At 47.2% G+C, this 60948-nt stretch overlaps 2 protein-coding genes and 1 pseudogene across 2 annotated transcripts; all 3 read right to left on the minus strand.

Annotated features, from left to right (window-relative positions):
* Positions 1 to 19528: 19528 nt before the first annotated feature.
* On the minus strand, positions 19529 to 25008 carry LOC134340676 (zinc finger protein 91-like; annotated as a pseudogene).
* Positions 25009 to 33601: 8593 nt separating this feature from the next.
* Positions 33602 to 42377, minus strand: LOC134340795 (gastrula zinc finger protein XlCGF57.1-like). The gene is made up of 2 exons (XM_063038321.1): positions 42199 to 42377; positions 33602 to 36463 (listed from the first exon to the last, which is right to left on the minus strand). The coding sequence occupies exon 2, from the start codon at positions 35764 to 35766 to the stop codon at positions 34402 to 34404; it is 1365 nt and encodes a 454-aa protein (XP_062894391.1). The 5' UTR covers positions 35767 to 36463; positions 42199 to 42377; the 3' UTR covers positions 33602 to 34401.
* A 4756-nt stretch (positions 42378 to 47133) lies between these two features.
* LOC134341024 (gastrula zinc finger protein XlCGF8.2DB-like) lies at positions 47134 to 59837 on the minus strand. Its single transcript, XM_063038744.1, has 2 exons — positions 59812 to 59837; positions 47134 to 52366 (listed from the first exon to the last, which is right to left on the minus strand). The coding sequence occupies exon 2, from the start codon at positions 51627 to 51629 to the stop codon at positions 50556 to 50558; it is 1074 nt and encodes a 357-aa protein (XP_062894814.1). The 5' UTR covers positions 51630 to 52366; positions 59812 to 59837; the 3' UTR covers positions 47134 to 50555.
* Between the last annotated feature and the right edge of the window lie 1111 nt (positions 59838 to 60948).

Raw genomic sequence — 60948 nt, forward strand, 5'->3', positions numbered from 1 at the left:
TGGTGGTGTGGAGGAGCAGAGGGATCTGGGGGTACATGCCCACAGCTCCCTGAAGGTTGCCTCACAGGTGGATAGGGTAGTTAAGAAAGCTTATGGGGTGTTAGCTTTCATAAGTCGAGGGATAGACTTTAAGAGTCGCGATGTAATGATGCAGCTCTATAAAACTCTGGTTAGGCTACACTTGGAGTACTGTGTCCAGTTCTGGTCACCTCACTATAGGAAGGATGTGGAAGCATTGGAAAGAGTACAGAGGAGATTTACCAGGATGCTGCCTGGTTTAGAAAGTATGCATTATGATCAGAGATTAAGGGAGCTAGGGCTTCACTCTTTGGAGAGAAGGAGGATGAGAGGAGGTGTACAAGATAATAAGAGGAATAGATAGAGTGGATAGCCAGCGCCTCTCCCCCAGGGCACCACTGCTCAATACAAGAGGACATGGCTTTAAGGTAAGGGGTGGGAAGTTCAAGGGGGATATTAGAGGAAGGTTTTTTACTCAGAGAGTGGTTGGTGCGTGGAATGCACTGCCTGAGTCAGTGGTGGAGGCAGATACACTAGTGAAGTTTAAGAGACTACTAGACGGGTATATGGAGGAATTTAAGGTGGGGGCTTATATGGGAGGCAGGGTTTGAGGGTCGGCACAACATTGTGGGCCGAAGGGCCTGTACTGTGCTGTACTGTACTGTTCTATGTTCTATAGACCAGAGCTCTTGCAGGTTCCTCTCGCTAGGAGAGGATGAGTACGCTGTTAGTGCTTTTCTCTTCTCCTCAATCAGAAGCAACAGCAACTCAGAGTGGGGCTTAAACCACTCGGGAGACTTGACTGTCTTTCTTCCGAAGGTGGATATCGCAGTGTTGTAGATGATGCCCTGCAGGTTTCGCCATCTCTTACTGACAACGGTGTCGGGAGAGCCAGGCAGAGCTATCTTTATCGGGTCAAGAGTATTGCTGGTGGCCTCCCCTCCCTTCTGGAACGATGAAGTCTTCCAGGCTGACGTTTTACCTTGCAGAACACAAGGAGCGGTCCGTGTCGCAATCTGCACTCTGGTGACTGTGCATCACCTTGACAGTCTGCTGAAGAGTGCTACATCTTGCGAGGATGAGATCAAGTATCAAGTTGCGAGGACTAGTATGGCGGAGGAGAAGATGGCGGCGCGACGCAGCTCGCAGCGGCCACTCCGGTGAATGACATCTGTTATCTGTCAAGTAGGGTGCCGTGCACAATCCTGATTTGAGGGAGACAGGCGTGAGAGCACGGAGGAACATCTGGAGAAGCTTCCGAAATGCCTGCTTCGCGATCCAGAATCTCCGGAGGGGAAGGCCTCCGCTTTGCTTGTTGCTCGGCGGCCAGGGCGAGGTCGAAGGCGCTCGGCAGAGGGTGGCGCTCGGGAGGCTGTATCGGAGGGGCTGGTCGGAAGCTCGAAGTTTTCGGACGGACTCAGAGTCGGCTGTGGTCGGGTGCTTCCAATGCATCGGCAAGTTGTCGGCGCCTGGAGGTTTATGGCAGGGAGAGTGTCTCCCTTTTGCCGGCTGCTATCGGGAGTATCGGGAGTCGATCGGAAATTTGAGACTTTTTTTTTACCGTGCTCATGGTCTGCTCTTTATCAAATTATGGTATTGTTTTGCACTGCTGTAACTATATGTTATAATTATGTGGTTTTGTCAGTGTTAGTCTTTGGTTTATCCCGTTTTTTCTTGTGATATCACTCCGGAGGAACATTGTATCATTTCTTAATGCATGCACTTCTAAATGACAATAAAAGAGGGCCTGAGTGTCCTCATAAACTAATCTAAGTTGGTGCCAGTGCTTGGAACTCGGATGTCTCCATGACACTTTGTGCTGAGGCTTGGTGTTGAAGGAGGTGTTGGTGATACAGAGGTTATGATAGCAGCAGAGTTCAAGGAGGCGCTGGCTGTCTTCATTCCACTTTCCAGTTCCGAACTGTCCCAAACAGAAGGGCCAGCTGTTCTGTAAAGTCGCCGAGAATTAACAGTGTCCCTTGTGATGATGGCAGCGCTGAGTTCTTGTTCTTAGCTTCCTGGGCAGAGGTTAATGTTAGTGAATAAGTGCTGATAATGCTAATCAGGTCCACAGATGTTTGAAGCTGAATCCTGAGCAGTCTTTCAGTTCCTTCAGTTTCAAATCAAGTCAAGTCACTTTTTATTGTAATTTCAACCACAACTGCTGGTGCAGAACATAGGAAAAATGAGACAATGTTTTCCAGGACCATGGTGCTACATGTGTGGGCAGGTGGCCAAGTGGTTAAGGCATTGGACTAGCTACCTGAAGGTCGTGAGTTCGAGCCCCAGCCGAGGGAACGTGTTGTGTCCTTGAGCAAGGCACTTAATCACACACTGCTCTGCGACGACACTGGTGCCAAGCTGTATGGGTCCTAATGCCCTCCCCTTGGACAACATCGGTGTCGTGGAGAGGGGAGACTTGCAGCATGGGCAACTGCTGGTCTTCCATACAACCTTGCCCAGGCCTGTGCCCTGGAGAGTGAAGACTTTCCAGGCGAAGATCCATGGTCTCAGAAGACTAACGGATGCCTTAATAGTGCTACATGAAACAATACAAAAACTACACTGAACTACGGAAGGAAAAAAGAACACAAAATCTACACCAGATCTACAGACCTATCGAGGACTGCATAAAGTGCACAAAACAGTGCAGGCACTACAATAAATAATAATAAATAATAAACACGCCATTAGGCACAGTAGAGAGTATAGTAGGTTTGTGTCAAGCCAGGCTCTGGGTGTTGAGGAGTCTGATGGCTTGGGGGAAGAAACTGTTACATAGTCTGGTTGTGAGAGCCCGAATGCTTCGGTGCCTTTTTCCAGATGGCAGGAGGGAGAAGAGTTTATATGAAGGGTGTGTGGGGTCCTTCATAATGCTGTTTGCTTTGCGGATGCAGCATGTGGTGTAAATGTATGATAGCACCAACTAGGCTGTTTCTTATGGCCAAGCCAACACCCCATGCTCCCTGGGCTCTTCTGGTGGCTTTCCATGCCAGGTGAAGGAGAAGTCTTCCTCCCGAAGGCTTCTACAGGAAGAGAGCCTTGTTTCTTGAAGGGCGACAATTCCATCTGCAGCCTGCTCCATTCCTTGCTGATAACTGCGGTCTTGCGGGCGTCGCTCACATCTTGCGGGTCCTCCTGTAAGGCCCGGTGTCATGGTCCGTACATTCCAAGTGCCTGCCTTGAGGGCTGGGTACTTTTGAGATTTCCTTTCTCTTGGCCAGGTGTAAGGCTATCGATCCGCCGGTCGGGGGTTTCCTTGAGCTCGACACACCCAAGTGGAGCAAATGGACTGTGGTGAGGGCAGCGCCTATTTGACTAGGGTCCGCCCACCCTGAGGTGGCGGTAGCTGCCCGATGAGGTCCTAGGACCTCTCCCACCGTTAGAAGCATCCCCTGGCTCTATGCCAATTGAGTGCAGTGGCTTATCGCTGGGAACTGCTGCTTCCCGTGTTGTGTCAACGCTGAGTAGCGATTCTGGAGAGTTCTCTCCAGGGTGCAAGCCTGGGCAGGAGGATTTGAAGAACCGGCTGCCGCCCACGCAGTGGGTTCCTCCTCGCCACGTCACTGATTGTAGTCCAAGGGAAGGGGAAGCGCCAGTACAGCTTGTCACCAATACAGAGGTTAGCAGGGTGACGCTAGGGACCCCGGCTCCGCATTTCTTCCTCGGGGTTTACTCCGAAAGCCCTTCCGGTGGGTGGGTACAGCCACAAGGCAGCGGGGGGTTTAAAAACAGTTTTCCTTCTCCTAGGCGGACTGCCATCCAAGTACCCAAAGCTGCTGGTTTTGAGGCGCCAGTGGTCCGCCTTTGCCCCCCTTCTCTTGTCAGCAGAAACAGTTCCGCCGGGCCTAGTAGCTACGCTATATGTGAAGGCCAAGATTTGTCAGAGGCTGTTAGAGATGCACTACCGCCCCTGGCTATGACAACGTCAGGAACCCTGGTGGTAGAGGCAAACACGTAAGAGGCTTTTCAGGGACGTTTGAATAGGCACATGGATGGATTTGGACACAGTGGAGGTCGGAGGTCTTGGCGTTTGGGCGTTTTTGATTTGCTTTTCAGCTGGTTCAGCACATTGTGGGCCGAATGGCCCCTTCCCCTGCTATACTCATCTATGTTGTATGATGTAAATATCTCTGTCACTGCATTTTCTGCACTCGCCTCGCACAGGGGTCCGAGGGAACACCTTGTCAGTCGCAGGGGGTTTGCACACCCTGACCTGCTTCAAGACAACCGACACCACCCACTCACCGTTTAATCCGTAGCAGGTCCATGAATCTTATGCCACTTTGCCTGACTTGTATAGACTGTGTGTTCATCTCCTGAGTAAATACAGATGCAAAAAAAAACCAACCTGTTTAAGGTCTCCCCCATCTCTTTTGGCTTCGAGAGGACCAATTTTGTTCCTTGCAATCCTTTTGCTCTTAACGTAGCTGTAGAAGCCCTTGATTCTCCTTCACCTTGTCTCCTAGGGTAATCATATTCCATCTTACAGCCCTCCGGATTTATTTCTTAAGTGTTCTCCTGTATTTCTGATATTCCTGAATACCTGCCCATACCTTCTGTGCTCCATGTTTTCGATGTTCCACGTCTTGTGAGTGAATACAGATGCATAAAATCCATTTAAAATCTCCCCCTTCTCTTTGGCTCCACACGTGATCTTCCAATTTTGTCCCTTGCCTCTTAACGTATCTGTGGAAATCCCTTCGGATTTTCACCTTTTCTGTTTGGGCTGCTCTGACTGTGAACGAAGTCCCGAAAGAGACACTGAAGCTGGTGGATATAATAGTCTGTGTTCAGCAAAAGAAGCAGGTATCGTATTAGAGACACTCTTCGAAGTGGAATCCTGCCCGATCCGATATTACATGATATTTTCATACGCTGAATCAAAAGGAAACAGCAGGTCTATTCTACGTTTACGATGTATCTTCAATGCTTCTTTTGAATCACAGGTACTTTTCAAACACTTCGATCTCCACTCCAACACTCAAGACTCCCAAAAATGAATCCTAATCCCGAATGGCTCTGGCTGCATTCGTGCTTATGCGGGCGTCTCCGGTCTATGGAGCATTCCTTCGTTTGCAATCTAGCAGACTGTCCAAGAACACCATTGTTCAGTGCTGCATTTTAAATTAATCTACAATCCATATTCAGGTCTGAAGACTGGTTCCTGTTGAAATTAGCATTTACCATCACTCCAGAATATGCCCTAATGGGGCAACATCATTGCCTTCTTTTAGCCTTCTGGATAGTTTAAAGTGTTCTCTTGCATTTCTTGTAACCACGGCCTGATTATGAAGAAAGGAGGTGCATCATAGGCCTTTGAAAACCGATGTTCCCTGAACCTGTTATCTTTACTGTACCTTTTATTGTGACAGGCGCATACAAGCTTTATACTCTCAAAGTTTCACTTCTGAAGGTCTCCCACATACCAGGGACATCTTTGCAAGAAATCCGCGTGTCCCAATCCCCCAGCCCCAACCTGATGAACTGAACCGAAGTTAATAACTCATCTGGAGTGCTTGATAAATTAGTGGCCTAAGGTAGTGGGAGTTCAGTTATTAACTTCAGACTTTCTGCATAATCTCTCAAAGAGTTGATCTGCATGTGCATGCAACGAGAGCTGAATATTTCATCTCCTTCTACCATAGGCCACAAACTTATCATTATGTGGACACTTTCTGGAGGTCCAAGATCCGTATGCTCCACGACCGCTGGACTAAGTGTGTAAATGTAGGAGGGGACTATGTTGAAAAATAAACATGCCAGGTTTTCTAAAATTGACTCCTTCTACCTTAGGCCAGGAACTTATCAATCACCCCTCATATACCTACATCTGCAGCACGCTACCAACCATACCCAACCCTCTACAATTCACCTACCGACGGAAAGAGTCTACCGACAACGCCATAGACACGGCACTGCACAGTCCTCACTCACCTGGAGAAGAGGGATGCCTACCTTAGAATGCTGTTCCTGGACCACAGTTCAGCCTTCAATGCCATAATTCCCGCCAGGCTCGACAGGAAGCTCAGAGACCTCGGCCTGCACCCTGCCTTGTGTAGCTGGATCCTGGACTTCCTTTCAGATCGTCGACAGGCAGCAAGGATGGGCTCCCTCATCTCTGCCCCTCTGACCCTCAACACAGGTGCCCCCCCCCCGAAGTCCCCTCCTCTACTCCCTTTACACCCTTGAAGCTGCTGCCACACACAGCTCCAATTTGCTGATGACAGGACATTGATCGGCCTGTTTCTACTGTTGATGAGACAGTCTACAGAAGAGAGGTTAACACCCTGAAACAGAGATGTCAGGGTAACAACCTCTCCCTCAATGTCCAAACAAAAATACAGAAGAGCTGATTGTGGATTACAGGAGGAACGGAGACAGGCTCAGCCCAATCAACATCAATGGGACTGCAGTTAAGAGGGCGAGTAGTTTTTAGTTCCTCGGTATGCACATCACCGAAGGTCTCACCTGGATTGTACACATCGGCTGTGTGCCCCCCCCCGAAAAAAAAAGCACAACAGCATCTCTTCCACCTCAGCCGACTGAAGAAGTTTGGCGTGAGTCCCCAAATGCTCAAGACCTTTCACAGGGCAGCACTGAGAGCATCCCAACTACCTGTGTGGAAAGTGTGCCAACCTTGATCGCTGGGCACTGCAGAGAGTGGTACGGACAGCCCAGTGCCTCTGTGGACGCAAACTTTCCCTCCACTGAGGATACTAAGAGCAGCAGGTGGGTAAAGGAGGCCTGGAAGATCACCGGGGACACCAGTCACCACCCCACCCCCCCAACCATAGACTGTTTCTGCTGCTCCCATCTGGCAAACGGTACCGCAGCATTAAAGCCAGGGGCAACAGGCTACGAGACAGCTTCTTTCTACAAGCCATTAGACTCTTAGATCCACATGTGTGTACATTGCAACGGAATCATAACGCAAAGACTTCCACTCCCTCACGTTGTGGGATGTATGTAAGATTTAAATACATTCAAATTCTGACGTGCGAACAAAACCTCGGGAGTTGGAAAGAGGACAGAAGTTTAAGATCTCAATACCTCAGCCGGGGCCTTTCACATCTCCAAGGTTTGTTGGGTCGGGCGATGACGTTGACAGAGCCAATCCCTCAGTCTATCAAATCCAGACTGCTCCAAACAAATTAGGCTGGTATCATATTAACCCACTTAAACCCCTTGGAGATCGTCAATGCTCTCTGGAAGCTCAGGTCCGTAAGGCACATTGTCAATGTGATGCTCTGGACGGAGATGATGATACTCTTAAGACTGATTTACAGCTGTGCGTATGGGCTACGCAGTAGGCCTGATTTATACTTTTGCGTAGCCCTACGCCACAGCGAGCATGCGTAGTTGTGTCTGCGTCGCTCTGTGTTGAGTTTCTTCATGAGAGACATGGACGAGGAAATGCATTTCAAATATTTTCGGATGTCGGCAGGTAGATTTGACGATTTGGTTCATCATCTCCAACCATTTATTTCGCATCAGTGTACAGACATGGTGGAGAAATGCAACCGGAAATGCATAGGAGGGAATACGATGCTACCAAGCGGACCAATCACAGTTCTTGCGGTCTGTGTCGCCGCGACGCGTGAGTTACATTTTTGGGGTGGTGCACGTCACCCTATGGCGTAGGGTGTGCGGTACCTACGGCGTACATTTTGCGCAGAAGTATAAATCGGGCTTTAGGTTTATCTTTAGGCAGTCGACGATGGTGAGGATGAAGGAGCAGGTGACCCCCTCGGTCAGTTGGCTGACCACTTCCAGTTTGCACCCAGGGCTTAAGGGCAGTTCACTCAGCATCAGGAAGGGACGATTAAGGCAAGGGCAATCTTTTCCATCCTCAAAGTCAAGGCAGAGACAATGGAGGAAAGAAGCAGATACACTCGTCACCAGATGTTCTGGGAATGAAGCGGAGTTGAATTTTGAGGAAGAATCGGATAATCAGATAAGTACAAAGATGGCTCTTTGTGGTTTTACTTACAGGTATTCGGAAATGATTGGTGTTGGAATACGACTGATGAGTGGCCTCATAATGGTCGGAGGCGCTATTGTAGGTTACATGTTCTCCAATAATGTGTATTATTTCCCAGTTGTATAGTCATCTGGTGTTACGTACCCTATAACTGGGTTGCCAAACCAGCAGAAATGGATCACTCAGTTGGAGTCTGGATTACTAGAACTAAGAAAGTTTTGTTAAAGAAACAAGCAACACGGTACTCTAATCAAAAAGGATAATAAATGCAACAGTTCAGCAATGATAAACACACATGTACACAGAATTAAGATAACAAGATTAATCAGCTCTATTGTTGTCTAGGGGTAAATGACCAGTTTCAAAGTGACACAAAGTCCAGTTCAATTTAGTTCAGTTCTCAGTAATGGTTGCCATGGCGATGGACAGTGGGGGTGAAGGAGAGAGAGAGCAAAACGAATGAATATTCAACACAGCTTCCACACACAGACCCTCGCAGTCAGCTGTCGGGCGAGCCCTTTGTGATGTCATCTGAGGTCACCGACCGTGACCCCTCCGTTTCCAGATACGATCGTTTCCCTGTGCTGAACCTGGCACCCAGGCAAGGGTGGACACACACCAGGTTCCCGCCGATCGTGCCTTTCCACCCTGTGCGTTTATGGCTTGATCCCGCGATCAGCCATCCAAAAGCTTCCCACCGACTTGTGAGAGGCGCACCACTTCCAGGGTCTCGTTACCTCGGGTGTCGTGTGTGTCCTGCCTTAGCGAACCTGTTCCTTTTTATCCCCCTGCTGGGATATCGCCTGTCCATCACTTCAAACAGTTCAGGGTTCAAAGGGGGAGCCGCTCTAGACAGCTCTCTCTCCCATCCCTTCATTACACATCTCCCAAATGCTGCTCCATTGTTTTCCTTATCTCTCTCTCTCTCTCTCCTGAAGACAGGTGGCAGACCCACTGCTGATTCCACAGGACAGCTAACATCTTAATCTATGTGTATTCTGGTCACACTGGACCGATACAAGTGTAGTGGTAGTTAACAGTGTTATTCCTGTGACCCCCAGTTAGCTACTTCCGCATGGGAGGAGTTTCATACTGTACAAGCACGACTATCAATAAAGTTCAGTTAAGTATCCTGCATACTGGTGACCTGGTGTGCTCTGCACTCTCCCTCAATAATGAACACAACACAGTGCCAGAAGTCATTGACCGTCGAGGAATTGGTGACAAAATCCCATCAGATCCTCAGCAAGGAAGAATTTACAGTAAGACTGTTCTTGTTCGCATCTATCTTTGTGAAATACCCAGAGACTTGTCATCCTAAATTGTCTTTGTTAGCTTGCTAATTGTATGCACCATGAGGCAAGAATGGAGAAACTGGCCAGCGTTGCTAGGTAATGCCTTCAAGCTACACCCAAAAGTGGATACATTGTAATGTTATGAGGGCCACTAGCCTGGGGAACGGCAGTGAGACACAGACACAGCAGAGAAGTCAGTCAAACACTCAGTGAGAGAAAAAAAGAGGACTTTTGTAGTCTAAATAAAATAATAAAAACACAAACAGGAAAAATGGTCCCTACAGTACCTCTATCTACTTACCCAATAAATCCACCCCCGAGACATTTGATTTCTCTAAACCAGGGATATTGAGAAATAGCTGAGACACTTCATCTCAGAGAGATGCCTGAGATGCTGTTGCTGCTACCAGAGCAACAGGTCCACACAGATGCCATCTCATTGGTTCTTCACACAATCCTGAAACATCCATATAGCAAAGATACATACATCAGGATGTTCTTTATTGATTATAACTCAGCATTTAACACCATCATTCCATCAAAGCTAATCAGTAAACTCCAAGACCTGGGTTTCAATAAACCCTTGTGCAACTGGATGCTAGATTTCCTTACTTGTAGACCCCAGTCAGTTTGGATTATCAAAAACATCTCCTCCACAATCTCCATCGGCATAAGTACATCACAAGGCTGTGTGCTTAGCCCCTGGTCTACTGGTTTTACACCTATGACTGTGTGGCTAAGTACAGCTCCAACACCATATACAAGTTTGCTGATGACACCACCGTTGTGGGCTGTATCAGAGGAAGGTGAAGAGCCAGCATACAGGAGGGAGAATGAAAATTCTGCGAAGTGGGGTGTCAGAACAACAACCTTTCACGCCCTCTCAGCAAGACCAAGCAGATAACTGTGGACTCCAGAGGTCCATGAGCCATTCTCATCAGAGGACTGGAGGTATAGAGGGTCAGTAACTTTCAATTTCTCTCTGTCACTAGCTCAGAGGACCTGTGCTGGACCCATCACATAAATGTAATCGCAAAGGAAGCTCGACAGGTCCATCTGCTCCCATTCCCTCCCCCCCTGCGACGTTCGAGAAATCGATGTTCATTCAATCAGATTGGAGGCCACCCAGACAGAATATAAGGTTTTGTTCCTCCAACCTGAGTGTGGCCTCATCGCGACAGTAGTCGAGGACATGGATTGACATAGCGTAATGGGAAGACGAAGTGGAATTAAATCACGGTGACGTTGCAGGGATGGAACTGGACTCTCTCACGATGGTGTCTGAAAAGAGGATGCTGTCCAAGTTGCATGCCATCTTGGACAATGTCTCCCATCCACTACATAATGTACTGGGTGGGCACAGGAGTACATTCAGCCAGAGACTCATTCCACCGAGATGCAACACAGAGCGTCATAGGAAGTCATTCCTGCCTGTGGCCATCAAACTTTATAACTCCTCCCTTGGAGGGTCAGACACGCTGAGCCAATAGGCTGGTCCTGGACTTATTTCATAATTTACTGGCATAATTTACATGTTACTATTTAGCTATTTATGGTTTTATTACTATTTATTATTTATGGTGCAACTGTAACGAAAACCAATTTCCCCTGGGATCAATAAGGTATGACTATGACTATGACTATGAATGGATCGCCACTGGGAGATCCCGTTTGTTCTGACGGACGGATATTTGCGGATGTCACTAAGATTGGGGGTTGCAGTGGACAGTGAGGAAGACTATCATGACTTACAGAGGGATCTGAATCAGCTGGAAAAAATGGCTGAAAATTACAACAGAATTTAATGCAGACAAGTGCGAGATTTTGCCTTTCGGTAGGACCAACCAGAGTAGGTCTTACACAGTAAGGATTCACAGTAGAGATCTGTGGATATAGGTTTATAATTCATTGAAAGTGGCATCACGGGTAGATAGAGTAGTAAAGAAAGCTTTTGCCATTTGTACATCAATGTATTGAATACAGCAGATGGGATGTCATGTTGAATTTGTGTAAGACATTGGTGAAGTCTAATTTGGTGTACTGTGTGCATTTGTGGTCACCGACCTGCAGAACATTATGTAAACAAGGTTAAACAATTACAGAAAAAAAATTCAAGGAAGTTGGTGGGTCGGGAGAATCTGAATTGTTAGGAAAGATGAAATAGTTTAGGACTGTATTCCTTGGTATGTAGAAGATTGAAAGGTGTTTTGATGAAGGTAGAGCAGTGCACGTAGTGTATATTGATTTCAGTAAGGCATCTGAGGTACCTCATGGGATCCAAGGAGACCTTACTATGTGCACCCAGAAATGGCTTACCCACAGAAGGCAAAGGTTGGCTGCAGGTGGTTTATATTCTGCACGGAGCTCGGTGACCAGTGGTCTTCTGCAGGGATCTGTTCTGGGACCCATCCTCTTTCCAATTTTTATAAATGACCTGGATGAAGAAGTAGGAGGATGGATTAGTAAGTTTGCTGATGACACAAAGGCTGGGGGTGTTGTGGATAGTTTGGAGGGTTGTCAAAGGTTACAAGGACGGAAGATTGGTTTGTGTGATGTGCTGGGCTGTGTTCACGATCTTCTGCAGCTTCTTCTGGTCTTGAACAGGATAACTTCCATACCAGGTTGTGATGCACCCTAGAAGAATGCTTTCTACAGTGCATCTATAAAAATTAGTGAGAGTTTTAGGGGACAGGCCGAATTTCTTTAGCTTTCTCAGGAAGTAAAGGCACTGGTGGGCCTTCTTGGCTGTGAACTCTACATGGTTGGACCAAGTTAGGTCATTTGTGATACTGACCCCGAGGAACTTAAAGCTTTTGACCTGTTCCACTTGCGCACCACCGATGTAAATGGGGTCGTGCGGTCCGCTACTCCTTCTGAAGTCAACAACCAATTCCTTCATCTTGCTGACGTTGAGAGATAGGTTATTGTCTTCGCACCATGCCACCAGGTTCTTAATTTCCTCTCTGTACTTAAACTCATCACTCTGACACAAAGACACTCACACGCATATGCAAATAGACACACACACACACACACACCCTGATGAAATACATACACCGCTTACCCACACATACAGAAACAAACACACATACACACACAAGATCGCCCACACACATACAGAGACACACACAGACACACCCATTCGGATCCAGACACACGTGGACACTCACAGGGTCATACACACAGACACACCTGTGCACACACAACCAGTCACAAACACACACTGACATATGTCGACACACACACAGACGCGCACACACACGTCCACCCACACACATACACTTAGTTATACACAGGAACACGCAAACACATACAGCTGGACACAGAGGCACACACATACACAGGCAGACACATGAAAACACTCACGCACACACTGGAAGACACGGACAGACAAAACTGAGACACACACACAGATGGAGCTACACAGGGATATACACACCTAACTACACATATAAACATAAAAGACACACACACTCACACATATAATTGACACACACCAACAGTCTCTCTCTCTCACACACACACACACTAGACATCCTTATCTACCTCTCCAACTCTCCGCCATGTTCTTTGACACATACGGGGTGACATAATTAATGCATACACCCCCACCCCCATGAGACTGCTGAGACTGATGGCTACATTAGGGTGAGGGATGGGTCCTGAATGAGCACCCAACTGTTCTGACCGTCACTGAAGGGTTTTGTAGATCTGAAAGTGCTTTTTCATCATCACAGACATTTTCCCGGAGACTCTCTCGGTACAGTCCCCACCCTCCACAAAAAAAAAACGAAATTAAAAGCTTATACTCTCGAGGAGAAAGCTAACAGCAGGTGAGTCAATACAATTCCACATGCTACAGTGACATAATTAATTTCAATGTTGTGTCTGACAAATGGTTCCTTTAAAGTACTTAATTCCTATATTTATCAGAGATCTGTGAGACCGCCAGACTATTGGATAAACATAGCTGCAGCTCCTGAGAGAACGTATTAAGGACCTGGAGCTGCAGCACAATGACCTTTGAAGCACACGGGAGAATGAGGAGGTGATGGACAGGAGCTACAGGGATGCAGTCACCCCTAGATTGCAGGGGACAGGTGACTTGTCAGGAATACGTAAAGCCAGTGCAGAGTACACCTGTGGCTGTTCACCTCAATAATGAATGTACAACGTTTGATACTATTGAGGGGACGACCTACTGCGGGGCGAGCCTTAGTGACTGGATCGCTGGCACTGAGGCTCGGAGGACTGCAATGTTGGTCAGAGATTCCTACATCAGTGGAACAGAAATGAGGTTCTGTGAGCGAGATAGAGACACCTGGTTGGTATGTTGCCCCCCTTCGACAGGATCCGGGTTGCCTCACGTCGGGTCCATGGCATTGTCGAGGGTGAGGGTAAGCAGCCGGTAGTCTTACATATTGGCACCACTGACAGAGGTAGTCAAGGTGAGGAGATCATGTAGAGATATTTTAGGGAGCTAGGTACAAAGCTGAAAAGCAGGACCTCCAGGGTACTACTCTCTGAATTGCTGCCTGGTCTGCGCGCCATTGAGGGTAAGAATGGGATGATTTGGCAGCTGAATGCTTGGCTGAGGAACTGGAAAAGGGGGGTTAAGATTTATGGATCAATTGGGATCTCTTTTGGGGAAGGTAGAACCTGCACAAAGGGATTGGGTTACACCTGAACCGGAAGGGGACCAATATATTTGCCAGCAAATAGTCTGGAGTTGTTCTGGTGGGTTTAAACTAATTTGGCGCGGGGGAGGGGGAAGGGAACTGGACTGATAGTGTTGAGAATGAGATAGTTGGTTTACAAACAGAGGCAATCTGTAGTGAGATTCCTAGCAAGGAGAAGCTGATGATAGAGCAAAAGAGCGGCTCGTTCTCAAGCCCACCCGGGGACTGGCTATTCTGGATTTGGTGTTGTGCAATTAACTAGAATTGATTAAAGAGCTTATGAACTCTTATAAATAATAAATAAAGGCATCTGTTAGTCTTGCGAGACCATGGATCTGCGCCTGGAAAATCTTCACTGTCCAGGGCGCATGCCTGGGCAAGGTCGTATGGAAGACCAGCAGTTGCTCATGCTGCAAGTCTCCCCTCTCCACAACACCAATGTTATCCAAGGGAAGGGCATTAGGAACCATACAGCTTGGCACCGGTGTCGTCGCAGAGCAATGTGTGATTAAGTGCCGTGCTCAGGGACACAACACGTTCCCTCTGCTGGGGCTCGAACTTACGACCTTCAGGTAGCTAGTCCAATGCCTTAACCACTTGGCCACGTGCTCACACAAAGAACTCTTAGGGACAGCTGATCATAATGTGATCGAATTCATCCTGAAATTTGAGAAGGAGAAGCTAAAGTCTGATGTATCACTATTACAGTGGAGTAAAGGGAATTACAGAGGCAAGAGAGAGAGTTGGCCAGGATTGATTGGGAAAGAACACTGGCAAGGCTGACGGCAAAGCAGCAGTGGCTGGAATTTCTGGAAGCAACCTGGAAGGTACAGGATATATACATCCCAAACAGGAACAACATTCTAAATGCAAGATGACGCAACTGTGGCTAACAAGAGAAGTCAAAGTCAAGATAAAAACCGAAGAGAGGGCGTGCAATAGAGCAAAAAAAAAACTCATGGGAACCTATAGGATCAGGAAGCTTTCAAAACAAACAGAATGCAACTAAAGCGTCATGAAGAAGTTCAAGATGGAATATGAAGTACGTTAGCCAATAATATTAAAAAGGATACCAAAAGTTTCTTTAGATACATAAAGTGTAAAAGAGAGTTGAGAGTGAATATCAGACCGCTAGAGAAATAGTAATGGGGGACAAGGAAATAAGGAAGTTTGAGAAGTTACCAAAACTAGAGAGAAGGTTCTTTGAAAATTGAAAGCTCTGAATGTACACACATCACCTGGACCAGATGGTGTACACACCAGAGTTCTGAATGTGGTGACTGAGATATTAAGGAGGTATGAGTGATGATCTTTCAAGATTAACTAGATTCTGGAATGGTTCTGGAAGACTGGAAAATTGCAAATTGTCACTACATTCTTCAAGAAAGCAGAGAGACAGATCAAAGGAAACTCTAGGCCAGTTGGTCTGAGTTCAGTAGTTGGGAAGATGTTGGAGGCCATTATTAAGAATGAGGTCTCAGGGTACCTGGAGGCACATGATAAAATGGGCTGCAGTTCGCAAGGTTTCCTGAAGAGAAAATCTTGCCTGACATACCAGTTGGAATTCTTTGAAGAAATAACAAGCAGGTTAGACAAAGGAGAATTGGTTGATGTTCTGTACTTGGGTTTTCAGAAGGCACCTCACAAGGTGCAACACATGAGCTGCTTAACAAGCCCAGGGTAAATGATCTGGATGAAGAAGTAGAAGGGTGGATTAGTATGTTTGCTGACGACACAAAGGTTGGGGGTGTCGTGGATTGTTTGGAGGGTTGTCAAAGATTCTAGTGTGGATAAAGCAGTGGCTGATTGGCAGGAGGCAGAGAGTGGGAATAAATGGAGCCTTTCCCAACTGGCTGCTGATGACTAGTGAATTTCCACAGGGGTTTGTGTTCAGACCGATTCTGTTTACGCCACATGTCAATGATTTGGACAATGGAACTGGTTGCTTTGTTGAAAAGTTTGCAGACGATATGAAGATAGGTGGAGACACAGACAGTTTTGATGAAGTAGAGAGGCTACAGAAGGACTTAAGACAGATTAGGAGAATGGGTAGAAAAATGGTAGATGAAATAGTGATGCCAAGTGTACGGACATGCACTGTGATAAAACAAATGAAAGGGTCGACTATTTTCTAAATGGAGAGAAAATACAAAAAAAAACTGAGAAGCAACGGGACTTGGGAGATCTTAAGCAGGATTCCATAAAGGTTAATTTGTAAGTGGAGTCTGTGGCTGTTGCAATGAGCGGCTGGAGCGGATCCAAGTGCAGGACACAGACACGTAGGTAGCATTAACAAAAGCGTATTTTATTAATAGTTGCCGGGATGACTGGAGAGCAAAGATTAGATGCTTACATGGACGCAAGCGTTGGACAACAAACCGGAGGAACCTGGACTTGGACTTGGCCACGGAGCCTGGACCTGAACTTGGACACGGAGCCTGGACCTGTTTGGACTCGGACATGGAGCTGGGACTTGAACTTGGACGCGGGACGACAGAACCAAACAAAGACAGACAATTCGTAACTTGGCTTGGAGTAGCGGCAAACAGTCTGTAAAACTCAGCTGGATACAAGACGACAAAACCAAACAACGGCAGTCATTTTGTATCTTGGTTTGGAGTAGCGGCAAACGGCCTGCAATCCTCACTACTGTCGGCGGCCCGGAACGTGCATAGCTGCACAGCTCAGGAGATGGACCAGCCCCGAGTAGATGCAAGCTGGAGTTTTTACGCTGCCGGTTCAGATGAGGGTCAAGTGCCCTAATCAAGGAGCCCGGTAGAACATGGGGAAAAGGAAATTAACTGAAATGAAGAGTCAATGCACCGGACCATGACAGTACAGCCCCCCTCCTCAATGGGAGCCTCCAGGTGAGCCAACAGGCTTGCCCAGATTATCGATGACCCAGGCGGGTGGGGGAGGGTTTGGCAGGAGGGGACTCTGGTTAGCGAGAGTTTGTAAGACAGTGTCTGTATCCGCTAGGTCTGTGTTTGGCTGGTCCGTTCTGTTGCAATGAGCGGCTGGAGCGGACCCAAGTGCAGGGCACAGACACAGAGGTAGCATTAACAGAAGCCAATTTTATTAATCGTTTCCAGGAAGGCCGGAGAGCGAGGATTAGATGCTTACATGGACGCAAACGTTGGACAACAAACTGGAGGAACCTGGACTTGGACTTGGCCACGGAGCCTGGACTTGGATTTGGACACGGAGCCTGGACTTGGACTTCGACTCGAACTTGGACACAGAGCCGGGACTCAGACATGAAGCCTGGACTTGGACTTGGACTTGGACACGAAGCCTGGACTTGGACTTGGACTCGGAGCCTGGACTTGGATTTGGACACAGAGCCTGGACTTGGACATGGAGCCTGGACTTGGACTTCGACTCGAACTTGGACACAGAGCCGGGACTCAGACATGAAGCCTGGACTTGGACTTGGACTCGGAGCCTGGACTTGGATTTGGACACGGAGCCTGGACTTGGACATGGAGCCTGGATTTGGACTCGGACTCGAACTTGGACACGGAGCCGGGACTTGGACTTGGACTTGGACTCGAACTTAGACACAGGGCCGGGACTCGAACTTGGACACGGGACGACAAAACCAAACAAAGACAGACAATTCGTATCTTGGCTCGGAGTAGCGGCAAACGGCCTGCAAAACTCAGCTGGATACGAGAAGACAAAACCAAACAATGACAAATCATTTTGTATCTTGGTTCGGAGCAGCAGCAAACGGCCAGCAATCCTCAGCTGGACACGGGACGACAAAACCAAACAATAACAGACAATTCGTATCTTGACTCGGAGTAGCGACAAACGGCCGGTTAAACTCAGCTGAATACGAAAATGACAGAATTCGTATCTTGACTCAGAGTAGCGGCAAACGGCCAGCAATCCTCAGCTGGACATGAGACGACAAAACCAAACACTAACAGACAATTCGTATCTTGACTCAGAGTAGCGGCAAATGGCCGGTTAAACTCAGCTGGGCACGAAAACAACAAAATTCACAAAGCAACCCCAGGCACCGAAGCAACTTAGAGTCGGCTACTCTCGGTGGCCCAGAACGTGCATTGCCACACAGCTCAGGAGACGGACCAGCCCCGAGTAGATGTAAGCCGGAGTTTTTATGCTGCCGGTTTGGATGAGGGTCAGGTGCCCTAATCAAGGAGCCCGGTAGAACACGGGGAAAAGGAAATTTACTGAAATGAGGAGTCAACGGACCAGACCGTGACAGTGGTGAGGAAGGCAAATGTGACGTTAGCAATCATTTCAACGGGACTAGAATGTAAAAACAGGAATGTAATGTTGTAACTTAGCAAGATGTGTGCACTTCTCTTAGAAAGGATGTGCTGAAACTGGAAATGGTTCAATGGACGTTAATATCGAAAATAACTCCAGTATTAGATGGTTTGTCATACGAAGATCATTTGATGGCTGTGGGCTTTTATTTACTGGAATTTCGAAGAATGACGGGTGACTTCATTGAAACCTATCGAATGTTGATAACCCTTGATAGAGTGGATGTGGAAAGGTTATTTCCTATCATGGGAGTGTCTGAGACCAGAGGATACAGCCTCAAAATAGTGGGCAACCTCTAGAATGGAGATGAGGCGGAATTTCTTCAGCCAGAGAGTGGTGAATCTCTGGGATTTGTTTCCACTGGCAACTGTGGAGGCCGAGTCTTTATGTATATTTAAAGCAGAAGTTGATTGGTGAAAGGATACAGGAGGAAGATAGGAGGTTGGGGCTGAGAGGAAAAATGGATCAGCCATGATGAAATGGTGGAGCAGACTCGATGGGCCAAATGATCTAAATTTTGGTGGAGCCCTACCTCCATCCTCTCCCCACCTTCCCACCGACCTGCCCAACTCCTACCCCTCAATCCTCTTCTTCCTTCCTCCTTCCCTTCCCTCGCAGCTCCCCTCACCTTCTTTTCCTCCGCTACCCTCCATCCCCCCGCCCCCAGCTGTATGTGTTTGCATGTGCCCGTCACTGATGCCCGCTCTCCCTCTCTGCACACCACAATCCTCGCAGGCGCGAGCGATCCAACCATCTTACGCTCTCCCTCCTACGTCGACTCCGCAGCCACTCGGGAAGCCGCATAAACTTCCCTATTTCTGGTGCGCAGCACAGGTGGCCATCCTGAGATGACAACCCCCGGATGCGTTGCACTTTATTTTCGCGCCTCACTCCCAGAACTCCCTCTGCAGAACCTCGTCACCCCGAAGAATGCTGAGGACTCAATCCCAGACATCACAGAGCCTGGCACCTGGGAGGTAGCGTAGGCATCCGGGAAGACCCTCCTCACCCGCAGAGCAGTTCCCCCAACTAGCGAATCACCCATCACCACAGTCTGCCTCTCCCCTCCCTTTTCCCTTCTAAGCCACAGAGACCAGACTCAGTGCCACAGACCCAGCTGCTGTGACTTTCCTCTGCTAGGTCATCCTCCCAGCAGAATCCAAACTGATATATCAGTTGTTGGGGGGGGGGGGGATGGCCACAGGCCTGCTCTGCACTGGCTTCTTAACCCCTTTCCCCTTCCTGTCTTGTCGCCCAGTTTGCTGTGTCCCGCACCCTGGGTGCCAACGACCTCTCTACGTGCCCTCTCCATCACCCCGGCAAGCCTCTCGAATGATCCGGAGTTCATCCGGTTCCAGCTCCGACACCTTACCGTGATTGCCGGATGCACTTCTCAGAGAGACCTCCCTGCCTTCCCACGTCCGCAAGAGGAACATTCCGTTACCCTGCCTGGCATCTCTACTGTTCCACCTGAGCAAATGTAAAGAAAGAAGCAGTCAAGCTCTACCCACAGCTTACTTCTGCCTTCTCTGATTGAAGGCTCTTGTCCCCGAAGCCCCAAAATCCCCACTCTGACTCTGTCCACTCTGACTCTGCCCACTCTGACTCTGTCCACTCTGACTCTGCCCACTCTGACTCTGCCCACTCTGACTCTGCCCACTCTGACTCTGTCCACTCTGACTCTGCCCACTCTGACTCTGCCCACTCTGATGATGACTGCTCCACTTGCCCTGCCTTACTTTCATTGGCTGCTGCTAATCGATCCCGAACGCTGATTGGCCACTGCCGAAAACTCCAACAAAATGCCGCGCGTTGTTGCTTTTAATACCCAATTAGTGAGCTTGAGCTTCCAATCTCTCCAATAGGCCTCTGTCAAAGCTCAGTAGAGCACCACATGATTGAATGACTGAGTGAGTATCTTCCCACGTTCAGAGCAGTGGAACGGCCTCTCACCAGTGTGAACTTCATAGTGCGTCACAAGATTGGATGACTGAGTGAATCTCTTCCCACGTTCAGAGCAGGGGCACGGCCTCTCACCAGTGTGAACTTCATAGTGCGTCACAAGATTGGATGACTGAGTGAATCTCTTCCCACGTTCAGAGCAGGGGCACGGCCTCTCACCAGTGTGAACTTCATAGTGCGTCACAAGATTGGATGACTGAGTGAATCTCTTCCCACGTTCAGAGCAGGGGCACGGCCTTCTCCACTGTGCACCCACTGGTGTCTTTGTAATGTGGATGACCGAGTGAAACCTTTCCCACAATCTGAGCAGATGAACGGTTTCTCCCCGGTGTGAACTCGCTGATGTTTCAGTAATTCAGATGAATGAGTGAATCCCTTCCCACATTCAGTGCAGGCGAACGGCCTCTCTGCGGTGTGAACCCACCGGTGTCTTTGTAACGTGGATGAGTGAGTGAATCCCTTCCCACAGTCTGAGCAGGTGAACGGCCTCTCCCCAGTGTGAACTCGTCGATGCACCTTCAGTTGAGATGACTGAGTGAATCGCTTCCCACAGTCTGAGCAGGTGAATGGCCTCTCCCCAGAGTGAACTCGCTGATGTGTGTATAGATGAGCTGACCGAATGAATCCCTTCCCACAGTCTGAGCAGGTGAACGGCCTCTCCCCAGTGTGAACTCGCCGATGTATCTCCAGTTGAGATGATCGACTGAATTCCTTCCCACACTCGGAACAGGTGAACAGTTTCTTCCCAGCGTGAACTATCTGGTGTTTCAGTAACCTGGATGACCGATTGAATCCCTTCCCACATTCACAGCAGGTGAACAGCCCCTCCCCAGTGTGAACTCGCTGATGTGCGTGTAATTGAGATGACCGAGTGAATCCCTTCCCACAGTCTGAGCAGGTGAACGGCCTCTCCCCAGTGTGCACTCGCTGATGTGCCTTCAGTTGCGATAACCAAATGAATCCCTTCCCACAGTCTGAGCAGATGAATGGTTTCTCCCCAGTGTGAACTCGCTGATGTACCTTCAGTTGAGATGACCGAGTGAATCCTTTCTCACAGTCTGAGCAGGTGAATGGCTTCTCTCCGCTGTGAATTCGCTGATGGTCCTTTAGCTGAACAGCCTCAATGAAGCCCTTCCCACATTCAGCACAGGTGAACAGTTTCTCCCCAGTGTGAACTAACTGGTGTTTCAGTAACCTGGATGACCGAGTGAATCCCTTCCCACATTCACAGCAGGTGAACGGCCTCTCCCCAGTGTGAACTCGCTGATGTGAGTGTAGCTGAGATGACCGAGTGAATCCCTTCCCACATTCCGAGCAGGTGAACGGCCTCTCCCCAGTGTGCACTCGCTGATGTGCCTTCAGTTGAGAAAGCCAGATGAATCCCTTCCCACAGTCTGAGCAGATGAACGGCTTCTCCCCAGTGTGAATTCTCCGATGTACCTTCAGTTGAGATGACCGAGTGAATCCCTTCCCACAGTCTGAGCAGGTGAATGGTTTCTCTCCGTTGTGAATTCGCTGATGATCCTTCAGCAGAACAGCCTGAATGAAGCCTTTCCCACATTCAGAGCACGTGAACGGCCTCTCCCCGGTGTGAGTTTGGTAGTGCTTTACGAGGGTGGATGACTGTGCGAATCCTTTCCCACATTCAGAACAGTTGAATGGCTTTTCCCCAGTGTGAACTAACTGGTGTTTCAGTAATGTTGAAGAGTCAGCGAATCCCTTCCCACATTCACGGCAGGTGAATGGCCTCTCCCCAGTGTGAACTCGCTGATGGGCATATAGATGATATGACCGAGTGAATCCCTTCCCACAGTCTGAGCAGGTGAATGGCCTCTCCCCAGTGTGAACTCGCTGATGTGCGTTCAGTTCAGCAGACCAAATGAATCCCTTCCCACAGTCTGAGCAGGTGAACGGCCTCTCCCCAGTGTGAACTAACTGGTGTCTCAGTAGGTGAGATGATCGAGTGAATCCCTTCCCACAGTCTGAGCAGATGAATGGTTTCTCCCCAGAGTGAACTCGCTGATGTACTTTCAAGTAAGAGGACGATGTGAATTCCTTCCCGCAGTCTGAGCAGGTAGATGGCATCTTCTCAGTGTGAACTCGCTGACGTTCGTTCAGTTGAGATGACCGAGTGAATCACTTCCTACATTCAGAGCAGGTGAACGTCCTCTCTCCAGTGTGAACTCGCTGATGTTCCTGCAGCTGAAATGACCAAGTGAATCTCCTCCAACAGTCCGAGCAGGTCAATGTCCTCACACTGGTGAATTTTCGGAGATGTCTTTAGCATCGACGACAGAATGAATTGCTTCACACAGTCAGAACAGGTGGAGCATCTCACTACGGTGTGAACTTGCTGATGTATCTTCAGGCTGGATGACTGAGTGGTTCCCGTCCCACACACAGAACAGGTGAATGGCCTCTCCCTACTGTGAACTCACTGGCATGTCTGCGGGTAGGGAGTGAGAGAATCCCTTCCCACACTGAGAGGAGAACAATGCTATCTCACTACAATCAATTCTCTGGCAATTCAGAAAGTCAGACGTCTGAATCCCTTGTACAATCGATGTAGTTCAAGAACTGATCTCCAGTAACAAAATACTGGTGTGTCCTCAGCACCCCGGTTCCAGTGGATTTCACTGAGTCACAACGGAAAACTTCATTTCAGACACAAAACACATTACCGGCTAGGATGAGATAATTCTTCATCTCCAAGGATCGACAACAGATCCGTTGGTCTTGCAAAGACAATATTTGGTCACCCCTTAAAGATCCGGAGAGAGACAGCAAAACTGACATGTTGTTGTGCTTGAGATTCCCGTGCACAAGTGTTCCGTCATTTCAAACCTGTAAAAAATATTTGCAAAAGATGTCAGTGGGTGAAGGACAATATTTCAGGTGCGATTTTAGTCAATCATGAGCTCTGGCAATGTTACGAATTTCATCTCAAATTGGAGCCAAAGGGGCTGTCATGTACTGCAGATTTCTATGTTTCTATATTTATGTATGAAATCCTCATTTTCTAACTGGGATCAAGTTAGACCCCACTGTGTTCAGTTCTGGTCACCTCATTACAGGAAGGATGTGGATACTATAGAAAGAGTGCAGAGGAGATTTACGAGGATGTTGCATGGAATGGAGAACATGCTTTATGAGAATAGGTTGAGTGAACTTTGGAGCGAGAGAAGACGAGAGGTGACCTGATGGAGGTCTATGAGATGATGAGAGGCATTGACTGTGTGTATAGCCAAAGTCTTTTTCCCAGGGCTGAAATGGCTAACACAAGGGGTCATAGTTTGGAAGTAGGTACAAGGGGGATGTCAGAGGTAAGTTTTTCACACAGAGTCATGGGTGCATGGAATGCACTGTCAGTGAAGGTGATTCAGGTGGATACAATAGGGTCTTTTAAGAGGCTCTTAGATAGGTACATGGAGCTTAGGAATATAGAGGGCTATGTGGTAGGGAACAACACTGTGGGACTATGTTTATAATATGAACCTCATCTTCTAGCAAGGCACGGATCAGGCATCCTGACTGACCACCAAATTCTCTGACTGTATTCCTCTCTGTATCAGAATGTGTGTTTCTGCCTTCAATCCATTTGTGACTTGCCTCAATTTCTCTCTCTCCGTTGGTGTTATTTCAAGCTCTGGTCATGTTCCACAACCTTACAAAGAACACTTGTTACTACATGTCTCATCCTGGAGATTTTCTAATTGCTGGGATCCCCTCCCCCAGTTGATTGACAGTGATGAACCCATCCATGTCAAAGCCAATGAATACGAAGGGGAGGGCAGTAGTTATTCTCATTGGAGTGTGGCACTTTTGTGATGTGAAAGTCATAAGTCACTTGTAAGGGGTCTCTTATCGATATTTCCCCAGAGAGAAGAGCTGAAGGATTTTTTTTTTGCCATACAGCACTAATTGACATTTTCACTGACTTAGAAGGTAGACTCTTCATCCGAGATTAACTGGGAATTATATTTATATTAACTGGGACCCACCCAGCCAACACACTTTTCGTCCCTCTTCCCTCCGGGAGAAGGCTCGGGAGCTTGAAGACTCGTCCGGCCAGATTTGGGAACAGCTTCTTTCCAACTGTGATAAGGCTGCTGAACGGACCCGGATCTGGGCCGTACCCTCCAAATATCCAGACCTGCCTCTCGGTTTTTTTTTGCACTACCTTACCTTCCATTTTTCTATTTTCTATTTATGATTTATAATTTAAATTTTTAATATTTACTATCGATTTGTAATCCAAGGAGCGGGAAACGCAGAATCAAATATCGCTGTGATGATTGTACGTTCTAGTATCAATTGTTTGGCGACTATAAAGTATAAAGTATTTTTGTTCCAAATTCCTAATCCTCGGATTTATATCGCTGGAGTTGGCAGTGTTTGGGAGATACAGCCGCCACCCATTCCCTTCGACTGTACGGGACAACGCTAGCTGTGTCATCCATGGCTGCCTTTTTACCCAGAAGCCCCTACAATCGAGAAACCTGCCTATCCGCCATTCAGGATTCCAGCGATGCGCATGCGCCGCACAAATGGCGTTGGCGCCAGCGCTGCTCAGCCGAAATCTCCCTGGGCCCGCTTACCGATCGTGGGGCTGAGAGAGAGGGAAAGGACTGTCCCGGGGTGCGGGATCAGTGTGGCCGGCGCTCACAATAGTCGTCCTTCAGACGCTGGTGATTAAATTCCCACCCAGATCCACCCCCGCCCACAACCTACCTGCGGCCGATCCTCCTGAGCCTCTCGTCTACTGAGCGCATGCGCGTTAACGGGGACGAGCCCAAACCTCTGCGCGTGCGCGTTTGATCAAACTGGAGAAAACTCTGTCCCGGGGCGGCCGGCACCAAATGCCGGAGAAACTCGGGAGGGCAGGCGCGGTTTCAGACCACGATCCTTCTTCGATACTGGAAAGGAAGGGAGGGAGTAAGATTGTGGCGGGAGGGGAGGTGATAGGGGGTGAGGGTGAGGGGGTGAACTAAAGAGCTGGGAAGTTGATTGATGAAAGAGATAAAGGGCTGGAGAATAATAACAATAATATTTTATTGATACCCAGTGAGAAAGTCTTTCGATACAACAGCAACATTTAAAAACACACTTCGCGCTGGGCAGACTTTTCTAAAAATAACATGTAGAGCGATAATAATGTATAAAATAATAAAATAGAGACTATTGTACTATGAGGTGGTTCCCCTGTCGCAGAAAGATGAACTATTGTATCTGTTGGGAAAGATTTTCTGTAACGATCCTTGTGAGCTGACTGAGTGTTTGAAAAGATGCACCTCTGCTAATTCAGTAGGTCATGGAGAGGACGTGCCAGATTGTCCATAATGAAGAACAGTTTGTTTAGTGACCTCCTCTCCACCACTAATTCGAAAGAGTCCGAGTTGTAGCCATGGATGGATCCAACCTTTTTTGATGAGTTTATTTAGTTGTTTTGCATCACCAGCACCGATGCTGCTCCCCCAACATAAAGCAGCAAAGAAAGTGCAACGAGACCTGGGTGTCATTGTACACCAGTCATTGAAAGTGGGCAAGCAGGTACAGCAGGCGGTGAAAAAGGCGAATGGTATGCTGGCATTCATAGCAAGAGGACTCGAGTACAGGAGCAGGGAGGTACTACTGCAGTTGTACAAGGCCTTGGTGAGACCACACCTAGAGTATTGTGTGCAATTTTGGTCCCCTAATCTGAGGAAAGACATTCTTGCCATAGAGGGAATGCAAAGAAGGTTCACCAGATTGATTCCTGGGATGGTAGGACTTTCATATGATGAAAGACTGGATTGACTAGGCTTATACTCTCTGGAATTTAGAAGATTGAGGGGGGATGTTATTGAAACATATAAAATTCTAAAGGGATTGGACAGGCTAGATGCAGGAAGATTGTTCCCGATGTTGGGTAAGTCCAGAACGAGGGGTCACAGTTTGAAGATAAAGGGGAAGCCTTTTAGGATTAGTAAAAACGTCTTCACAGAGAGTGGTGAATCTGTGGAATTCTCTGCCACAGGAAACAGTTGAGGCCAGTTCATTGGCTATATTTAAGAGGGAGTTAGATAAGGCCCTTGTGGCTAAAGGGAGCAGGGGGTATGGAGAGAAGGCAGGTACAGGGTTCTGAGTTGGATGATCAGCCATGATGATACTGAATGGCCGTGCAGGCTCGAAGGGCTGAATGGCCTATTCCTGCACCTATTTTCTATGTTTCTAAGACAGCACTCGCTACAACAGACTGGAAAAAGCTCTCCAACATCCTGCAGAGAACTTCTGCAAGTGGCAAGACTCAAAGAGTCGCACTGAAAGTCTGAGGTGTTCAGTCTGAACAGAAACGGAGACAGGACAGTCGCTTGTGGGGCTCCGGTGTCACTCACCTCCACCTCAGGCAGAGAACCACCCAGCGGTACAAACTGGGGTCTGTACGTCAGGTAGTGTCATTTGGTGGGCGCTGGTGGCAGACCCAAATGCAAGACAGACACTGAAGTATGAGGAACAGGACTTGACCAGAGATCTGGGACAAGAACACAGACTTGGGCTAGGACATTGACTAGGCAAGTGGGTCCAGGACAAGGAACTGGGAACTAGGAACCTGGGCTTGGACTCCGAGCTGGAGACTGGACAAGGACCCAGAACCTGGGTCTTGACTCGGTCTCGGACCCCGGAACTAGGCGAGGACATGACGTGGCTATAGGACTGGACATGGCTTGGGTTCCTCGAGGCGAGGACAAGACGAGGCTTGGGTTCTTCAAGGCGAGGACAAGACGAGGCTTGGGTTCTTCGAGGCGAGGACAAGACGAGGCTTGGGTTCTTCGAGGCGAGGACAAGACGAGGCTTGGGTTCTTCGAGGCGAGGACAAAACGAGGCTTGGGTTCTTCAAGGCGAGGTCATGACGAGGCTTGGGTTCGGACTGCGAGCCAGAGACTGGACAAGGACCCAGAATCTGGGTTTCGACTCGGGCTCAGACTCCGAAACTAGGCGAAGACATGACGTGGTCTTGGGAGACAGGAAACTCAGAGCACAAAGCCGGAAGCCTTGACTTAGTCTTGGGGAGGACAGGAACACAAAGCCTTGGTCTAGAGCACGGGAACAGGAGCCTTGGACTTGAGAGACAGGAACATGGAACACAGAACAGGATGTAGGGCCGGGACTCATACACAGAATGCTGAACATGACGAGACAGTTTCGCAACACTAGGTAGCGGCAAACGGCCAGACCTACCCAGCGAAGGCGTGGACAAAGAGACAGTTCCAACTCAACGACAGACAGTTCTTTATCTTGACACAGCAAGTCTCCGGTGGTTGAACTTGACAAGGTAGCAGGCAAGGCTTCAGAGGGAAGGGGAAGGGAAGGAATCAGTCCAGCCTCAGGGTAACGGCAAAGACGACCTGACTTACCCAATGGAGGCAAGGACAGGAAGGGGCAGATCCAACTGCAGGGTAATGGCAAAGACGGCCTGACTTACCCCATGGAGGGAGGGATGGGATACTGATGAGATGAACCAGCAACCACACTCGAACCCAGGGCCGCTTATATTCCCAGCCCCAAGACGAGCATCAGGTGCCTATGATTAAGCCCAACTGAAACAGCCAGAAGACCCTGAGTCCACGGACCGGACCGTGAACCGGAATGCAGACTTCATGGACCGGACCATGACGGGTAGTCAGTAATCCAGGAGATAGTGGAATGTTCTACACCAATCCCTTGCAGATTCACTCTCAGAAGAAGTGGCTGAATTGTATCGAAGGTGCCAGAGAAATCAAACAGTGTGGTGCTCACAATGCCAGCAGCGTCATCCAGGTAGGAGTGAGCTCGCTGTGACAGGTAGACGATGGTATCATCCACTCCCACAAGAGGCTGCTTGACAAACTGTAGAGGGTCCAATGAAGATCTCAACTGTGGTCCAAGGTAAGTCAGCACCAGCCACTCCAGCACCTTCATCCTATGAGGTATCAGAGCAATTGGTCTGCAGTCATTAAGTCCAGATTGAGTCACCTTTTTGGGTACAGGAACCGAGCGGGAAGTCTTCCATAGCACTGGTATATTTTCCTGGCTCAGACTCAGATTGGAAAGGTGCTGCAAAATACCAGGCAAATGGCTCGAACAGGACTTCAGTATCCTGGGGCTGATACTGTCTGGGCCAGCAGCCTTGCCTTGATGTTGGTTGGGGTTTGGGAACACAAGCACACCAGAGGGGAGGGAGAAGGACTCGGGGGTAGGGACGGTGTGTGGTCTTGGCTGGTGGGGTAGTGGACAACAGCAGGTCCCATGCTGAACCTGTTGGAAAAACAAATTCAGTTCATTGGCCCATTTGATGAGTCTTACAACAAGTCCTTCCAGCAGTAGATCAGATTTACTGTTGGAAACTCATCAAACATTGTTTCATATTCAAAGCATCTGCTTACATTTCTTCTTCTGGGTCCTTGCACATATAGGTGTTGGGGTCCTGGGTGGGTTGACTGTTCAGCGAAAACAAAGCTGTTAAATTTTCAGCAATGGATATAGACCTTCCACTTGGCAAACCAGAAGTAACGTGTTGGTAGGGGTAAGAATTATGGGCTATGGTATGACTTGTGGGACAATGGGCAGAATGGGAGACAACTATACAGAATACATAAACCCGCTGGGTTTATGGGAGAAGGCGGTCAAAACAAGAAAGGATGGAATTATATTCACACAATTTAGAATTGGGTATGCTATGCTTAATTGTTCCTTATATCTTGTTGCTAAGCATCATTCTGGGTTTTGTAGGTTTGTGAAACAATTGAACACATACCATTACAGTGTGAAGCAAATAAGATTGACAGAAACCAAATGCAGGCTCCCTTACAGTCTTTGGCTGTTGATAGTTTTAATTATAAAACTTTGAAGTTTTGGGAATAAGGTTAATTTAATTCACTGTATCATCTTTCATTACTTACAATCTAAGAGGCTTTTTGGGGTAACATGAAAGAAGTACTAAAGCTTTTCGTAGTCATAGTCATAGTCATACTTTATTGATCCCCAGGGAAATTGGTTTTCGTTACAGTTGCACCATAAATAATAAATAGTAATAGAACCATAAATAGTTAAATAGTAGTATGTAAATTATGCCAGTAAATTATGAAATAAGTCCAGGACCGGCCTATTGGCTCAGGGTGTCTGACCCTCCAAGGGAGGAGTTGTAAAGTTTGATGGCCACAGGCAGGAATGACTTCCTATGACGTTCTGTGCTGCATCTCGGTGGAATGAGTCTCTGGCTGAATGTACTCCTGTGCCCACCCAGTACATTATGTAGTGGATGGGAGACATTGTCCAAGATGGCATGCAACTTGGACAGCATCCTCTTTTCAGACACCACCGTCAGAGCGTCCAGTTCCATCCCCACAACATCACTGACCTTACGAATGTGTTTGTTGATTCTGTTGGTGTCTGCTACCCTCAGCTTGCTGCCCTAGCACACAACAGCAAACATGATAGCACTGGCCACCACAGACTCGTAGAACATCCTCAGCATCATCCAGCAGATGTTAAAGGACCTCAGTCTCCTCAGGAAATAGAGACGGCTCTGACCCTTCTTGTAGACAGCCTCAGTGTTCTTTGACCAGTCCAGTTTATTGTCAATTCGTATCCCCAGGTATTTGTAATCCTCCACCATGTCCACCCTGACCCCTTGGATGGAAACAGGGGTCACCGGTACCTTAGCTCACCTCAGGTCTACCACCAGCTCCTTAGTCTTTTTCACATTAAGCTGCAGATAATTCTGCTCACACCATGTGACAAAGTTTCCTACCGTAGCCCTGTACTCAGCCTCACCTCCCTTGCTGATGCATCCAACTATGGCACAGTCATCCGAAAACTTCTGAAGATGACAAGACTCTGTGCAGTAGTTGAAGTCCGAGGTGTAAATGGTGAAGAGAAAGGGAGACAAGACAGTCCCCTGTGGAGCCCCAGTGCTGCTGATCACTCTATCGGACACATACTTCCCACTTCTGACGACACACTCCGGTCCAATTATTGGCAGCAATGCACATTTAAGTTGATCTGCCAACTTCCATTAAAAGTCAGAAGAAGACGAGGAAGAAGACCAAACAATCTGACAGGAGACAACAGAAGACCAGGGAAGACAGGGAAGTTGGACCAGCACCAGAAGGAGGTGATGGGCATATAAGGAGATAAGATGAGAGAGGGACACAGAAATGGGGAAGGGTCAAGGAGAGAGGAGGGGTGGGATGCCCTAACCCAAACTTCAAGCAATCAGTGTTCATGCAATCAGTTTGGAGGCTACCCCCACGGAACCTGAGTGCAACCCAATCCTAACGGTAGAGGAAGCCATGGGCTGATGTGTTGCAATGTGAACGGGAAGTTGTGTTGAGATGGGTGGACGTCAGAAGTGACAGTAGAGCTCAGCTCAAACCAGGAAGACAAGTGAAACAAAGAGCAGGAGGTTGGTGGTGCAGGGGAACTGGTTGGGTCTGGTGTCCAGAAGGAAACAAAGAGCTCTGTGGCTTTCCTGGTGGGGGGTGGAGGTGTATACAGACTGGAAATCCATACTGGAAGTATGATCGGGAGGAGTGAACTTGAAATCATTGAAAAGATTTTGTGTGTGTTGGAAGAAAGCCAAACACACTGACTCAGTAGACAAACAGCATGCACCCCGTCCTTGAACTTGTGTCTGAAGGAGTGAATGTACTGGCTTGTGTTTTTTTTGGACAAAGCTATTACTAGCTCTTGTGCAGTGCTAGTCTTCCCTTGCTGCAAGTAAAAAAAAATAAACAGACTCATGATTGATATACTCTGAGTTAATTGTTGGCAATAAGATGAAGTTGAAAGGTGCTTGACACCGCCTCCTTCCCGGACCCCCGATCTTATCTGCAACTGCAGCTTACTACCCACGGCTTCACCATCTCACCACTACACCACAAATCAGGAGATCTGAAATACCCATTCCATCCATTGGGTCTTCTTCACCATTCAAATACACCTATTGGATGTTTCCTCCAAACTGCACACTGCTGCCTTCTACCCATCATCTGACACCCTTATTAATCAACAAACCACCATTTACTTACTTAAAGCTCTTTACGCCACTGGTGTTTAGGGCAGCAGTGAACAGGTTCACCAGGATGTTGTCTGGATTAGAGGCACGAGCTACTGTGTAAGGAGAGTTCGGACAAACTTGGGCTGTTTTCTCTGGAGTGGAGGAAGCTCTGGGTCCCGATAGAGCTTGATAAGATGATGAGAGATCTCAACAGAGTAGATAGCTGCCATTTTTAACTTTCCACGTCAAGGACCTGTAAAATTCATTGCCATGGCTGGCTCAGAGGCCAAGTCATCAGGTTGACCGGTGCTTGATTAGTAAAGGCGTCAAAGGTTATGGGGAGAAGGCAACAGAATGGGGTTGAGAAGGAAAATAAAAGATACTGGTGTAGGTACAGAAAGAGGAAACGTTAGAGTGAGACGTGTCAAGCACAGACAGACAGGACAGACTCAGATAGGGGTTCTTGTCTGGCACGGAGCAGTGGGGCTGACCACTGGTTCATTTTCCACTCTCCGACCTTCATCTCTCATCAGCACATGTCTTACAAACAATACATTGAAAAGTTCAAGTTCAACGTAAATTTATTAACAAAGTGTGTCAACCAGATGCTAGCGAACAATTCACAAAAGGTAACTCAATGCCCACCCCCAGCCTGGGGTAGGGAATGGGATCAATTCCAGAGGGGGAGGGGTGGGTGAGTCTGGGACTTTGTGAAGGAGCCCTAACACCATCCTCCTCATTCCCCTTATCCCTTCTCACTCCCCTCCCTCACACTCCACTGCATGTGTTTGTGTGTGTGAGAGAGCTGTCTGCCCACTTCACCCTTCATCAATGATGTCCCCTCTCCCCCAACTCTCTCACACTCCTGTACATACAGTAATCCTTGCGGGCTCAAATGATCCAAAAATCTGATACCCTCCCTCCTGCACCAACTCCTTAACCACGTGATCAACTGTATATTCTCCCTATTCCTGGCACGTGGCACAGATGGCAGCCCTGAGGCACCGCCCTATAACTCAGCACTCCACTCCCTGAACTCCCTTTACAGAACCTCGTTACTCTGCCAGCCCATCTCATTGGTACCCACATGGACCTCGACCTTCACTGCTGACTCTCCTGAGGAACGCTGAGCATTCAACCCGAGATATCCCAGACCCTGGCACACAGGAGAAAACATACCCCATCCTGGAATCTCATTCTCACCCATAGAACATCCAGTCAGTTCCCTTTGTTAACGAATAACCTATGACCACAGCTCATTTCTTCTGCACACTTCCCTCCTCAGTCTCAGAGCCAGACTAAGGGCCAGAGACCCTCCTGTTCTGACTTTTCTCTGCCAGGTCATCCCACCCATCCCAATGGTGTCTACAGTGATATATATGTGTTGTTCAGGGAATGGACACAGGGGTACACTGCACTCACTGTCCCCCCCCCCGCCCTTTCCCCTTCCTGTCATCCAGTTTCCTGTGCTGTGCACCTTGGGTGCAACTACTTCTCTATATGTCCCACCCATCACCCCTTTAGCCTCCCGAATGACCTGGAGTTCATCCAGTTCCAGCTCCAACTCCATAATGTGGATTGTTTGGAGCTGCAGATGAATGCACTTCTCACAGGTGCAGTTATCCGGGGCACAGGAGGGTCCCCTGCCTTCCCACATCCCGCAAGAGGAGCTTTCCACTATCCTGCCTCACAAGGTAGGACGAGTCAGTGAATCCATTCCCACATTCAGAGCACATGAATGGCTTCTCCCCGGTGTGAATTCGGCAGTGCTTCACAAGGGAGTATGAATCAGTGAATCCCTTCCCACATTCAGAGCAACTGAGCGGTTTCTCCCCAGTGTGAACTGGCAGATGCACCTTCAGATGAGATGACTGAGTGAATCCCTTCCCACATTCAGAGCACATGAATGGCTTCTCCCCAGTGTGAACTCGCTGATGTTCAATCAGTTGAGACGACTTAGTGAATCCCTTCCCACATCCAGAGCATGAGAATGGCTTCACCCCAGTGTGAACTTGCTAATGCAACTTCAGTTGAGACGACTTAGAGAATCCCTTCCCACATTCAGAGCAGCTGAAATGGTTTCTCCCCAGTGTGAACTCGCTGATGTTCAATCAGTTGAGACGACTTAGTGAATCCCTTCCCACATCCAGAGCATGAGAATGGCTTCACCCCAGTGTGAACTTGCTAATGCAACTTCAGTTGAGACGACTTAGAGAATCCCTTCCCATATTCAGAGTAGCTGAATGGTTTCTCCCCAGTGTGAACTCTGTCATGTACCCGTGACAGTTTAAAATGAACCAGCAGCAACATACCACACCTGGAGTCTGGTTTTGATGTTAAAAACCACTCTCTTTATTAGTATCTATTTAATGTGGTAACTTAAGCAAGAATAATCAGAAGTTAGCTGTGTTATGAGTATACATATGTGCAAATAAAAATCCCAAACTATTTAGCTCGAGGGGGCACAAGGCTTAGAATCTTAAGATGGTCAGGTATCAAAGTTCAGTTCATCCATGGATTAAATGATGTGAAAGAGAGATACTTGTACCCCAAGGTGAATATCAAAAGAAGGCACTTATGTCGTATTCCACAAATTCCACGGTAGTAATACAGAACAACTATCGCCATAGGTTTTATCTGTCATCGTTCCAAATCCAATTACGAATCTTCACCAATAGTAGCTTATCACAGGGGGACCATCTTCAAAGGAAACTACCACCCAGGCAAGGATTAACACATAGGTAGATTCCACAAGGTTGCCCCAATCACACAACCTGATAGCCACTTACCGGTGTGCTGGGTCGACAGTCAACCCAGCCTTTTGGGCACTCGTAAGTTCCAAGCAGTCACTGTCTTCCTTCCATTGTCCGACTCCAACTGCGACTGACTGTGTGTGAGTGTGTTTAAATCAAAACAAGCTGCAGAGTCCAAAAGTTCCACCCCTCTCTCTCTCTAAGACTCAAACTCAGGCACTCTCTCTTAAAATGACAGTCCACGGGGTTCATCACAACTCGCTGAAGTTCAATCAGTCGAGGTGACCGAGCAAATCCCTTCCCACATTCTGACCAAGTGAAATGGCCTCTCCCCAGTGTGAATTCGGCAGTGCCTCACAAGGTGGGATGAGTCAGTGAATCCCTTCCCACATTAAGAGCATGTGAATGGCTTCTCCCCAGTGTGAACTCGCTGATGTACCTTCAGATTAGATGACTGAGCGAATCCTTTCCCACATTCAGAGCAAGTGAATGGCTTCTCCCCAGTGTGAATTCGGCAGTGCCTCACGAGGTTGGATGAGTCAGTGAATCCCTTCCCACATTCGGAGCAGGTGAATGGCTTCTCCCCGGAGTGAATTCGGCAGTGCTTCACAAGGTGGTATGAGTCAGTGAACCCCTTCCCACATTCAGAGCAGGTGAATGGCTTCTCCCCAGTGTGAATTCGGCAGTGCTTCAAAAGGGAGTATGATTCAGCAAATCCCTTCCCACATTCGGAGCAGCTGAACGGTTTCTCCCCAGTGTGAACTCCCTGATGTACCTTCAGATGCGATGACTGAGTGAATCTCTTCCCGCATTCAGAGCATGTGAACGGCTTCTCTCCAGTGTGAATTCGGCAGTGGCTCACAAGGCTGGATAACTGAGTGAATCCCTTCCCACATTCAGAACAGCTGAATGGTTTCTCCCCAGTGTGAATTAGTTGATGTACCTTCAAATGAGATGACTGAGTGAATCCTTTCCCACATTCAGAGCACGTGAATGGGTTCTCCCCAGTGTGAATTCGGCAGTGCTTCACAAGGGAGTATGAATCAGCGAATCTCTTCCCACATTCAGAGCAGCTGAATGGCCTCTCTACAGCGTGAACTCGCTGGTGCACCTTCACTTGAGATGACGTAGTGAATCCCATCCCACATTCAGAGCAGGTGAATGGCTTCTCCCCAGTGTGAATTCGGCAGTGGCTCACGAGGCTGGATAACTGAGTGAATCCCTTCCCACATTCAGAACAGCTGAATGGTTTCTCCCCAGTGTGAATTAGTTGATGCACCTTCACATGAGCTGACTGAGTGAATCCTTTCCCACATTCTGAACATGTGAATGGCTTCTCCCCGGTGTGAATTCGGCAGTGGTTCACAAGCAGGGTTGAGTCAGTGAATCCCTTCCCACATTCTGAACACGTGAATGGCTTCTCGCCAGTGTGAACCCGGTAGTGCCTCACAAGAAGGGATGAGTCAGTGAATCCCTTCCCACATTCAGAGCATGTGAATGGCTTCTCGCCAGTGTGAATTCGGCAGTGCCTCACAAGGGAGTATGAATCAGCGAATCCCTTCCCACATTCAGAGCATGTGAATGGCTTCTCCCCAGTGTGAACTCGCTGATGTACTTTCAGATTATACGACTGAGTGAATCCCTTCCCACATTCAGAGCAAGTGAATGGCTTCTCCCCAGTGTGGACTCGCTGGTGTCTCTGGAGTGTGGATGAGCGAGTGAATCGCTTCCCACAGTCTGAGCAGGTGAATGGCATCTTTATAGTGTGAACTCGCTGGTGTTCATACAGTTGAGATGATTCAGAGAACCCTTTCCCACAGAGAGCAGGTGAATGGCTGTGGCGTGCAAGTGCCTTCCCACCATCTAAGCAGGTTAGCGTTCTCTCACTGGTGAATTTTCAGATATATCTTTAGCATTGATGACAGAATGAATTGCTTCCCACAGTCAGAACAGGTGGAGCATCTCACTATGGTGTGAACTTGCTGATGTATCTTCAGGCTGGATGACTGAGTAGTTCCCCTCCCTCACACAGAGTGGGTGAATGGCCTCTCCCCACTGTGAACTGACGGGCGTGTCTGCAGGTAGGGTTTGAGAGAATCCTTTCCCACACCGAGTGGAGGAGAATGTTAGCTCACTGTGATCAACTATTTGGCAATACAGAAAGTCAGACATTTGAATCCCTTGTACAACCAATGCAGTTGAAGAACTGATCTCCAGTGAACAAATGCTGGTGTGTTCTCAGCTCCTGGTTCCAGTGGATTTCACTGAGTTACAACAGAAAACTTCATTTCAGAGACAGAATACATTTCCAGCTGGGTTGAAATCTCCAAGGATCGACAACAGATGTGTTGGTCTTGCAAAGAAAATATCTGGTCACTCCTTATATATCCGGACAGAGAGACAAAAACTGACATGTTGAGATTCCCATGCACAAGTGTTCTGCCATTTCAAACCTGTAAAATATTTGAAAGGACATCGATGGGTGAAGAACATTTTTTCAGGTGAGACTTTAGTCTGAATGGTGAGAAAATAAGAAATAGGAGCACGAGAACGTCATCTGGCCTGTCTCCAACAACCTGCCTTTCCCCATCGCCCTTAATTTCCCTACTATGCAAAAATCTATCCAACCTTGTCTCAAATACATCTACTGAGGTGGCCTCCACTGCTTCATTGGGCAGAGAAATCCAGATTCACCACCCTCAGGGGAAAGCAGTTCCTCCTCATCTCCATCCTAAATGCCGTGAACCTTAAGGTAATGTTCTCTAGTTCTAGTCTCACCCACCAGTGGAAACAACTTTCCTGCCTCTATCTTGACTATCACTTTAATAATTTTACATGTTTCTATATGATATTCTCTCAATGTGAGCTCTGGCATCATAATATTACTCAGTTCAACTCAAGCTGAGATATACCGCAAGCTACTGTGGGAAGCGTGGGGGTTAGATTGCTGATTATCAGGCGGTGATCTTTGTATCATCAATAGGGACGAGAGAAGTACCCTAGCATTGATCAAGAAAGGGAGTAGAGGTAACCCAGGAAATTATAGACCATTAAGTCTTGCATCAGTGGTGGGCAACTTGTTGGAGAAGATCTGAAGTGGGAGGACTTGTGAGCATCTGATTAGGGGTAGTCAGCACGGCTTTGTCAAGGGCAGGTCATGCCTTACAAACCTGATTGAATCCTTTGAGGATGTTACAAAACACAGTGATGAAGGTAGAACATTGTATGTAGTGTACATGGTTTTCATAAGACTTTTGATAAAATTCCCCATACGAGGCTCATTGAGAAAGTAATGAGGCCAGGATCCGAGGAGACCTGCTTTGTGGATCCGGAACTGGCTTGCCCACAGAAGGCAAAGGGTGGTTGTAGATGGTTTGTATTCTGCATGGAGGATGGTGACCAGTGATATTCTGCAGCGATCTGTTCTGGGACACCTCATTTTTATAAATGACCTTGATGGGGAAGTAGAAGGTTGGGTTTGTAAGTCTGTTGATGACAGAAATGTAGAGGGTGTTGTGGATAGTCTGAATGGTTGTCAGAGTGGAGCGGGACATCGATAAGATGCAGAACTGGGCTGTGAGGTGACAGATGGAGTTCAACCCAGTGGTTCATTCCCGTAGGTCAAATTTGAAGACAGAATACAATATTAATGTTTGGACTCTTGGCAGCGTGGAAGATCAGCGAGATCTTGGGGTCTGTGTCAATAAGAAGGCCTTCATCAACCATGGGAGAGTTCAAAAGCCATGAGGTAATATTACAGGTGTATAAGCCCTCAGTTAGACCCCACTTTTAGTACTGTATTCAGTTCTGATCACCTCACTACAGGAAGTATTTGGATACTCTAGAAAGGGTGCAAAGGAGATTTGCGAGGATGTTGCTTGGATTGGACAGCATACCTTACAAGAGTAGGCTGAGTAAACTTTGAAGCGATGGAAGATGAGCGCTGACCTGAGAGAGTTGCATCAGACGATGAGAGGCATTGATCATGTGGATAGCCAGAGGCTTTTTACTGGGCCTGAGTTGGCTAACATGAGGGGGCATAGTTTTAAGGTGCTTGGAAGCAGGTACAAGGGGGATACCAGAGATAAGATTCTCAGAGAGCGGCAGGTGCGTGGAATGCACTGCCAGCGATGGTGGTGTGGCGGATACAATAAGGGTCTTTTCAGACACTGTTACATAGGTACGTGGAGCACTGCAAAATAGAGGGCTATGTGGTAGTGAAACTCTAGGCAAATCCTGGAGTAGGTTATATCGTTGGCACGATGTTGTGAGCCAAAGTGCCTGTAATGTATTGTAGATTACTGTTTCTATGTTTATATATAAACTCTCATCTTCTAACAAGGCACGATCAGGCATTCTGACTGACCAACAAATTCTCTGACTGTATTCCGTCTGAATGAGATTGGGCTATTTTTAGACAATAAACTGGACTGGTCAAAGAACACTGAGGCTGTCTACAAGAAGGGTCAGAGCCGTCTCTAGTTCCTGAGGAGACTGAGGTCCTTTAACATCTGTCGAACGATGCTGAGGATGTTCTACGAGTCTGTGGTGGCCAGTGCGATCATGTTTGCTGTTGTGTGCTGGGGCAGCAGGCTGAGGGTAACAGACACCAACAGAATCAACAAACTCATTCGTAAGGCCAGTGATGTTGTGGGGATGGAACTGGACTCTCTGACGGTGGTGTCTGAAAAGAGGATGGTGTCTAAGTTGCATGCCATCTTGGACAATGTCTCCCATCCACTACATAATGTACTGGGTGGGCACAGGAGTACATTCAGCCAGAGACTCATTCCACTGAGATGCAGCACAGAGCGTCATAGGAAGTCATTCCTGCTGTGGCCATCAAACTTTACAACTCCTCCCTTGGAGGGTCAGACACCCCGAGCCAATAGGCTGGTCCTGGACTCATTTCCTGGCATAAATTACATATTAAAATTTAACTATTTATGGTTTTATTACTATTTATTATTTATGGTGCAACTGTAATGAAAACCAATTTCCCCCGGGATCAATAAAGTATGACTATGACTATGACAATAGACAATAGGTGCAGGAGTAGGCCATTCGGCCCTTCGAGCCAGCACCACCATTCACTGTGATCATGGCTGATCATCCACAATCAGTATCCAGTTCCTGCCTTCTCCCCATATCCCTTCACTCCGCTATCTTTAAGAGCTCTATCCATCTCTTTCTTGAAAGCATCCAGAGACTTGGCCTCCACAGCCTTCTGGGGCAGAGCATTCCATATATCCACCACTCTCTGGGTGAAAAAGTTTTTCCTCAACTCTGTTCTAAATGGCCTACCCCTTATTCTTAAACTGTGGCCTCTGGTTCTGGACTCACCCATCAGCGGGAACATGCTTCCTGCCTCCAGCATGTCCACTCCCTTAATGCTCTTATATATTTCAATAAGATCCCCTCTCACACTTCTAAATGCCCAGTCACTTCAATCTTTCAACATATGACAGTCCCGCTATCCCGGGAATTAACCTTGTGAATCTATGCTGCACTCCCTCAATAGCAAGAATGTCCTTCCTCAAATTTGGAGACCAAAACTGCACACAGTACTCCAGGTGTGGTCTCACCAGGGCCCTGTACAGCTGCAGAAGGACCTCTTTGCTCTTATACTCAATTCCCCTTGTTATGAAGGCCAGCATGCCATTAGCTTTCTTCATTGCCTGCTGTACTTGCATGCTTGCTTTCAGTGACTGATGTACAAGAACACCTAGACCTCTTTGTGCTTCCCCTTTTCCTAACTTGACTCCATTTAGATAATAATCTGCTTTCCTGTTCTTACCACCAAAGTGGATAACCTCACATTTATCCACATTAAACTGCATCTGCCATGCATCTGCCCACTCACCCAACCTGTCCAAGTCACCCTGCATTCTCATAACATCCTCCTTACATTTCACACTGCCACTCAGCTTTGTGTCATCTGCAAATTTGCTAATGTTACTTTTAATTTCCTCATCTAAATCATTAATATATATTGTAAACAGCTGCAGTCCCAGCACTGAACCCTGCGGTACCCCACTGGTCACTGTCTGCCATTCCAAAAGGGACCCGTTAATCCCTACTCTTGTTTTCTGTCAGCCATCCAATTTTCAATCCATGTCAGTACTCTGCCCCCAATACCATGTGCCCTAATTTTGCCCACTAATCTCCAATGTGGGACTTTATCAAAGGCTTTCTGAAAGTCCAGGTACACTACATCCACTGGCTCTCCCTTGTCCATTTTCATAGTTACATCCTCAACAAATTCCAGGAGATTAGTCAAGCACGATTTCCCCTTCGTAAATCTGTGCTGACTCGGACCGATCCTGTTACTGTTATCCAGATGCGTCATAATTTCATCTTTTATAATTGACTCCAGCATCTTTCCCACCACCGACGTCAGGCTAATCGGTCTATAATTCCCTGTTTTCTCTCTTCCTCCCTTCTTGAAGAGAGGGACAACATTAGCCACCCTCCAATCCACAGGAACTGATCCTGAATCTATAGAACATTGGAAAATGATTACCAATGAGTCCACGATTTCTAAAGCCACCTCCTTAAGTACTCTGGGATGCAGACTATCAGGTCCCGGGGACTTACCAGCCTTCAGACCCAACAGTCTATCCAACACCATTTCCTGCCTAATATAAATTTCCTTCAGTTCATCCATTACCCTAGGTCCTTTGGCCACTATTACATTTGGGAGATTGTTTGTGTCTTCCCTAGTAAAGACGGATCCAAAGTACCTGTTCAACTCGTCTGCCATTTCCTTGTTCCCCATCATAAATTCACCCGCTTCTGTCTTCAAGGGCCCAGTTTTGGTCTTAACTATTTTTTTTTTCCTTTTCACATACCTAAAGAAGCTTTTACTATCCTCCTTTATATTCTTGGCTAGTTTACCTTCATACCTCATTTTTTTCTCCGCGTATTGCCTTTTTAGTTACCTTCTGTTTTTAAAAGTTACCCATTCCTCCGTCTTCCCACCCGTCTTTGCTATGTTATACTTCTTCTCTTTTATTTTTATACTGTCCATTCCTTCCCTTGTCAGCCACGGCCTCCCCTTAGGATCTTTCTTCCTCTTTGGAACGAACTGATCCTGCACCTTCTGCATTATTCCCAGAAATACCTGCCATTGTTGTTCCACTGTCATCCCTGCTAGGGTATTGTTCCATTGAACTGTGGCCAGCTCCTCCCTCATAGCTCCACAGTTCCCTTTGTTCAACTGTAATACTGACACTTCTGATTTTCCCTTCTCCCTCTCAATTTGTAGATTAAAACTTATCATATTATGGTCACTACCTCCAAATGGCTCCTTTACCTCGAGGTCCCTGATCAAATCCAGTTTCATTGCACAACATTAAATCTAGAATTGCATTCTCTCTGGTCGGTTCCAGTACAAGCTGTTCTAAGAATCCATCTCGGAGGGACTCCACAAACTCCCTTTCTTGGGGTCCAGTACCAACCTGATTCCTCCAGTCTACCTGCATGTTGAAATCCCCCATAACAACTGTAGCATTACCTTTGCAACATGCCAATTTTAACTCTTGATTCAACTTACACCCTACATCCAGACTACTGTTTGGGGGCCTGTAGATCACTCCCATTAGGATCTTTCTACCCTTAGAATTTCTCAGTTCTATCCATACTGACTCTACGTCTCCTGATTCTATGTCCCCCCTCGCAAGGGACTGAATATCATTCTTCACCAACAGAGCCACCCCACCCCCTCTGCCCATCAGTCTGTCCTTTCGATAGGACGCATACCCTTGAATATTCATTTCCCAGGCCCTGTCCACTTGAAGCCATGTCTCTGTTATTTCCACAACATCACACTTACCAATTTCCAACTGAGCCTCAAGCCCATCTACTTTATTTCTTATACTCCGTGCATTCATATACAATACTTTTAATCCATTACTCCCCTCACCTCCCATATCAATTCCTATTTCACTTGGCCATACTGTACGATCCCTTCTTGAGCTTTCTGCTCTGTTGATTCTGCTGTCTTGCTTAACTTTTCTTATTCTCACTTTCCCTTTATCTCCATCCTTATATTTCCAGTTCGTCCCCTCCCCCCCCCCCACTACTTAGTTTAAACACACCCGTGTTTCAGAGGAAAACCTACCTGCCAGAATGCTGGTGCCCCGCTTATTAAGGTGCAACCCGTCCCTTTTGTACAATTCATCCTTACCCCAAAACATACCCCAGTGGTCCAAGAATGTAAATCCTTGCTTCCTGCACCAGTTCCTCAGCCACACATTCAGATCCATTATCTCCTTGTTCCTGCCCGCTCCAGCACGAGTAACTGGAAGCAAACCGGAGATCACCACCCTGGAAGTCCTGCTTTCAGCCTTCTCCCGAGTTCTCTGAAGTCACGCTGTAGAATGTCTTTCCTCTTCTTCCCCACGTCATTTGTGCCGACATGCACCACCACTTCCGGATGTTCACCTTCACTTGTGAGGATTCCCTGCAATCGGTCCGTGACATCCTGGATCCTGACACCAGGGAGGCAACACACCATCCTTAAATCTCGCCTGTTGCCACAGAAACCCCTTTCTGTACCTCTCACTATGGAGTCCCCTACTACCACGGCTCTGCCTGACGTCTGTCTCCTCGACTTTGCTTCAGCGCCAATTTTCAACTCACAGACCTGACCGCTTCTCAGGCTGGCACTGTCTTCTGTCCTGACAGCTTCGAAGAGGGTGAACCTGTTTACGAGAGGTACATCCCCCAGGGTCTCCTGTACTTCAAGCATCCTTTCCTTGCTCATCGTCATCCCCCTTCTCTCTTCTGGTATCCTCAGTGTAACGACCTCACTGTAGGTACTGTCCAGAAAACACTCATTCTCCCGGATGAACCTATGGTCATCCAGTTTCCTCTCCAGTGCTGTAACACGGTCCTTCAGAAGCTGAATCTGGACACATTTTCCACAGTTGTAGGAGCCACAGGCACTATCAGTGTCCCTGACCTCCCACATCATGCACGCAGCACAATGAATCAGTCTAGCGGTCATTTCCTCACCACTTCTCACCCTCTCCAACTGTGGCATAGTCTCCTCTCTCAGCCTCCCCGCCGAAGATTCCTCAGCTAAAGACTTGCACTTTTCTCGCAAGGCCCTTCCCTCGACAGGCCGCTCCCCTACAGCGAGCCTTGATAATATATTAGCCAATAATTTGAGTGATTAGCTTCATCTGCCGCGCCTCCTCCGACCTGGAAGGTCCGTTTTGCTCGCTGCTCACGACCGGCTTTTTAAATCAGCCGCTCCTTCTCAGCCAATCCCCGCACTTGCTCCTTCACCTGCTGCACCTCCTCCGACCTGGAATTAATCAACCTGTGACCTGGCTCAATTTGTCTCTGTCCTTTGGTATTACTTCAAGTTCTGGTCGTGTTCCACAACACTACAAAGAGAACTTGTTACTACATGTCCGATCCTGGAGATTTTCGAATTACTGGGATCCCCTCTCCCAAGCTGATTGACAGTGATGAACCCATCGATGGCAATGCCAATGACTATGAATGGGAGAGCAGTAGTTATTCTCATTGGAGTGTGGAATTTTTGTGATGTGAAAGCTGCAATCACTTGTCATCGAGGACAAAGTTGTTTCATGTCGTTATTTACCCAGAGAGAACTAAAGCCTGATGGGCGGATTTCTTTTTGCGATAAATTAACATTTTCACTGACTGGAAGGTGGACTCTTCATCTGAGAGTAACTGGACACTATATTTTTGTACCGAGTTACTAATCCTCGGATTTACATAGGTCGGCAGTGTTTGAGACATACTCTCTGGGGACAACGCCAGCAGTGTGACTTATGGCTGCCTCTTTACCCAGAAGCCCCCACGATCTAGAAACATGTCTATCCGCCATTCAAGGAACCGGCAATGCGCATGCGCCGCATAAATGGCGGTGCCGCCAGCTCTGATCAGCCGGAAGCTCCCTGTGACTCGGGTAAATTGTGGGGCTGAGAGAAAGGGCAAGGACTGGGACTGTGCTGGGGTACAGGACCAGTGTGGACGTTGCTCCGAGTAATTTTCCTTTAATCGCGGTTCAGACGCCGGTGATTAAGTTCCCGCCGCCCGCAGCCCCGATCCTACCTGCTTCCGATCCTTGCGAGCCTCTCGTCTACTGAGCGCATGCGCGATATTCGGGGATTGGCTGCTCGCCGTCCACGCATGCGCATTAGGTTAAACTGGAAAAAATTCTGCAGATGCGGAAATCCAAAGCTACACACCCAAAATGCTGGAGGAACTCAGCGGGGCAAGCAGCAACTCTGGAGAGGAGTGAACAGTCGGCGTTTCAGACCGAGACCCTTCTTCAGTAATGGAATGGAAGGGAGGGAATAAAGAATGTGGGGGGAGAGGGAGGTGAAAGGTCAGATTCGTCGGGGGTGAAGTGAAGAGCTGGGAAATTCATTGATGAATGATATAAAGAGCTGGAGAATAATGATGATGATGATAATAATAATAAATACTTCATTGATCCCGAGTGGGGAGTTCTTTCGTTACAGCAGCAACATTTAAAAACACGATTAGCAGTGTGCAGACTTAACTAAAAATAAAATTGAGAATGATAATATACACATTAATACTGTACCACTGCGCAAGAATAATGTATGAAATAATAATGCAGAGACTGTTGATCTCCGAAATGTGGTCTCCTATCGCAGAAAGATGAACTGTTGTATATACTTACTGCATTGGGTCCCAAAGATTTTCTGTAACGGCGTCAAAGGTTATGGGGAGAAGGCAGGAGAATGAGGTTCAGAAGGAAAATAAGAGACTGGGACAAGTACAGAAAGCGGAAATTTTAGAGGGAGGCGAGTCAAGCACAGACAGATGGGACAGACTCAGACAGGGGTTCTTGTCTGGCTCGGAGCAGTGGGGCTGAACACCGGTTCATTTTCCACTCTCGGATCTTCACTGAGACCATTTCTCATCAGTACGTTTTACTTAGCGGTTTCTGGTCTTAACTTATTTTTAATTCGACTCAGAACAATTCTCAACAAAATCTTTATTATGTGACTCATCAGATTGATTGTTCTATAATTTTCGCAGCTTATAGTTCCAGGAATTTTTGGCAGAGTTATAAATACTGATTTCAAGAGATCGTCAGGCAATACACCAGACTCATATATGCCATTAAATAGTTCAAAAGGAATATCTATGCCCAGATCTTCTCGGGCTTGTATCATTTCATGTCCAGCAGCTTTACCATGTTTCATGCTTTTCATTGTTTTAGTTACTTCTTCTTTGGTAATAAGTGGGCCAGAATTGTGGTGTTTAATATCTGGGGGTTCCCCTCTATTATCCTCAAACAGCTGCTCTATGTACTGAATCCACCTCTCACGTACTTTATCTGGATGCTAGTATGGATCCGTCTGCAGATCTTATGCATCCTGTAGAGGAGGTTTTCTTAATCACAGTAATTTCCTCAACTTTCCTGTGCATTTCTTTGCTGTTGTTAACATGGCCTTCTACTTCATTGCATTTTTGATTCAGCTATTCTTCCTTTGCAATATTGCACAATTGTCTGGTCTGTCTGTCTAGCTCTCTGTACTGCACTTCATTATTCCTCATTAACCTTCTTTGTTCCATCAGATCTAGAATTCCTTGGGTTATCCATCCCTTGTTGGTGTGTTGGATTTCTTGTACTGGGATTATCTCCTCCTCTGATTGCTGTACAGTATATTTAAATCTGTCCCAAATAGGTGTTGTTACGTTCTCGTTGAGGTGTTCTTCTACAGCTGTCTTGAATTGTTGCTTAAGTATGCTATCATTTTTAAGTTCTGCCAACATACACTTCTTTCTCTTTTTTTCCACGTTTCAGTTTCTTTAACTTTCCTTTAATGGTATCTATTATGGGATGGTGATATGAACCACAGTCTGCTCCTGCGTAGGCTTTAGAATTTGTGATATTATTTCTAAAGTGTTTATTGATAGTCATGAAATCTATTTGATTCCTTGTTCTATCTCTAGGGCTAATCCAAGTACACAATCTATGTGGATGGTTTTTATACCAAGTATTGGTGATCACTTGGTTGTTTCTGACACACCAATCAGTTAAACTTTCTCTATTTTCATTTTTTTCCCTAATCCAAAGGTTCCTATGATGTTATCAACCCTTTCCTGTCCAACTTTGGCATTAAAATCTCCCGTGACTAGTTTTTTATCCTGAGATTTACATTGCTCACAAACACTGTTGAGATCTTCATAAAACTTGTTGATATCCTCTTCATCCACATCATTTGATGGCGCGTAGGCTTGGATTAAGCTAATGTTAAAAAGGTTACCCCTTAATTCAAGTAAAAGCAGCCGATCAGATATCACCCAATATCCCATAAGACATTTTGATACTTTCAATTATTTCAAATTCTCATTAAACTAAACATTGACGGAAGGGACCAACAACTGCTTCAAAATTTATACTGGAACTAAACGGCGGTGGTAAAAATTGATGATAATATAAGCAGTTGGACTAAAGTTCAAAGAGGATTTAGATAGGGATGTAAACAACAGGAATTCTGCAGATGCTGGAAATTCAAGCAACACACATAAAAGTTGCTGGTGAACACAGCAGGCCAGGCAGCATCTCTAGGAAGAGGTGCAGTCAACGTTTCAGGCCGAGACCCTTAATCCTGACGAAAGGCCTCGAAGGGTCCTGACGAAGGGTCTCGGCCTGAAACGTCGACTGCACTTCTTCCTAGAGATGCTGCCTGGCCTGCTGCGTTCACCAGCAACTTTTATGTGTGTTGCTTAGATAGGGATCTGTTGCCTCACCGGAATTATTTAATATCAACAGTGAAATGATTCTCAGAGAAATAGAAGACCTAGATGGGATAACAATTGGAGGTGTTAACATCAACAATATAAGCTATGCAGACAATACCACCCTAACAGCAAGTGCTGCAAAATATCTATAAATCCTCCGAGACAAAGTAGTACAAACAAGTGCAGATTTTGGTCTAACCATCAACTGTAAAAAAAAACCAAATACATGGTAATATCAAAACAACAGGATACTCCCAACTGCCAACTGTGCATCGGTAACCAAGTGATTGAACAAAAGACCAGCTTTAATTACCTTGGTAGTTTTATATCACAAGATGCTAGAAGTAAAGTAGAAATAAAAAGAAGAACTGCCAATGCCAAAACCAATTTCCAAAAAAATGAAACACATTTTTACCAACAGACACATTTCTATGCCAACAAGGCTATGAAAATGTTACATCCGGTCAATCTTGCTGTACGCTTCCGAAACATGGACTATAACACCACAACTCCAAAGAAACTTAGAAGCAACAGAAACGTGATTTCTTAGAAGAATGCTGAAAATATCATATAGAGATAGGGTCACTAATGAGACAGTACGCCAACGTGCCCATACAAAAAGATCTTTAATGTGAACATCAAATGAAAGGAAACTTAAATTCCTGGGCCATGTCAACAGAAAGGGACAAATAGAATGCCTTATATTACAAGCCGCATGCCTGGGAAATGTGGAAGAGGAAGGCAAAGAGGAAAATATATGGACACTGTGAAAGAACTAAGTGTGCGAGATATCATTGCCGCTGTGTTCGATTGTCTAATGTGGAAAGCCATGATCGCCCAAGCGTGTCACGCGCAAGGCACATGAAGAAGACATGTTTTACAAACAATACATTTCAAGGTACAAGTTGAACATAAATTTATTATCAAAGTGTGTTAACCAGATGCTATCAAACAATTCACAAAGATGTTGGCAAGGTAACTCAATACCCACCCCCAGCCTGGGGTAGGGGGAAAGTGAGAAAGAGAAATTGCCTTTCAACTCACGCGAGAGCATAGGCCATCAACTTTCTGCTGTTGATGATTCTGCAGCAGGGAATTTCTTTTTTTACGAGGTCGAGTTGCTAGTACGACACTCAACCCAACACAGATGGAAAGCGTGCACGGGAGCTGGCTGGATTCGAACTCGGGAGCCTTCGCTCCGAAGTCCGGCGCTGATGCCACTACGCCACCAGCTGGCTAGCCTGGGGTAGGGACTGGGACCAATTCCAGAGGGAGATGGTTGGGTGAGTCTGGGACTTTGTGAAGGAGCCCTAACTCGATCCTCCTCATTCACCTTTTTCCTTTCTCATTCCCACCCTCACACTCCACCGCATGTGTTTGTGTGTGAGAGAGAGACCTGTCTGCCCATTTCACCCTCCATCAATGATGTCCCTCTCCCCCAACGCACCCACACTCCTGTACACACAGCAATCCTTGCAGGCACAAATGATCCAAAAATCTTATGCACTCACTGCTGCACCAACTCCTTAGCCACTTGCTAAACTGTATATTCTTCCTATTCCTGGCACGTGGCACAAACCACAGTCCTGAGGTCACAGCCCTGGACGAGCTGCCCTTTAACTGAGCACCTCACTCCCTGAACTCCCTTTCAGAACCTCGTTACTCTACCATGCCATATCATTGGTACCCACATGGACTACGACCTTCACTGTTCACCTTCCTTGGGAATGCTGAGGACCCGACCAGAGATGTTGCAGACGCTAGCACGCAGGAGGCAACATAGCATCCTGGAATCTCATTCTCACCCACAGAACATCCAGTAAGTTCCCTTAGCTCATGAATCACCTACGACCACAGCTCACCTCTTCTCCACCCTTCCCTTCTCAGTCTCAGAGCCAAACTAAGTGCCAGAGACCCTATTGCTGTGACTTTCATTTGCTTGGTCATCCCACCGTCCCCAACAGTATCTAAAGTGATTTATATGTTGTTCAGAGAGCTGGACACAGGGGCACACTGCACTCTCTGTTTCTCCCTTTCCCCTTCCTGACTGTCACCCAGTTCCCTGTGCAGCGCACCTTGGTTGGAACTACCTCTCTATCTGTCCTACCTATCACATCTTCAACCTCCCACACGATCTGGAGTTCATCCAGTTCCAGCTCCCACTCCTCAATGTGGATCGTTCGGAGCTGAAGCTGGACGCCCTTCTCACAGGTGTAGTTATCAGGGACACAGGAGGGTCCCCTGCCTTCCCACATCTCGCAAGAGGAGCTTTCCACTATCCTGCCTGCCATCTCTACTGTTCTAACCGAGCAAATGTTAAGATAAATATTCTAGTTCCATCATGATTTTGCCTTACTGCTGTGACCTTCCTTTGCCAGGTTTTTCATAAGTTCTGTTCTGTTTCTTAAGCTTTCTGTAAATGCCTGCATGAAAATGAATCTCACGGTAGTGTATGAGATGTATGTACTTTGATAATAAATTTACCTCAACTTTGACTTGACTGATGTTTCTTCAGCCTCCCGAATGATCTGGAGTTCATCCGGTTCCAGCTCCTGAATGTGGATTGTTCGGAGCTGCAGCTGGATGCCCTTCTCACAGGTGTAGTTATCAGGGACACCGGAGGTTCCCCTGCCTTCCCACATCCCCCCAGGAGGAGTTCCCCACTATCTTGCCTGGCATCTCTACTGTTCTGAGCAAATGTGAAGAAGGGAGGGGGGGGCAAAAAAAAAATTCTACCTCCATCATAATTTTGCCATCTCTGACTGTATGCTCTCCTCACTGAAACCTCAAAGAATTAAAGACTCTAAGTCACCGCTCCAACTCTGTCCACTCCAACAATGACCGCTCCACCTGCTCCTGCCTAACTTGGAAGTTTTTCTTGATAGTCCATTCTGACTGTTGATTGGCCACTGTTGAATGCTCAAAAATAACCTGCCCTGAGCCACTGCCTTTAATACTCTATCGGCGAACCTGAGTGAATTACGTCCTCTCATGCTTCTGATCTCTCCGAGTAATGATGGGTCAAAGCCCGGTTGGGCAGCACAAGGATGAATGACTGATTGAAACCCATCCCACATTCAGAGCAGGTGACCACCCTCACCACAGTGTGAACCCGCCACTGTCTCTGCAGTGTGGGTAAGTGTGTGAATGCCTTCCCACAGTCTGAGCAGGTCAACGTCCTCTCACTGCTGAAAACAGTCTGGTCTGTCGGTAGGTGAGATGAATGTGTGCAATAATTCCCACAGTCAGAACAGATCAACGGCTTCCACACAGTGTGAACTCGCTGATATTCGCTCAGTGGAGATGACTGAGTGAATTCCTTCCCACAGCCTGAGCAGTTGAAGTTTCTCTCCAGTGTGAACTCGCTGATGTTCATTCATTTGAGATGTCTGAGCGAATCCATTTCCACATTCAGAACCCAGTGTGAATTCGCTGATGTACTTTAAAGTCTGATGACCGAGTGAATCCCTTCCCACATTCAGAGCATGTGAATGGCTTCTCCCCAGTGTGAATTCGATGATGTATCTTCAGATGAGATGATTGATTGAATCCTTTCCTATATTCAAAGCACGTGAATGGCTTCTCCCCAGTGTCAATTTGGCAGTGCCTCACAAGGGAGTATGACTCAGTGAATCCCTTCCCACATTCAGAGCATGTGAATGGCCTCTCCCCATTGTGAACTTGCTGATGCCAGAAAGAAGAAGAAGAAACCCTTAACCCAGAGTGGAGTCATCAGGACGCTGTCATGATGGCATTTTTTTTTAGCAGGCTTTCTTATTTTTACGAGGTCGAGTTGCTAGCTCGACGCTCAACCTGGGAGCCGGCTGGATTCGAACTCGGGAGCATTCGCTCCGAAATCCGGCGCTGATGCAACTTCAGTTGATAAGACCGAGTGAACCCCTTTCCACAGTCGGAGCAGGTGAACGGTTTCTCCCCGGTGTGAATTCGGCAGTGCCTCGCAAGGCTGGATGACTGAGTGAATTGCTTCCCACATTCACAGCAGGTGAATGGCTTCACCCCAGTGTGAATTCGACAGTGCTTCACCAGGGAGTATGAATCAGCGAATTGCTTCCCACATTCAGAGCAGCTGAACGGTTTCTCCCCAGTGTGAATTCGCAGATGTACCTTCAGATGAGATGACTGAGTGAATCCCTTCCCACATTCAAAGCAGTTGAACGGTTTCTCCCCAGTGTGAACTCGCTGATGTTCAATCAGTTCAGATGACCGAGCAAATTCCTTCCCACATTTAGAGCAACTGAATGGCCTCTCCCCAGTGTGAATTCGGTAGTGCCTCACAAGGTTGGATGAGTCAGTGAATCCCTTCCCACATTTAGAGCATGTAAATGGCCTCTCCCCAGTGTGAATTCGGCAGTGCTTCACAAGGTGGTATGAGCCAGTGAACCCCTTCCCACATTCAGAGCAGGTGAACGGCCTCTCCCCGGTGTGAACTCGCTGATGTACCTTCAGTTGAGATGACTGAGTGAATCCCTTCCCACAGACTGAGCAGGTGAACGGCCTCTCCCCAGTGTGAACTCGCTGATGTACCTTCAGTTGAGATGACTTAGTGAATCCCTTCCCACATTGAAAGCAACTGAACGGTTTCTCCCCAGTGTGAACTCGCTGATGCTCCTTCAGTTGGTATGACCAAGTGAATCTTTTCCCACATTCAGAGCATGTGAATGGCTTCTCCCCAGTGTGAATTCGGTAGTGGTTCACAAGGGAGTATGAATCAGCGAATCTCTTCCCACATTCAGAGCAGGTGAACGGCTTCTCGCCGGTGTGGACTAGCTGGTGTTTCTGTAGTGTGGATGAGCGAGTGAATCGCTTCCCACAGTCTGAGCAGGTGAACGGCATCTTTTCAGTGTGAACTCGCTGGTGCTCATTCAGCTGAGATGACTGAGTGAAAGCTTTCCCACACAGAGCAGGTGAATGGCTTCTCCCCAGTGTGAACTCGCTGGGTGTCACTGTGGTATGGTTGAGTGTGTGAATGCCTTCCCACAGTCTAAACAGGTTACCGTCCTCTCACTGGTGAATATTCGGATATATCTTTAGCATCGACGACAGAATGAATTGCTTCCCACAGTCAGAACAGGTAGAGCATCTCACAATGGTGTGAACTTGCTGATGGATCTTCAGGCTGGATGACTGAGTAGTTCCCCTCCCTCACACAGAGCGGGTGAATGGCCTCTCCCCACTGTGAACTGACTGGCGTGTCTGCAGGTATGATTTGAGAGAATCCCTTCCCACACTGAGAGAAGGAGAATGATATCTCACTGCAAACAATTCTCTGGCAATTCAGAAAGTCAGACGTTTCAATCTCTTGTACAATCAATGTAGTTGAAGAACCAATCTCCAGTGAACAAATACTGGTGTGTTCTCAGCTCCCGGTTCCAGTGGATTTCACTGAGTTACAACAGAAAACTTCATTTCAGAGACAGAATACATCACCAGATACTTCTTCATCTCCAAGGATCGACAACAGATGTGTTGGTCTTGCAAAGAAAATATCTGGTCACTCCTTATATATTCGGTCAGAGAGACAAAACTGACATGTTGAGATTCCCATGCACAAGTGTTCTGCCATTTCAAGCCTGTAAAAATATTTGAAAGGACATCAATGGGTGAAGAACATTATTTCAGGTGAGATTTTTAGTCTGAATGGTGAGAAGATAAGAAATAGGAGCACGAGAACGTCATCTGGCCCGTCTCCACCAACCTGCCTTTCCCCATCACCCTTAATTTCCCTACTATGCAAAAATCTATCCAACCTTGTCCCAAATGCTTTTTACTGAGGTGGCCTCCACTGCTTCATTGGGCAGAGAAATCCACAGATTCACCAGCCTCAGGGAAAAGCAGTTCCTCATCTCCATCCCAAATGCCCCGAACCTTAAGCTGATGTCCTCTAGCTCCAGTCTCACCTACCAGTGGAAACAACTTTTCCTGCCTCTGTCTTATATAATTTTACATGTTTCTATAAGATCTTCTCTGAATGTGAGCTCTGGCATCATAACATTAGCCAGTTCAACTCAAGTTGAGATATACCGCAGGCTACTGTGGGAAGCGAGGGAGGAGATGGCTGAGCATCTGGCGATGATCTTTGTATCATCAATAGGGATGGGAGAAGTACCCAAGCATTGACCAAGAAAGGGAGTAGAGATAACCCAGGAAATTATAGACCAGTAAGTCCGGCATCAGTGATGAGCAAATTGTTGGAGAAGATCCTAACAAGGAGGGCTTATGACCATCTGACTAGGGGTAGTCAGCATGGCTTTGTCAAGGGCAGGTTACCCCTTATGAACCTGATTGAATTCTTTTGAGGACGTAACAAACCATATTGATGAAGGTACAACATTGGATGTTGTGTACATGGTTTTCAGTAAGACTTTTGATAAGGTTCCCTACACGAGGCTCATTGAGAAAGTAATGAGGCCAGGATCCAAGGAGACCTGCTTTGTGGATCCTGAACTGGCTTGCCCACAGACGGCAAAGGGTGGTTGTCGATGGTTTGTATTCTGCGTGGAGGATGGTGACCAGTGATATTCTGCAGGGATCTGGTCTGGGACACCTCCTCTTTGTGATTTTTATAAATGACCTTGATGAGGAAGTAGAAGGTTGGGTTTGTAAGTTTGTTGATGACACAAATGTAGGGGTTGCTATGGATAGTCGATAGTCAATAGACAATAGGTGCAGGAGTAGGCCATTCGGCGTTTCGAGCCAGCACCGCCATTCACTGTGATCATGGCTGATCATCCACGATCAGTACCCTTTTCCTGCCTTCTCCCCATATCCCTTCGCTCCACTATCTTTAAGAGCTCCATCTAACTCTTTCTTGAAAGAATCCAGAGAATTGGCTTCCATTGCCTTCTGAGGCAGAGCATTCCACAGATCCACAACCCTCTGTGTGCAAAAGTTTTTCCTCAACTCCATTCTAAATGGTCTACCGCTTATTCTTAAACTGTGTCCTGTGGTTCTGGACTCCCCCAACATCTGGAACATCTTTCCTGCCTCTAGCGTGTCCAATCCCCTAATAATCTTGTATGTTTCAATCAGATCCCCTCTCATCCTTCTAAACTCCAGTGTATACAAGCCCAGTTGTTCCAATCTTTCAACATGTGACAGTCCCGCTGTCCCTGGAATTAACCCAGTGAACCTACGCTGCACTCCCTCCATAGCAAGAATGTCCTTCCTCAAATTTGGAAACCAAAACTGCACACAGTACTCCATGTGGGGTCTCACCAGGACCTTGTACAACTGCAGAAGGACCTCTTTGCTCCTATACTCAACTCCCCTTGTTATGAAGGCCAACATGCCATTAGCTTTCTTCACTGCCTGCTGTACCTGTATGCTTACTTTCAGTGACTGATGAACAAGGACACCCAGATCTCGTACTTTCCCTTTTCCTAACTTGAAACCACTCAGATAGTAATCTGCCTTTCTGTTCTTGTCACCAAAGTGGATAACCTCACATTTATCCACATTAAACTGCATTTGCCCACTCACCCAACCTGTCCAAGTCACCCTGCATTCTCATAACATCCTCCTCACATTTCACACTGTCACCCAGCTTTGTGTCATCTGTAAATCTGCTAATGTTACTTTTAATCCCTTCATCTAAATCATTAATGTATATTGTAAACAGCTGTGGTCCCAGCACCGAGCCTTGCGGGACCCCACTACTCACTGCCTGCCATTCTGAAAGGGACCCGTTAATCCTAATCTTTGTTTCTTGTCTGCAAACCAATTTTCTATCCATGTCAGTATCCTACCCCCAATACCATGTGCTCTAATTTTGCCCACTAATCTCCTATGTGGGACTTTATCAAAGGCTTTCTGAAAGTCCAGGTACACTACATCCACTGGCTCTCCCTTGTCCAATTTCATAGTTACATCCTCAAAAAATTCCAGAAGATTAGTCAAGGCATGATTTCCCCTTCGTAAATCCATGCTGACTCCGACCGATCCTGCCACTGCTATCCAAATATGCCCCTATTACATCTTTTATAATTGATTCCAGCATCTTCCCCACCACTGATGTCAGACTAACTGGTCTATAATTGCCTCTCTCCCTCCTTTCTTGAAAAGTGGGATAACATTAGCTACCCTCCAATCCACAGGAACTGATCCTGAATCTATAGAACATGATTACCAATTCTAGAGCCACCTCCTTAAGTACCCTGGGATGCAGACAATCAGCCCTGAGGATTTATCACCCTTCAGTCCCATCAGTTTCTGCCTAATGCGAATTTCCTTCAGTTCCTCCATTACCCTAGGTCCTCTCTGGCCATTATTACATCTGGGAGATTGTTTATGTCTTCCCTAGTGAAGACAGTTCCAAAGTACCTGTTCAGCTCTTCTGCCATTTCCTTGTTCCCCATAATTATTTCACCCGTTTCTGTCTTCAAGGGCCCAAATTTGGTCTTAACTAATTTTTCCTCTTCACAGAGTCATAGACATACTTTATTGATCCCGGGGGAAACTGGTTTTCATTACAGTTGCACCATAAATAATTAAATAGTAATAAAACCACAAATAATTATATAGTAATATGTAAATTATGCCAGGAAATAAGTCCAGGACCAGCCTATTGGCTCAGGGTGTCTGACCCTCCAAGGAAGGAGTTGTAAAGTTTGATGGCCACAGGCAGGAATGACTTCCTATGACGCTCTGTGTTACATCTCGGTGGAATGAGTCTCTGGCTGAATGTACTCCTGTGCCCAACCAGTGTGTAGAGGATGGGAGACATTGTCCAAGATGGCATGCAACTTGGACAGCATCCTCTTTTCAGACACCACCGTCAGAGAGTCCAGTTCCATCCCCACAACATCACTGGCCTTACAGATGAGTTTGTTGATTCTGTTGGTGTCTGCTACCCTCAGCCTGCTGCCCCAGCACACAACAGCAAACATGATCGCACTGGCCACCACAGACTCGTAGAACATCCTCAGCATTGTCCAGCAGATGTTAAAGGACCTCACTCTCCTCAGGAAATAGAGAAGGCTCTGACCCTAAAGAAGCTTTTACTATCCTCCTTTATATTCTTGGCTAGCTTACCTTCGTACCTCATCTTCCCCCCTGTATTGCCTTTTTAGTTACCTTCTGTTGCTCCTTCAAAGTCTCCCAGTCCTCTGGCTTCCCGCTCATCCTTGCTATGTTATACTTCCTCTCTTTTATTTTTATACTGTCTTGACTTCCCTTGTCATCCACGGTCGCCCGTTACTCCCCTTAGAATCTTTCTTCCTCTTTTGGAATGAACTGATCCTGCACCTTCTGTATTATTTCCAGAAATACCTGCCACTGTCATCCCTGCTAGGGTATCTCTCTCGTAAACTCTGGCTAGCTCCTCCCTCATGGGTCCATAGTCCCCTTTGTTCAACTGTAATACTGACACTTTCAATTTTCCTTTCTCTCTTTCAAATTGTAGATTAAAACTTATCATATTATGGTCACTACTTCCTAATGGCTCCTTTACCTCGAGTTCCCTGAGTTCATTGCACAACACTAAATCTAGAATTGCCTTCTCCCTGGTAAGCTCCAGTACAAGCTGCTCTAAGAATCCATCTGTGAGGCTCGCCACAAACTCCCTTTCTTAGGGTCCAGTACCAACCTGATTTTCCCAGTATACCTGCATGTTAAAATAGCCCATAACAACCGTAGTATTACCTTTGCGACATGCCAATTTTAACTCGATTAACTTGCACCCTATATCCAAGCTACTGTTTGAGGGCCTGTAGATACCTCCCATTAGGGTCTTTTTTCCCCTACAGTTTCTCAGTTCTTTCCATACTGACTCTACATCTCCTGATTCTATGTCACCCCTCGCAAGAGACTGAATTTCATTCCTCACCAACAGAGCCACCCCTGAATGGTTGCCACAGTGGAGCGGGACATCAATAGGATGCAGAACAAGGCTGTGAAGTGACAGATGGAATTCAACCCAGTGGTTCACTTCGGTAGGTCAAATTTAAAGACAGAATACAATATTAATGTTTGGACTCTTGGCAGTTTGGAAGATCAGCGAGATCTTGGGGTCTGTGTCAATAGTACATGCAAAGCTGCTGCGCAGGTTGACAATGTTGTTAAGAAGGCCTTCATCAACCATGGGACTGAGTTCAAAAGCCATGAGGTAATGTTACAGATATACAAGGCCTTAGTTAGACCCCACTTTTAGTTCTGTGTTCAATTCTGATCACCTCACTGCAGCAAGTATGTGGATACTCCGGAAAGGGTGCAAAGGAGATTTGCAAGGAAGTTGCTTGGATTGGAGAGCACGCCTTACAAGAGTAGGTTGAGTAAACTTTGGAGCGATGGAAGATGAGAGGTGATCGAAGAGAGTTGTATAAGATGATGAGAGGCACTGATCGTGTGGATAGCCAGAGTCTTTATCCCACGTCTGAATTGGGTAACATGAGGGGGCAGAGTTTGAAGGTGCTTGGTAGTAGGTACAAGGGCGATACCAGAGTTAAGTTTTTGCACACAGAGAGTGGCAGGTGCGTGGAATGCACTGCCAGCGACGGTGGTGTGGCGGATACAATAAGGATCTTTTCAGACACTATTACGTAGGTACGAGGAGCTCTGAAAAATAGAGGGCTACGTGGCAGTGAAACTCTAGGCAAATTTTCGACGAAGGGTCTCGGCCTGAAACGTCGACTGTACCTATTCCTAGAGATGCTGCCTGGCCTGCTGCGTTCCACCAGCAACTTTGATGTGAGTTGGCAAATTCTAGAGTAGGTTATATCGTTGGCACGATGCTGTGAGACAAAGTGCCTGTAATGTATTGTAGACTTCTGTTTCTATGTTTCTATATAAACTCCTCATCTTCCAGCAAGGCACGATCAGGCATCCTGACTGACCAACAAATTCTCTGACTGCATTCTCTCTCTCTGACAATGGGCTACTTTACCCTTCAATCAACCTGTGACTTGGCTCAATTTGTCTCTTTCCTTTGGTATTATTTTAAGTTCTGGTCATGTTCCAGAACACTACAAAGAGAACTTGTTACCACATGTCTGATCCTGGAGATTTTCTAATTACTGGGATCCTCTCCCCCAGCTGACTGACATCTATGGCAATGCCAACGAACATGAATGGGAGGGCAACACACATCAAAGTTGCTGGTGAACGCAGCAGGCCAGGCAGCATCTCTAGTAAGAGGTACAGTCGATGTTTCAGGCTGAGACCTTCATCAGGACTAACTGAAGGAAGAGCTAGTAAGAGATTTGAAAGTGGGAGGGGGAGGGGGAGATCCAAAATGATAGGAGAAGACAGGAGGGGGAGGGATGGAGCCAAGAACTGGACAGGTGATTGGCAAAAGGGATATGAGAGGATCATGGGACAGGAGGCCCAGGGAGAAGGAAAAGGGGGAGGGGGGGAAAAAACCCAGAGGATGGGCAAGGGGTATAGTCAGAGGGACAGAGGGAGAAAAGGGAGAGAGACAGAATGTGTGTATAAAAATAAATAACAGATGGGGTACGAGGGGGAGGTGGGGCATTAGCAGAAGTTAGAGAAGTCAATGTTCATGCCATCAGGTTGGAGGCTACCCAGAGGGAATATAAGGTGTTGTCCTCCAACTTGAGTGTGGCTTCATCTTTACAGTAGAGGAGGCGTGGATAGACATATCAGAATGGGAATGGGATGTGGAATTATAATGTGTGACCACTGGAAGATCCTGCTTTCTCTGGCGGACAGAGCGTAGGTGTTCAGCAAAACGATCTCCCAGTCTGCGTCGGGTCTCGCCAATATATAGAAGGCCACATAGGGAGCACCGGACGCAGTATATCACCCCAGCCGACTCACAGGTGAAGTGTCGCCTCACCTGGAAGAACTGTCTGGGGCCCTGAATGGTGGTAAGGGAGGAAGTGTAAGGGCATGTGTAGCACTTGTTCCGCTTACCTAGACTTGGCGACATGTCTGACATGTCTATCCATGGCCTCCTCTACTGTAAAGATGAAGCCACACTCAGGTTGGAGGAACAACACCTTATATCCCGTCTGGGTAGCCTCCAACCTGATGGCATGAACATCGACTTCTCTAACTTCCGCTAAGGCCCCACCTCCCCCTCGTACCCCATCTGTTACTTATTTTTATGCACACATTCTTTCTCTCACTCTTCTTTTTCTCCCTCTGAATATACCTCTTGCCCATCCTCTGGGTCCCCCCGCCTTGTCTTTCTTCCCGGACCTCCTGTCCCATGATCCTCTCGTATCCCCTTTTGCCTATCACCTGTCCAGCTCTTGGCTCTATCCCTCCCCCTCCTGTCTTCTCCTGTCATTTTGGATCTCCCCCTCCCCCTCCAACTTTCAAATCCCTTACTCACTCTTCCTTCAGTTAGTCCTGACGAAGGGTCTCAGCCTGAAACGTCGACTGCACCTCTTCCTAAAGATGCTGCCTGGCCTGCTGCGTTCACCAGCAACTTTTATGTGTGTTATCTGCAGAATTCCTCGTGTTTACATGAATGGGAGGATAGTAGTTATTCTCATTGGAGTGTAGCATTTTTGTGATGTGAAAGCTGCAAGTCACTTGTCCTCGAGGACAAAGCTGTTTCATATCGTTATTTAGTTCCCAGAGAGAACTAAAGCTGACGGGCGGATGTCTTTTTGCGATGAAGCACTAATTAACATTTTCACTGACTGAAAGGTAGACTCTTCATCCGAGAGTAACTGGGCACTATATTTTTCCTCCGAGTTACTCATCCTCGGATTTACATAGCTGGAGGTCGGCAGCATTTGGGACGTACTCTACAGGGACATAGTGTGACCTATGGCTGCCTCTTTACCCAGAAGCCCCCGCGAACAAGAAACCTGTCTATCAGCCATCCAAGAACCCAGCGATGCGCATGCGCCGAAGAAATGGCGGTGCCACCGGCTCTCATCAGCAGGAATCTCCCCGTGGCTCCGGTAAATCGTGCGGCTGAGAGAGAGGGAAAGGACTGGGACTGTCCCGGGGTGCAGAACCAGTGTGGGTAGAACTCATACTAATTTTCCTTCAATCGCGGTTCAGACGCCGCCGATTAAGTTCCCGCCCGCAGCCCCGCTCCTACCTGCTTCCGATCCTTGTGAGCCTCCCGTCTGCAGTGCGCTTGCGCGATATTCGTGATTGGCTGCGCCGTCTACGCATGCGCATTAGGTTAAACTGGGGGAAAAAATTCTGCAGATGCGGAAATCCAAAGCAAAACACACAAAATGCTGGAGGAACTCAGCGGGGCAGGCAGCAACTCTGGAGAGGAGTGAACAGTCGGCGTTTCAGTCTGACACCCTTCTTTAATACTGGAATGGAAAGAAGGGAGCAAGAATGTTCGGGGGGAGGGGAGGTGATAGGTCAGATTCGTCAGGGGTGAAGTAAAGAGCTGGGAAGTTCATTGGTGAAAGAGATAAAGGGCTGGAGTATAATAATGATGATTATTATAATAATAATAAATACTTTATTGATCCCGAGTCGGGTAGTCTTTCGTTACAGCAGCAACATTTAAAACACACAATTAGCAGTGTGCAGACTTAACTAAAAATAAAATCGAGAATGATAATATACACAGTACTATTGTACCACTGCGCAATAATGATGTAGGAAATAATGCAGAGACTGCTGATCTCCGAAGTGTGTTCTCCTGTCGCAGAAAGATGAACTGCTGGAAACACGAGGAAATCTGCAGATGCTGGAAATTCAAGCAACGCACATCAAAGTTGCTGGTGAACGCAGCGGGCCAGGCAGCATCTCTAGGAAGCGGTACAGTCGACGTTTCGGGCCGAGACCGTTCGTCAGGACTAACTGAAAGAAGAGCTAGTAAGAGGTTTGAAAGTGGGAGGGGGAGATCCAAAATGTTAATGCTTATTGCATTTGGTCCCGAAGATTTTCTGTAAAGCCGTCAAAGATTATGGGGAGAAGGCAGGAGAATGAGTTTGAGAAGGAAAATAAAAGACACTGGGACAGGTATGCAATGAGGAAACTTTAGAGTGAGATGTGTCAAGAACAGACAGATGGGACAGATTCAGATAGGGGTTCTTGTCTGGCTCGGAGCAGTGGGGCTGACCACCGGTTCGTTTTCCGCTCTCGGATCTTCACTGAGACCCTTCCTCATCAGTACATGTTTTACTAAGGAGTTTATGGCCTTAAATTGTTTTTAATTCGACTCAGAACAATGCTCAACAAAATCTTTATTATGTGACTCGTAAGACTGATT

Source organism: Mobula hypostoma, chromosome X2 (assembly GCF_963921235.1).
Source record: "Mobula hypostoma chromosome X2, sMobHyp1.1, whole genome shotgun sequence".
NCBI lineage: Eukaryota > Metazoa > Chordata > Chondrichthyes > Myliobatiformes > Myliobatidae > Mobula > Mobula hypostoma.

Excerpts from the sequence above, each read along its gene's own strand:
- LOC134340795 (XM_063038321.1), bottom strand. The coding sequence starts at position 35,766 with ATGCCATTCACCTGCTCAGACTGTGGGAAGCGATTCACTCGCTCATCC.
- LOC134341024 (XM_063038744.1), bottom strand. The coding sequence starts at position 51,629 with ATGCCGTTCACCTGCTCAGACTGTGGGAAGCGATTCACTCGCTCATCC.